The following is a 72,089-nucleotide window of genomic DNA, read 5'->3' on the forward strand; positions in this document are numbered from 1 at the left end:
TCCGGCTGCTTCATCTGACGACCAGAGTTCACTGAGACACAGAGACAGCAGGGCATTGTGGGAAACCACCTGAACCCTCCTCAGTCCCTACTCAGTTCTTATGGAAGTTTGCGCACCGGGGCGGAACTTTTGTGCGGTGAAAAAGTTTCCGCCCAGACTTTGACCCCCGCGGAATTCACCGGTGGAACTACACAGCTGGGCCAATGAAATTGTTTGTTTACAGTGACATTGTGCAGACCCGGGAGAGTCTGAAATCCAGTCAGGCAGGACAGTATGGGAGAAAGGTTGATCAACCTCGTTTCACAGCACCCCGTCCTTTTTGATAAAAGACGGGATGATTTATGATCAATGAATTAAAGCATAACGTCTGGCAGTCCATTGTCCAGCTTGGTGGCTGCGATGAGAGTGGTAAGCGCTAAAGAAAGTTGATGCTGACGCTTGTTAGACGTTAGCTTGCTAGCTCGCTGCTGCTACTACTACTCGTCCATGTTCACCCACACCTGTTCACGCAGCGCGGACTTTGAACACAACAACGCGAAATTCCGCACCGCGTCCGTACCGCGCTTGTGTGTATGGTTTGAGTGCAGAAAAGCGCTGCGCGAATATTCCGCAAGTCCGTCCCGCATTTCCGCATCGTGGCAGTGAGAACGAACCACACTCGCATGAGTGAACTGCACTGAGCAAAACAAATCTACACCTTAAAAAAAACCCAACTGTCAGCAGCATCTGTCGCGAGGGCACATCGTGTGCTGATCATGTGTATCATTTAAGCGCTATGATTGGCCATTGGCGAGGCATCCACGGCTTCAATAGAGCCGCGCGAAGACGCAGCTGAAACAATTTGATGACTGAAATGACTGATTCTGTGCGCGGAGTACGAGTGTTGAGATCATCTGAAGTAAAAACATTGGCTTTTTTCGTTGGCTGGCTCTTGTAACACAGTTAAATACATTACCATGCTGTTCAAAGTAAAAGAAAGATCCACCAATTACCAGTACATTTTATCTTTTGAAAAGTGCAACGAATGATCCTGCAACGTTTCCTGTATCATGATAAATGTCAAGGTAAGTGTCGCCCCCTTGTGGCACTTCAATTTTCCAGTTTTCCCCTGCCAATACTGGAGGCAGGCCTGTAGGCCTATTTGCTAATACTGGCCGGTATGACCTCACTAGGCAGACTGGGGATGTTTTTTTCAGTATTGAGGAAGAGGACATTGTACATTGGAGGACACAACTTAACCTCTGTCTCTTATTGAGTAGGCCCCTTAGATGTCTTAGAATAGAAGTTTCTCTTGTCAGCACTGCTTCCTTACTGTCTGTAGGTCTGATGCTGACACTGACTATAAATGCACCCTTTAAAGCTGATATTTCAAAAAATGTCTTCACGGGGGAGCATGCCCCCGGACCCCTCTAGGGGGTTCGTATCCTTCTCTCTTTTTTCATCATTTTATGTTTGCATCCCTGCTACAGGAAATATCTAAAAGGCTGGGCTGTTGTTGTCCGACAGTTTCCATGGCAACAGATCGCTCTGTGTTCCTGTTGGTCAAAGTGACAGCTGTGACGGGAGAAGTCGTGGAAGACGAAAAAGAAAATCAAACATGCTAGACTTTCTGTTGGGACGAGTTTTGTGGATTAAAAATTACACTGGACTTCTTGTCAGCACAAGGGTCAGTAAGTGCTGTCTGTATTTTCATTCTAAAGTGGTCATTTCCAAACGCTGAGGACGGCTATGAGCTGAAACACGTCCGTTCGACTGCTGCTGTTCAGTCCACTATATTAAAAAGTATTATACTTATTAGTGAGTGCTGTCGGGTTTTTCTGCTTTGCTGTAATATTTTGGACCGGCAAAAAGGTTTTGCAGCTTTTCAATATTTTTTTGTAATTTTACAACTTTTTAAGAAATCGTCTGCATTTATCTTCAAACATTTTAATTCTCACTTTGACCTCTGTGACATCACAACTGTCTGGATTCTTTGAACACAATGACTCATTAAACTTCTCGTTTGTTCACAACATTTTTCTTCCTGGAGATTTGCAGCTTTTTTCTGGTAATATTTCAACTCTTTTCATTAATTAGAGCTTATTCTAAAAACTTTTCTGAAAACATAAAACACTGTATAAAAGAGATGATGATGATGATGATGATGATGGTAACGTAGTCTCTATGTGTTGAGCTGACTGTAATGTGCAGCGCTGCAGATGTGTCTGATGTGTCGATGTGCTTCTGTCCTGCATCAGTGAACTTGAGTCTGAACTCAGATCTGTGTCTTTATGAAACTTTGCAGCGCCGTGTTTGTCCCGCAGCGTGCCGCCGTACTGTAACTGTTACTGTAGCTTCATGTGAGTCTGTGCAGCACAAAGAGATGCTTGAGGCGCTCCGTACCACGGTCTATCTATAGCAGCATCTTCTGTTCATCAGGCCTGCGGTCTTTCTTCTCTGATGTAAATAATAATGCTCTCTGAACCGTTAGTACACACATTCATCTGAGCTGCAGATCTGATGCCTCTTATCTTTTATTCTCGGCAGCGAGGGGACGGCACGAGGCGCTCTCACACGGCCGTGATTCAGAAATCCTCTTATGTAACGTGTGTGCTCTGATGGAGAGTTTGATGTGTGTCATCAGGAACAAATCAGCCACAAAGCAGCAGAGTCACATTTTAAACAGCTGCTAAACGAGGCCTCTGAGCCGGAGCTGAGGATTCTGCAGTGTGTTCACCTCAACCGCACAATCACACAGTTCCTGGTCAGCAGAAGCAGCACGGTGATTTATAAGGTGTCACAAACACCCTGACAGACACTTTTCATCCTTTAGTTTCTCACGCTGACTCTCTGCGAGGCGTTCAGGTGCCAAAAACACTTTTAAGAAGTGGAGACAAAACGCCCCCCCCCCCCAGGGTCCATTAGTAACTCTACTGGAGCTTTCTGTCACATCGCAGGAGCTTCATCAAAGTCAGTCTCAATTATAAGACAACAGCCATCCACATACTGTGGTCTGTGTCATGTTTGTGTCTTTAGTCTGAGCTGGAACTTTTCCAGCAGCTCCTCCTCCTCCTGCTCCTCCTCCTCCTGCTGCTGCTGCTGCTGCTGCTGCAGGTGATGATGGACGATGCAGCAGCGGCTCAGTAAAGTGTGATCAGGTATTCTGAGCGTCTGACAGCAGAGAGATGTCGGATCAATGGAGGAGTGAAACAGTAAGTCTCTGTGAGCGTCACAGAAACATTCAGGTCATGAGTGCAGACTCTGCGGCTGGTTCCCACCTACAGTTTAACCAAACTCTGAGCGTTGAACACAAATCACAGAGTTCCACATGTTGTTTATTCATTTCACACTTCACTTCTGTTTCCTGTCGCACTGTAATTCTGTTGGACAAAACTAAATCCCTTTTATTTTAATTCCTATAGGCTCTCTGTTTGTCAGGACTGAGACTTTGGACTTGTGTTTACTGAGGCAGCATCCAGACGTTAGGAGACAAAACAGGAAATGGAACAAAATGTGCAGCTTTTATTTGAACAAAATAAATACCATGAAAAAAGAGAAACTGCAGAACCTAATATATCCATCAGTTCCAGCCAGACGACATTATAACCTTCAAATGTGACATCATTTACTGCATCTGAAGTCTTTGTAAAGGGTTACATCCAAACATTTAAAAACACAATTACCTGAACTTTTATTCCATAAATTCATCATCATCCTCACTGTGACCTCGTCACATGGCCACGTTTGGTCATGGACTTTCCACGTCCACATATGACGTCCAAGGTACCCTGGGTGTGTTGGTTGTTGACGTTCTGGGACACCGTGTCAACTTCAGCCTGTTACATGCATTGTCTGTTTTCAAAATACACTTCTGTTTTCACAGGAAATGTACAGTTTGATACAGTCTCTTTCAAAATAAAAGCACTATGTGGGTACAACACCACCAACTGATGTTTGTTTCCTTCAACAACACACACACACGTGGTTACGTTTAGCCAACACACACACACGTGGTTACGTTTAGCCAACACACACACACGTGGTTACGTTTAGCCGACACACACACACACATGGTTACGTTTAGCCAACACACACACGTGGTTACGTTTAGCCAACACACACACGTGGTTACGTTTAGCCAACACACACACGTGGTTACGTTTAGCCGACACACACACGGTTACGTTTAGCCAACACACACACACGTGGTTACGTTTAGCCGACACACACACGTGGTTACGTTTAGCCAACACACACACGGTTACTTTTAGCCGACACACACACACGTGGTTACGTTTAGCCGACACACACACGTGGTTACGTTTAGTTAACACACACGTGGTTACTTTTAGCCGACACACACACGTGGTTACGTTTAGCCGACACACACACACGCGTGGTTACGTTTAGCTGACACACACACACGTGGTTACATTTAGCCAACACACGCACGCGTGGTTACGTTTAGCCAACACACACACACATGGTTACGTTTAGCCGATACACACACATGTGTGGTTACGTTTAGCCAACACACACACGTGTGGTTACGTTTAGCCAACACACACACATGGTTACGTTTAGCCGACACACACACATGGTTACGTTTAGCCGACACACACACATGGTTACGTTTAGCCAACACACACACGCGTGGTTACGTTTAGCCGACACACACACGTGGTTACGTTTAGCCAACACACACACGGTTACGTTTAGCCAACACACACACTTGGTTACGTTTAGCCAACACACACACTTGGTTACGTTTAGCCAACACACACACACGTGGTTACGTTTAGCCAACACACACACACGTGGTTACGTTTAGCCAACACACACACGGTTACGTTTAGCCAACACACACACTTGGTTACGTTTAGCCAACACACACACACGTGGTTACGTTTAGCCAACACACACACACGTGGTTACGTTTAGCCAACACACACACACGTGGTTGGGTTTAGGAAAAAAGAACAGCGTTTGGCTTTACAATCTTACAGGAAGTGAACGCTGCGCTCTCGGGTGAAAGTCAGTGTTTGTTGGATCCATCCATCACCCCTCCCTCCCGCCATTCAGACTTTTGCCGCCTTAACTTTTGTACTCGTCCCGCTGCGTCTCCCCGTGACGCCACGGAGCATCGTTAACCTATAAAGGCAACTGGCAGTGTATCAAGACGCCTTTTAAATCCATATATTAGAATTTTATTCCATATATTCAAACTTTAAGTCTGTGCGTTAGTTCAAGTTTCCTTTAAGCTTTAATATTTAAACTTTCATATATTCAAATATATTCAAGTTACACTCCATATATTAAAAGTTCAAAGCATAGTTTCCTTCCATAAATTCAAACTTTGAATACATAGATTATATGAATGTACAGGCTCCTTTATATTCAAGTTATATTCCATATATTCAAGGTTCAATCCATTAATTCAAACTTTTATTTGATATATTTAGATTTCTTCCCATATATTCAAAGTTTAAACCATAGTTTCCTCCCATAAATTCTTTATATTCAAAATTTCACTTTATATATTGAGGTTTTATTCCATATATTCCAGCTGTCAGTCCATACAGTGCACTGACACGTCACAGTGTATGTAAATATGTACTAATAATGGAGCCATGATGTGTGTGTGTGTGTGTGTGTGTGTGTGTGTGTGGTGAATATATTTCTCCAGGTGTGTGACTGATGTTTGTGTGATCCGGCTGAACTGCAGCACTGAGCTCTAACATGCATCGACCCCCCTGCAGCCTCCTCCTCCCCTCACCTCCTCCTCCTCCTCCTCTGAGTGAATCCTGGAGCAGGACCAGACTCATTTATTACTGCAGGGCTGGCAGGGCAACGACACCCAGAGAGGAATGGTGATTTTGTGAGTCTGTGGTGAGAAAAATGAATAAATCCTGAGAGCTGAGGAGACGTTCAGCTACACACTCTGACTACACACACATTCAGCTACACACTCTGACTACACACAAGTTCAGCTACGCACTCTGACTACACACAAGTTCAGCCGCGCACTCTGACTACACACACGTTCAGCCGCGCACTCTGACTACACACACATTCAGCTACACACTCTGACTACACACAAGTTCAGCCGCGCACTCTGACTACACACACGTTCAGCTACACACTCTGACTACACACAAGTTCAGCCGCGCACTCTGACTACACACACGTTCAGCTACGCACTCTGACTACACACACGTTCAGCTACACACACGTTCAGCTACACGCTCTGACTACACACACGTTCAGCTACACACACGTTCAGCTACACGCTCTGACTACACACACGTTCAGCTACACACACGTTCAGCTACACGCTCTGACTACACACACGTTCAGCCGCGCACTCTGACTACACACACGTTCAGCTACACACTCTGACTACACACACGTTCAGCTACACACACGTTCAGCCGCGCACTCTGACTACACACACGTTCAGCTACACACTCTGACTACACACACGTTCAGCTACACACTCTGACTACACACACGTTCAGCTACACACACGTTCAGCCGCGCACTCTGACTACACACACGTTCAGCTACACACTGCACACACTGCAGGGTCCATGACTTTAACTGCAAACCCTCGTTCCAAAAAACTGTCAGCGGACTTCACGTATATCACACTTCTCTGGTCGTCCAACCCCTCAAAGTGCTTTAACACTATGAGTCACACTCACACACTCACACACGTGTTGTGTTTAGTACTTCTGCCTCAGGGAGGAGCTACATATTCAAATGGTAGTGTGTTTTTGTGGGGTTTTCAAGAAGAAAACATGTCACACCTATGACTTAGGTGAGGGAAGTGTAACCATCACTAGAACCAGACTCATCACATAGGTCAACAAAGGATGACAAGCACACACTGAGGCAAGGTGCAGGGTGATTTATTTTCCCAACATCAAAAGTAGCAAAACAGGGGCCAAATCCTGGATTGCCTGCAATCAACAATAAACCAACACAAAAGGATTAAACACCAGAAAAAGAGAAAATTAACAGTGTAATAATGAATCCAAATAAACTAATAAATAAACAAAGAAAATACATTTTAACCATGGTTTTAAATACAAATAACAAACTTCACCTTCGAGGGAAGCTGTTGAGAGCTCCTCACAGCACCTCTTTAGCAGGACTCAATGAACTGGGGAGGTGGTACGCTGTTGTTATACTCCATAACCCCGCCCACCAGCACAATCCATTTTAATATAACATTATCTGTGTATTTTTTTAACTGTAGTCGAGGTCATCCTCTGTTCACACTTTTAATATTGTTTGTACACAATTCATATGTTTTTAACACAGAGATCCATTTTAACATTAACCATTAATGTCCATTATTGCCTTTTAAAGTTGCTTTGTCACTTGGTTTGGTCCATCTACACACCTCCATAGTGCAGGTGTAACCAGTCAGTGCAATCAGTTCACAATCAGTTCACTATTTAAGCAGTGCAAATCCGGCCCACGGCCCTTTAGAAATCCAGGAAGTAATCCAGGTAATGATGTGGCTGTTGTGTGGAGTAATGACTGTTAAACAAAGGTGATATTTCAAGCTAGGTGTTAAATACTGTTGAGTTTGGTAACCCTGAGTGTGCACCCTCAGGGACACCACACAAACACAAGTTGTTTGAATATCCTTTGTTTGATGTTTAATGTGTCAGAGCTGCAGGGGCCATGTTGGAGCACATGGTCACAAAACATGCCTTTCAAATTTTGCCAATTGTCCAAATTTTGTCATTTTTTTGGTGATAAATTTTAAGCAATTATTTGCATGTCAAATGTCGCTTTTTTTCCCTAAATTTTGCCAGTTTTTCAAATATTGGTGATAAATATAGGTAGAAATCTTGCAGGTTCGGAAAGTATGTATTCTTTAAAAATGGACAAAATTGCGTCATTTATCGTCGTTAGAAACTGTAAAAACAGAAACTGTCCTTAGAATTTCAAATTCCCTTCATCTTCTGATACATCATGTGGGGCTACCACTTTGGTCAGATAAAAAAACCATAATCAAATCTGACCTTAAAAAATGATATTTCATTAATCAGTCAAACCCCTTAATTTTGTGTGTGTCCAAAAATAAACTGTTTGCACAACAAGAGTGAAAAAAACTGAGTCACGATTTTATTTTCAACTTTTAACTTTCAAGATCAGAGTTTTAAAAATCTAATGACTCATCTATGGCAGAGGGAGGGTCGTGGATTTGCCTGCAGTCACTCAGAGAGGATAAAGAACAGTCCCTAACCTTCACCATCACAACTAAAGGCCACCATGACCCCTGACCTCTGACCCCTGACCTCTGACCCACCCTGGACCTGACTGTGACCTGACTGTGACCTGACTGTGAATGAGTCTTCACAGAGACAGGCCTGTGAAGAAGTGAGGACCGGCCAAAACGTCCTCACTCTGTGCCAAAATATTTATTTGCTTTGTCCTCACTATGTATCATATACAAGTACACACACACACACACACTCCGACATCAATCGTGTGGAGAACGAGTGCTGCTGTTTACGATCTCCTTCTGCCGGCGGCCATGATGGATTTAGTGCTGATGGGAGAGGAAAGGCTCCAAAATTCATCAGTCAGACTCTCTCACACGCACACACACGCACACACACACACACACACACACACACACTGACCCAGTTAACCTGATCCAAACTGTAAACTGTAGAAATAAATCTCTTTCTCTTTCCTGCAGTTTCTCCTCCAACAAACCAGCTGTACTGGAAATGGATCCAAAACTGGACCCAAACTGGTTCCAGGCTGACAAACCAGTCTGAGCCAGCAGCACCATGACATCACACCGTCATGACATCACACATCACCTGTGGTGTCATAACGTTTCAGCTTTTAGGCTTCACGTTAATGAATGTGAAGCAGCTGAGTCGTTGCTGAAGACAGAGACAGACTGGCGAGGTTTTTACTGTGACTGACGTCTGAGTTCACCTGGTTTACCTTTAGACAGAGAGGAAGAAGAACGTGTGTGTGTGTGTGTGTGTGTGTGTGTGTGTGTGTGTGTGTGTGAGAGAGAGAGACTGTGATCTGCAGCAGGTGATTTATCAGAGGACGATTGTGACGGTCGGTCAACCAGCTGCTTCATTTCTACATCAACACATCAGCTGATTTATACAGAGACACATCATCTCGGTCAACACCTGTTACCTCTGATAATAAACCTCCATTAATCCGCAGAACTGCAGTGACATCACTCAGCACACTTTGGAAAGACAGACTACTGTACGAACATCTGTTTTTATCTTAAAAACCGAGACATTCTTCGTCTTTCTCTGGTTCAGCCCGGTTCTCGTTTTGAACTCATGACATGTCACTGCTCTGTCAGAGATCTGGACGTCACACACACACACACACACACACACACACACACACACACACACACGTGAGCGCGGTGCCCAGAGAGGCAGTCAGAGCTACAGGCTACAATGAGGCTAAAAACAGAGTTCAAATGAGGTTTTTCCAAACAACTTTTTATGTCGGGGCTTCAGGACACTTGGATCACTACGGACGAGCAGTATGGAGATATTTTGTGGTTTCAATGATGTGTTTTTGGACGTTTGAATCTGGGGCGCCGTCAGCCTCCATTAGGTGGAGTTGTGTTGCTACCTCCTCTCCCCTTGGATCTCTGCAAGTGATGTGAGGACTCTAAAACTTCACCTGAGCCTCCCTCGGCATATGGGTGAGTAGATAATGGCTGAATTTACATTTTTGGCTGCACTATCCCTTTAATTTTGAAAAAGACTGCATGTAATGAGCTGAGATGGTTCACTTCCTGTCAAAGCTGACGATCATTTCAGTTTAGTTAACAGAGAGGAGGAGGAGTCACTGATGAGGAGGATGTTTCACGTCCCTCCTTTTTAAAAATCAGAGCTTCATTCTGTGAATGTTTTCATGTCACATTCATCAGGAACAGCTCCTTAGATTTACATTGAGATCTGATCTGCAGGGCGTACTGATGACTGAGGGATGACTCGTTAATTCATTTTCATATCCTGTTTGAATTAAATCCCTCCTGTGCTGCTGTACAGCTGCTGCAGGACACAAGAAGAAGAAGTGTGTTGCTCTCACCTGAACACTGTCACTCATCTCACCATCACCTGAGGCCACAGAACAAACAGATGGTGAAATCTGTCAGGAGTAAAAACATGTCAAGTCAGATACACGAGGAGGAGGAGGAGGAGGAGAAGGAGGAGGAGGAGCAGCCTGAGGGTTTTCTGACTCTATTAAAATGGCAGGAGAAAGTTTCTCCTCTAAAGTGAAAGACAGGAAGTTGGTGACAATGACCTCGCTCAGACTGAAGCTCCGCCTCCTCCTCTCTTCAGCAGCTGGAAATATTCTCATGACTTTGATTCTGTCGGAATTACACCAGGAAATACACCCCACCAAGGTGAGCCCTCCTCGGCCGCAGAGGTCAGCTGTAGCTCTGCACTGGCTGAACAAGCCACACTGGATCTTACTGGTGGACAGCTGCAGACACAGAGCGGTGATGAAGCTGGTGGTTGGATATGTGCTGGATGAAATGTTGCTCCATGAGCGACTCGCCGTCTGTCAGACAGATCTCTGGAGAAACACTGCTCACAGGTAACTGCAGACCAACAGGTAAACAGAAGCTGTCTGTCCTCAGCTGCACTCAGAGACACGTCTGAAGTTTAGAGAGATACAGTGCTGTAGGCAGGGAGCAATGAGTCAAGTACTTTGATTACATTTTGATGCTTGACTTCTTTTCTGAATTTTTTTTTTCATGATGATGATGATGATGATGATGAAGCTGTTGACAGTAAGCATGTTGATAGATTATTAACGTCTGCAGGAATCAGTGGAGCTAACGTCAGAATCACATCGTTAACTTCACAGTGAAAACAGCAGACTGAATAATAATCAGTCACATCTGGAAATATGTTTTTATTTTAATATCAATAAACCACAGAGAGAACACAATTGATTAAATCAATAATCACACCAAACATCATCTGGATCAATCCACTGATTCTTCCTGTGTCTGTTAAATAAACAACTTAAAAACATCTTAATGAACAAATGAAGCAGATTTTAACCTCTCTAACCCCTCCTCCTCTGTTAAATGGTATCTCCCAGGCGCACTACGTCATCAAACCATGTGATGTTTGGTATTGCCGGATTCAGGAAGCTCTCGACTTTTCAAAAATAACATCGTTTTTCTTTTATTTATTATGTATTTCACACCAGAGCAGCCTAAACACACACAGTCCAACATCACGATGAGTGGTGACAAGTCATGTCATGCCGTTTTTCAACGGGAAAAGTTAAAGGATTACTCGTGATCTTATGTGGAGCTGTTAGCGGGCACGTAGCTGTTTTATAAAAGGTAAGAGTCTCACTCCTACCACTATTTTTGGCTGAGATATACCGTCTAGAAAGTGGGATCATAACTTTGACGTTTCATATGGCTTTATTTGGTGATATTTTATGGTGTTTCTGTGTCATAAACAACATCAGCTATCATAATCACACCTGATTTCAATAAGGTACAATGTCTGAAGCTGGCTGAGTGTTGTTTGATCACTGATAGTACTGTTTTGAAGCAGAGTGACCCACTTGTCATTTGGAGCTCCGCCTGGATCTTTTCATGGTAAAAACACTGTAGAATGGTCATACTTTGAGCAGTCTTCTTCACATTTGAAACAAGTGTTCATTGATAGTGTGCCTACAGCCCCACAGTGTCATTTACCTGCTCAGATGAAGCCACAGACAGTTATTCATCCTGAAACACATTTTTTATTTTATTTTAGGCAAAATCTTCAACTTGTTACTGACTTCAGAGGCCCATTACTCTGTCTCTGTATCACCTAGAGTGTTTCTGACACTTTCACAAGAAACTTCAGGGAGTTTTCTTTCTGGCAAGACCTCATGCATGCATGTAGTCAGAGCGGTTCAGAAGCTACAGGCATTTTAATTTGGGTATGTCATTTTAGGCGTTTTTGCTGCAAAATGGGGGTGGAGTGCAAGAGGTTTTAAAAGACTCACAGACCTCCTCTGATTCACTAATGTGTCGTTTGATAACTAATGAATCAGTGTTAATTATCACGACACCATCATGTGATGAAACTCACACACGTTGGATCAGTCTGTGATCTCAATGTTTGACTTTGATTGTCAGTGTGATTTTGAATCAGTGTGTTGATGACCTTAGTTCCCACTGACCATTGTTACGTCACTTTGTTCCCAAATAAGTAAACGGTGTGCATCTGTGAATATTTTACACCATGTCCACACGGAGACCAGATTAGGTGTATCCGCAGAGGGTTTTTTTTTGTATAAACCTTTCGACCAACCAGGTCCCAGAGTGAAAAAATCTGAAGACGCCACCTTCGCGTTTCAGTATTTACAGCACAGTACGCCTCTTTTCTGAAGCGATGACGCCATAACCCCACCTCTCCCTGAACCCGCATGCGCTAGGCAACACTCTCCTGCAGTTTTTCCTGCAGAAAACTTTTAAAAAACGAAATGGGTTCCGTCTTCGTGTGGATATGGCCTGACACTGTCATCTTTCCTCCATCAACATCTGATGTGGGATCTAAGTGTTCCCTTCTGAGCAGTGTATTATATATCTGATATTTGTCTCCTTTAAATCCCATGAACACAACTGACTCCATGTTTATCCTGCAACACGTTTCAGACTCTAACGGCTGTTATTGATAATAAACATGATGAAACATTTAGTCTGTCACTGCACAAAGAAGCTTCAGTTTTTTTTAAATGTCTCCAGACTCACTCTTTAATCTCTCTGCAGTTCACTCTCACGTCACACAATCTGCCCTTCATCAAAAACTCGCTCACACACACACAAACATTGTCATTCATCCAGAAACTTTTATTGACTCAGTGAAAGACACACGGTGAGATTAAAGCCAACGCTTCGACTCTGAGGACAGCGTTGTTACAGAGATCCAGAGGAGACGGACGTTTATAACATCACGAGACGATGCAGAGGATCTGTTTATAATCACACATACACACACACTCACACTCACACTCACACACACACACACACACACAGAGGATTACAGCTGCAGGATTTTTACTTCTTGTGTCTTTAAACTGAGGAAAAGGGCAGTTTGACAAACAGCTGGACCTAAACAGCTGTGCGCACACACACACACACACACACACACACACACACACACACACACCTGTGGTTTGTAGAAACTTAGAACGCAAACGTTCAGTGTCTGAAATAAACTTTTTGACTCACTGGCTATGAGGGTTAGCTACTAGATGAACACATGAAATAATACATTTCCTTTTTGTGTCAGGTGTTTGTTTTAGAGCACATTTTATTGAGACAGTAACACAAACTGAAGGTAGAGGTGATGAAAATGTCAAACTGGAGAGACAACAAGACTCTGTCAGTGAGGGACCAAGCTTTAATCATCAGACTAACTCAAGCAAAAGACTCCTAGACTCCTAGGCTACATGTCCGCAGTGTCATGTCCTGTCTCCTGCACACTCTGCCCAGGTGCCATCCCTCCCCTAAACCCCTCCCCTAAACCCTTCACCTAAACCAAACGGAGTATTTCCAGTAGGTGAGAACGCCTCTGACACAGACAGTCTCCTGTTGTGTGCCACATGTGTGAAAGGGAACCTCCAGACCTGTGTGAATGTTGAGCCAGACCAGAATATTGTTCCTACATTTAACCACCAGCTGTAGCTGCACGTCGCAGAACGTCATGCTAATGATCTGTTCCAGCACATAAAGGCTAAAGAGTATCTTTAACCTCCACAGGAGCTTTGAGCAGTAACATGACCACAGTGTGGAACAGTACACCAGCTAACAGCAGTCATGAGTCAGAGGTGGTGCAAATGCAGCAGTGAGGGTCTGATCTTCATCATCATCATCATCATCATCATCATCAAAGGGACGGACTGACACCTTTAATAACCTGTTGGACTTTGTGTTTATGAGACACCTGTAGAGTCTCTGCAGAGATAACGAGGCGTCTTTACAACACTCAGCGTTGATGTTGAGCAGCAGCTGATCAGGTTTCCTCTCACGTCGTCCTCTGACTCCGCCGGGACCTTTAAAACACCTCATTCATATTCATCCGTCAGCACGCCGCGCTCACACCGGCCCCTCCTCAGGGCGGAGGAAAGAGACACGGGGGGCACCGTGCACGAGTTCAAATGTGACCTGCTGGGTCATGAATGACACGAGGAGGAGGAGGAGGAGGAGGAGGAGGAGGAGGAGGAGGAGGAGGAGAGGTGGAAGTATGGAGGTGACAGATGAAGCTGGGGGCAGATGAGGCGTCGGAGGGGATCTCTGACTGCAGCTGTTTGTGATTAGACTTGATGGACCGACAGATTATCAGTTACATAAAGCTGCTGACGCTCCGTGTCTTCGTCCAGATGTGTCTCTGTTTGTGTCTCCGTCCAGATGTGGAGACGAGCCCTCTGACAGCTGAGCTCTCTCAGCTGATCTCTGAGCGTCTCCGTCACCTCGGGGAGTCCTCGCCGCCGATCTGTCACAGGCCGAACACACACTCCTCAAACAGACTTCAGACCACATGACCTGAGTCTGCTGATCAAAGTAACTGAGTACATTTACTCAAGTACAGGTTTTACATCTTCATCTTATACTCCGTTATACTTCTTTTAACTGCTCTACATTTATCTGACATTCACGTGACAGATAAAACGTGATCAGTTTATAAAGTGTGTGTGAACGACCCAAAAATACACAAAGCACTTAAACTGAGCTTCACCTCAACACGCTACAACATCCAAATAACGTTTAATCAATAATATTGATCCAATAACACGATGATGAAAAACATTCATGTTCACTGATGAGACAAAATTGCTCCTGTTGGGCTGTCAGACATTCAAAATGAGACCAGAGGAGAACTGAGTGATTATTAAATAAGACGGAGTAGAAACATGTTTTAGCAGCGGTGGCTGTTAGCAGTTAGCAGCTAGCTCCGCTCGTTAACAGCAGCAGAGCGAGAAGCCACCAGATAAAGTTTTGATCAGGCAACATCCTCACTGTGACCTCATCACATGTCCATGAACTTTCCACGTCCACATATGACGTCCAAGGTACCCTGGGTGTGTTGGTTGTTGACGTTCTGGGACGTCATCTAATAGTCTTGTTGCACGAGGAACTAAACACAAAACAAGGCAGACGTAGACGTGAAGGTCCACCAACAAAACGAGGCATGTGACGAGTCAGGACAAGAATGTGTGCGACTTCCTGGATTCATTAAACTCAATCTTTTTGTTTCTCCTGCCTCCTCACACGTCTCGTCTCTTCCTGATCACGACCGACTGACTTGTGTTGATGTAAAAATAATTTTATCTGCAGACACTTTATAAACTTTGGGGAGAAACTCAACTTCTGTTGTAAACGCTCTAATAAGTCTAAAGATCAGACCAACAGACGTCAGCGCATGGATCAGCTGAGTTTAACTCTCCTGTCGGCCATGTTGTGCTGAATGTTAATGATGTCACAGTGACTCTGATGTCATCGGCAGCAGAGTAAAACTTTGTCTCCTCTGTGTCTGCGAGCCTTTGAGCAGAGTCCCTGAACTCTCGACCCTCTGCGCTGGGCTTCAGGGTGACTGAACACAGCCGCTCCCCGCTGGGACACAGACAGGAAGTCAGCTGGAACCTGGAAAATAAAAGCCTGAAGTGAAACATAATGTGATTGAATATAATTTGATTTGGAGTCCTGGCTGCTGCAGCCTGTTGATCTCCACATGGAGCTCCTCTGATGGAAACTCTTTGTTCTTCGGGTTATTAAATTAAATTAACTTTAACTGTACTCAGAGAAAATCATTAGGAATGTTATTACATCATCGGGACTCACATATGACGATCACTTCCTGTTCCTGCGATCAAACATTGACTTCTGGTAAATACTTAAAACAAAATGTCATCCATGACGTACAGCTGATTTCCACGGTTCATCAGACCTTCTGTATCATTTATGAATAATGTACCTCATAATTCAAAACTCTGATGTCTCAATTAATAGAAATCATTTTGCATCACGTACTTTTGTGTTGAGTGTCTCTATATCACAGGTTTTCAATCTCAAAATTGATGTCTGTTAAAGTTAATTTAATTCATCTATCTATTTTCATCCACTTATCTGGGGTCGGGTCTCGGTGGCAGCAGGCCGAGCAAAGCACCCCAGACGTCCCTCTGTTCAGCAACACTCTCCAGCTCCTCCTGGAGGACCCCGAGGTGTTCCCAGACCAGATGAGATCTATAATCCCTCCAGTGTGTTCTGGGTCTGCCCCGGGGCCTCCTACCAGCTGGACCAGGAGGATCCTGATCAGATGTTGAACCACCTCAACATGAAGGAGCAGCGGCTCTACTCCGAGCTCCCTCCAGATGTCTGACTCCTCCCCCTATCTCTAAGGCTGAGCCCAGACACCCTACAGAGGAAACTCATTTCAGACGCTTGTATCTGTGACCTCATTCTTTCAGTCACTACCCAGAGCTCATGACCATAGGTGAGGGCTGGGACGCAGATGGACCAGGAAATCAAAAGCTTTGCCTTCTTGCTCAGCTCCCTCTGAACCACGACAGACGCAGCACCCACATCACTGCAGAAGCCGCACCGACCCACCGATCCATCTCACGCTCCATTCTGCCCTCACTGTGAACAAGACTCTGAGACACTTGAACTCCCTCACTTGAGGCAGTAACTCTCTCCCAACCCAGAGAGGGCAAACCACGGTTTCTGACAGAGGACCATGACCTCAGACTTGGAGCTGACTCTCATCCCGACTGCTTCACACTTGGCTGCGAAATGCTCCAGGTCATGCTGGTGGTCACGGTGAGATGATTTAATTTAATAACTAAAATAATTACGACTTCTGTTTCTTTCTTGTAATTCTGACTCTTGTCTTGTATTTATAAATTCTGTATCTTAAACATTTCACCTGTGCATCTCAGTAATATCACACTTTTAGCTGTGGCTGAAAACCAAGACTTCCATGTCTCTGAATTACAACTTCAATTGAAATCATGACTTCCAGGTCTCAGCTCTGTGTTTCCTGAGGAGCAACCGGCTTTTTCAGCTGGAAAAAAAAAGCTTTGGTGGAAATTATGATGTTCATGTTTTGAAATGTTTTTTTATGACATCTTTTCTCATAATACTGAAATATGGATCTCATTCATAAGATATTCATTCCAAGATAAACTGATTTTTTTTGGTGACTAATGTTCTTCTGTAAACATTTGGCTGTATTTTAAACACCAGATTTAATTTCTACATTTTTTATTTTTTCTTCTGCTTCACTCAGACCTGTCGTCCTCCATCATGGACACGTTTGGTGCCATCTAGTGGCAGTGAGACCTCATTACACTAATCCATGTAAAAACAAGATGGCTGCCATCTCTGCCGAGTCAGTCTGCAGCTGATCCGACACTAAAGTGGACAAAACCATAATGTTTGATGTGACGACAGATTTCACCATTTTCAGCATCAGTAACAAGACGCTGTCACGTAGGAAATATTCCTGTGAGGACTTTGGGACTTAATTAGGAGGCAGACAGGTGAGCAGGTGATGTCACCACAGTCACTGACCCAGACTTTAAGTTGGGTTAAAAGGGAAATGACAGGAAGAACCAAGCTACAATCTGACTCCTAAAAAACAACCTTTGGTTTTCTCCTGAGTTTATGTTTACGTCACCTGCAGGGAACAAAGTGATAAAGTTTTATATGAGAGAGAAACATTAACAGGCTGCTGAGCAGGTGGAGCAGATACATCTCCAGTCTTCAGTCAGAGGGAGCAAAGTTCTGCTGTTAGAAATAAAGTTATCTGCACACCATCCATAACATCAGGTGATGACATGGCGCCTATTAAAGCTGCTCATATCAATAATTATTTACTATTATCAGCAACTGACAAACACGTAGTGAGAACATGTCACGTGTTTGGATCATCTTTTGTTCACTTAACACTCAGCAGCGTTATTCAGCCTTCATCAGGTACCTGCTCTGGTTTGAGGTCTTCTTCATCAACCTGGATCTGACTCATCCTGATGCCACAGACATCATCAGTGTAACAACAGTGTAGACTGTTTCTGTCCTGTTTCTCCTGTAACACAGAGAGGCTGCAGCCTGTCAGCGAGCTTCATTTGTCTTTGTGTGTCGTCTGGTTCAGTTATTAAAATCTGCCTTTTTCTGACACTAACACAGACATCGATTCAAGATGGCCGCCAAACGAACCCCATGGTCCATGAGTCGACCTCAGCAACAAGAAAAACTCTTAACTGGACACCGTCAGAGTCGTTAAAAATGCAGGTGCATGGAAGTGTTGGTTCAAACTGCCACTGATCACACAGCTGATCGACTGATCGGTAACACAGTGACAGAGGCTGATAAACAGGGCGGAGCTTCTCCTCATGGCGCCACAGTGTCTGAATGAACAGTCAGATGTTCAGCGGTGACTTCTTTAGATGTCTACAGAGGGCTTTGTTCTAGTTTCAGTTCTGGTCTGGAGTCGCTGAGTAATAAGACACTGTTCTGTGTCTCTGACGTCGTCCTGAGTCTTTATTAGAGGCTGACAGTTTTTGGGAATCCCACGGGTCACGTGATTCCCATGGGATTCCCACGGGATTCCCACGGGATGGGAATCAGTTTCACTATTCGTCACGTGATTGGGATGGGATGGGTAAAAAAGTCAACAGGAGTGGGCGGGACTGGGAATCATGATAACAATAGTCAGGTTCTTATATACAAATGTGCAGTTCCACAATTAATAAATGCTATTTCCTTATTTTTGATATAAAGCTGGTCGATCTGTTGACTTGTTTGATTCATTTTTATTCTCTCCTGTCAGCAACCAGCCACCTGACCAGCGCATGACGTATATGGACGTTGACGCACGGTGCAGCCAGCCGCCAAAATGGAGTCGGAGGAGTTAGGGAAGGCAGCGTTACAAGTGACAGTGAAGGAAAACGATCGGCGCATCACTCTGACAGCTTTCAGGCAAGTCTGGAGTACTAAAGAATTCTTTAAGACTCGAGAGTGGTTGTCGCCGTTAAATCTTTGTACGCTGTCTGTAAGACGTGTAAAATTCACACGGGAGCGGGATGGGACAGGAGTCATTCTTGTGGGACTGGGAGCACCTAATTATCTTTATTATCACCAGGGGAGGTCAAAATAGATGCATTATCCAAGTGTCCTGAAGCCCCGACATAAAAAGTTGTTTGGAAAAACCTCATCTGAACTCTGTTTTTAGCCTCATTGTAGCCTGTAGCTCTGACTGCCTCTCTGGGCACCACGCTCACGTGTACGCCTGTGCGAGACCGTGAGACATGGGCACCGCCTTCATGTGTGTTCATGTGCTTTCACTGGTCTCGCGCACAAGCACGAGAGCGGCAGTTACAGCTACAGGCTACAATGAGGCTAAAAACAGAGTTCAAATGAGGTTTTTCCAAACAACTTTTTATGTCGGGGCTTCAGGACACTGAAAACACTCAGCCATCTATCGCCTCCGAAAAACAAGCGGTGGCAAAAAGAGCAGCAACAAACATAAATTTTCAAAATACGCGTTTTGTTCAAACCTTAATGATATTGTGATCAAGACATTGACGCTGGCAGCTCTGGTTGTCTGGCTATTTTATTTATATAAATTGTTTGCCATGGTTTAACCATTTCAGGCTACACAATCTGTTTACAAATACAATGACCCGATCGTTCTACTGTTGAGTTTAACTGATCCAGGCTGCTGCAGGTTGGTGTTGAAATAAAAGCAGGAAGTTTGTTTTCAATTCAACAAAATCGTTAAACAACTTCGCTCCCCAGTTTAAAACCTCATCAGGTGCTCGTGGAAATATTCAGTTTAAAAATCAAATTGAAAATATGGCTGCCGGCTGACAGAGTCACCTCCACGTTCATACATCATGTGATAACAGCACATATTCAGTATTATGGAGCCGTTTTCTCTCTGTGAACATAATGAAGTTCTCTCCTCAGTTTTTGTGCTGACGCTCGGAGCAGCCACTGGGGGACACTAACACCAGCCAACCACCACTTTAGGGCCAATTAAGACGAGTGCTGTCGGTGTGTGAGAGTGCCGGGGTCCACAGGGGACTGATAGACGCCTCGTCCACACTCCCACCAGCTGCTTTATTTAGTGAAGGGAGATGATAACAGTGAGGAGACTCGCCACAACACACAGTCTCAGCGGACATGACTCCGCCATGATCGAGTGCTTTTAGAAGTGATGATAAAGGAGCTGAGAGCGTCGTCCTCCGGAGGCTGCAGAGCTCCTCACAATGAATTTAAATGTTGCACACGACAAACAACAAACACACAGGCTGTTCTCGTGTTCTGGACATAAAGTGACACACCACTGTGCCTGCGATCACATGACGATCACATGTCCGTGTGCTTCATATTAAAGTGCACCAGGCTCTGAAGCCAATTCAAACTTCTGGATCATCATGTGATGTCCTGCGGCCCAAGACTTGTCCCCAGAGACCCACACTGAGAGAGGATCATTTCTTTGAGCGTCACAACCGTCCAACAACTTCTCATTCCAACTCATCACATGTCACGGCTTTGTCAGTGTCGTTCACGTCTATATGTGACCAGAGTTGGGTAGCTGGTTAGAGTACTTTGATTACTTTTTGAGTAACAAGTAACCTAACGCAAAATGTTAAAAACGCTGGGGTGTTGTTGTCATACAGGTGTCTACGGCAGCAGATCTTTGTGTGTTTCTACTGGTCAAAGTGACGGCTGTGATGGGAGAACTGGATCTCAGTGAAGGGCAAGTGGTCCATAACTTTAATTTGGAGACAAAAAATGTAGGCTTAGCGCCCTGTGGTCCATTGGCCAATAGGAAATGTAGAATACTCAAAAGTACTTTAAAAGTACTTGAGTTACTTTTCTCAGGGAGTAATGTTGGAAGTACTTTAAAAGTACTTGAGTTACTTTTCTCAGGGAGTAACGCAGTAAAGTAACTGGTTACTTTTCAAAAAAGTAACCCAGTAATTTGATTATTTACTAAAGTAATCCTTACCCAACTCTACATGTGACGCACTAGGTCTCCTCCTGAACTTTGTCTCAGTTTACACCTGATACATGCATTGTGTCTTTTCAAAATAAACTTCTGTTTTCACAGGAAGTGTCCAGTTTCTGCTCGTTAGATGCTCACAGTCTTTTCTCATCTTATATTTTTTCTTTGCATGTGGTTAGGTTTATTAAAAAAACACAAGGTTTGGCTCAACATTCAAACAGGAAGTGAACATCAGGCTCCTGGGTGAAAGTCCAGGGTTTGTTGGAACCGTCCACGTCCCCTCACGTCCCACAGGGACTTTCCAGCTCCTTATATATTACATTGGTTCAACCTGACGCCGTCCAGCAGTGTATGATCCTGCAGCTACAGGTGCTGTCGGGCTGTGTTATTAGCTGACACCACTCGTCTGTGTGTCACACTGCCACCATAGGAGCCGTCTGGCCAACGGACAGCGTGTCATAACACCACCAAAGGTTCCCTCGGGTCTCGTTACAAGCTGACGCTGCCTGGCGGTGTCGTATACCACTGGGATAGGTGCCTTTTGGCCAACTGACAGCGTATCGTACCAAAATGTAAAGTTCTTCTTGGCCACATCAAAAGGACACTGTGAGTTATTTTAAGGTTTGTCATCACCACGTTTGTTTTCCTAAACCCGACCTACGTCACTGTACATCAGTACATAACATGATGACACCATTCGTGTTGCGTAAGTCTGTTAGAAATCATCAGAACCGTTGCATGACGGTACGTTAATGTGTTAACGTGAACATTTTATCTCAGTTTCAGACACACAGCTCTAACCTCAACACGTGTGTCAGATTTTACTCAACAGGAAGCCAAAGATACGACGGCAACAAATCTCACTGTGAAGAACAACAGAGGTTAAAGAATTTACGACAGACGATGGAGATACTTTCTGACGTTGTCTGTAGCAAAGCAAATTTTTGTGTCCAATTATTTGCTTGAGTTCAAACGGTAGAATATTTTGTGCTGATTTGCATCATACATGTGTGTGAAAGCCAATTGATCCAAATCTCTCAAATAAATATATGACGCAAAATCACGCTTCTTGCTTCATTTGCACGGCTAAGTCCACATGTTCCACGTCATTCGCATTGCGTCCATTGTGCTACCCAGCAGGATTCTTCTACTTGTTTCCTTACATTGACGTTTGACACACTGCAGATGATGTGTGACATTAAAACCAGAAGCAGAGCAAAGAAGGAGGTTCCCCACAGACATCATTAAAAAGCCCGTTAGCATCCAGCAGCTAGCAACAGCAGGTCGACTCTCAGGTCGTGTTCACAGTCGACATCCTGTCCTGACTCTGGTTGTTCATATATTAATAATCAGGTGATTATTTATCCAGTAAAGACGCCTTAAAGGAAGATGAGTTTCACACAACAGACATCACATCACCTGTGATGTCGACGCACATCGACAGGTGAGTATATCTGCAGTAGTTTCAGCAGTTCAGTGAAGGTACGCTCCTTTAAACTTGAAGACTTGAGTCAGTTTCTCTCTCTGTCAGCACTGTAGATTTATTCCACTTCCACTGTGACATCACAGATATATTTATACACATCATCATCTATCACAGCGACGGCGTCTGGCCTCAGCGGTTTGATGGCGGTGGCAACAGAGTCGGCGTCACGTTGAAGCCCAGAGGTCGAGCTCGTCTCTGAAGACAGAGCAGGGAGAGCTGATGTCCTCGTCACGATGGACGCTCCTCGTTATAACTCTGACCCCCCCCCCCCTCGTCTGTCGGAGGTTATCGGACAGTGAGGGCCGAGTGTGTCTGGCGGGGGGAATTGAGGGCACGCCCCCTCCTGCACGGCCTGATGGGAAGGATAGAACAGTGTGGTCTAATGGAAGCCAATTACCTGGCCGTCAGAGTGGTCAGAGCTAAAGCTGGAGTCCTGAGGTGACACCAAGGTGAGCGTGTGTGTGTGTGTGTGTGTGTGTGTGTGTGTGTGTGTGTGTGTGTGTGTACCTGCAGCGAGGACGTCTGTACGGTGGCTGAGAGGTCCCAAAGCAAACAGAGGAAACACACTCACCTTAATGAGTCACCAGCTCAATTTAGACACCAACACAGAAACACCCTGAAGACTTGACGACAGCAAAGTTATTCTGCATCGTCAAAAAGAAAAGTGAAGTCACTGAGCTTCACAAACCTTCGTCCACTCACACCGGCACAGCTCACGACCGCCGCCGTCCTGTGACCCGCAACAGCCTCTTTGCATATGACGCCATACATCAGGACACTGACCCCCTCAGGGCGTGTCCACAAAGCAGAAAAGCAGTGGCAGGACGCTGGGGAGCGTTTCATCCCAGAGCTTTATTTAAAAAACAGCTGCTGGCGTTTTTTTTTTCCATCTTCGTCAATGACGTCCTCTCCGTCTACGTCAGTCTTCCTCAGTGACGTCCAATCTGTGCATTGTTGTGCGTTCACAGGTCTGAGGGTGCTCTCAGACCTGGAGGCGTCTCCAGTATAATCAGCCATGTTCGGCATGATGGCGTTCTGTGGTCTCATTTAGACACTTGTGAGCAATATTACTGAAAAGAGAAAAAAAAAAAAGACAACTTGAATGACTTGAGCTCTAATCTGGACGTCAAATGTTCAGTGACTTGGTCCTTAAAGTCTGACTTGGACTTGTGACTTGACTTCACCATGACAGCTGACACCACACAGACGTGATGATGGAGCGCCTCTCAGTCGTCTCTGTGTGGATGTAAATCTCTGATAACGTGCGTCACAGCTTCTCGCTCAGGTAACTTTTAAACAACTTCCTGTGGCGGTGCATCTCAGCAGTCTGCAGAGGACACATATTTTAGCTCCGTCTCATTGGCTGCAGTAATGACCCGTCCACGCTGCCGTCCTCACATCGCTGTTCCTCATTTGTAAATGTTGTTTCTCTGCCTGCTGCCTGTCAGCAGCTCAGCTCCCACAATCCTCTGCTGCGGCCTCGTATTGATCAGCCTCTCCTGGTCGGGTTGTTTGGACCTGATCACATGTCGTCACTGATTAGAGTCGCAGAGTGTGTTTGGGACAGGCCTTTGACAGGTAACAGGAGGGAAACTGGCTACAACAGGAGGGTGGAGCAAACAAGACGTGCAACTCTTAACTTCCTGTTTCCTGCCCTCTGAAGAACAACAACTTTTTTCCTCCCGTTGTCTCTGAGCGTCAAACTCTTTGGTGTTTCTTGACTCCAGCAGAGTATCAGGGCGAGGAGCCGGCGGCTGGACGATGTGAGCGCAGTGGAGGAGTTTCCCGGGACAGCGCTCATTTTTCCTCCTCGGCTGCGGCTCGTTGGCGAGGGAATGATCCCTTCACCTCCTCCTCCATCCTTCACCCTGCAGACAGACTCAGCCGAGGAGTCCGACTTTCTCCTCCCTCCATCATCCTCTACTTCAGTCATTACTGCCACCCCTCTCTTCATCACCGTGCTCTCTGCTCTCACTGCGCAGTCTTCTTCCTCCTCTCACTGCGAGTCTTCATCACTTCATCCATCTTTTACTCAGAGACAAAAGACAGAGCGTCCCCAGGGGGCGCCGGAGAGTTGAAGGGGAGGCAAAGATACTGCAGGAGGTGAGTCAGAGTCAAAACTCTCCCTCCTTCTTCTCCTCTTCATCACTCAGTGAAATGTGAACACAGACATTGTATGATGTGCTGAGAGCAGCTGTGACAAAGTTATGGAGGTTTAGGAAAAGAGACATGGTGAGGACAAAAGACTTGTGAGATTTCTACTGTCGAATGGCTCTGTGTCGACGCAGAGTCTACACCTGACGCGCACCTCCTCAGAAATGAAACCATTTCCCTCAGTGGAAACAAAGCTTTGATTTACTTTAATTTCACAGAAACAATAAATTGTGAAGACAATAAAGCCTCCACACACTGTGTGTGATTTATCCTGGCTGAAATATGAGCAGAGGAAATCTCTGCTAGCTGCTAGGCTAATGTATACAATGTAAAATGCCATAGGCTTGTGCTAATAACGTTAGCATGTTGTATTTGTTTGGAGAACGTGTTTAGTATAAGGCAGTTGTTTTGTCAGTGAACCTTGTGAGCTGTAATGGAGCTGAATTATGTAACGTTACCTTTGTTAAATGTTGCTGTTGTCCCTGGCTTCATATGAGTAGAGGAGAAGATCGCTAGCTGTGAGGCTAATTCATACAATGTAAAATGCCATAGGCTTGTGCTAATAACGTTAGCATGTTGTATTTGTGGGGAAAATGTGTCCAGATAAAGACAAGTGTTTGTCTGTGAATGCTGCGAGTTATAGTGAAGCTGAGTTGTGTTTGAAACTGTCTCTATTAAGCCATGTTTAATGTGTGTTTAATGTGCGTTTAACGTGTGTTTGATGTGTGTTTGATGTGTGTTTTGAATCAACTAAACTTCACAGCGCTTCACAGAAACTCTCCCTTCACACGTCTCCTGGAGGAGGTCATGCACAAATCACTGGCTCGTGATTACGTGGAATATGTTCAAACTTTGGTGCATTAGTTTTCGCAGGAAAACGTACGAACAGTTTTTGAGAACATCTTGAGGAAATGACATCATGATGATTAGGAACATACTTTAACAATTGTCTAATAATCTACGGTGTTCATTAAGGGCCAAACTCACTGTGAAGTCAAAGTAATGACACTGTAGCAGAGCAGAGCTGCACAGATGTTACCTGTCAGGTGTGAAATGTGTTTTCTTTACAAACAGGAAGTTAAAGACCATAAACACAGTCTGGGGTGGAGCAGGAAGATGGAGGGATGAACAATACGGGAATAAAGGGAACAAAAAAGGACGTTGTGTAACGGAGAAGAGGAGGAGGAGGAGGAGGAAACAGAAGGAAAGTCAGCACACCTGGCCAAGGACACGCACACAGATCTAAAGCCACGGTGTTATAGCACCATCCATTACATCCAGTGGACAGGTAGTAATGACTGTGAGACACAGAGGACGGAGCTGCACCTATAAACACTCTGTAATCACACACACACACACACACACACACACACACACACACACACACACTTGGCTCATTATTTATAATGTAATGTTTCCCCTAGAGGTCTGACAGAGAAACTAGACTCTACTTTTACATCGACCTTCTCTCTCCTGTGTTCCACTTCCTCTGTGATGTCATCGTGTTGTGCTGCAATCAACGCAAGTCGGGAGATGATAATTCCCAGACAGTATTCCAAACTTCGATCCAAATGTGTCGTCCAAGTGAATCTGCTCTGGGAAACACGGACGCCAGTTTTCATGACAGCTGTTTTTACTGAATATGTATTTCTTCACATCTTTTACCTGATGTCGACACATCAACGTGAGTTATTAAGTATGTTTTATATTTCTTTGTAGTGATCTCATTTTGTGTTTCATATTTGTTACGCCCCGGCTCACAGGAGCAACATGGAGGAGTCAACAGTGTATGCTGAGTCACATAAAGTTTATCGTCAAGTGAATCCAACAAAAGAACAAAGGAGGCAAAATGGAGGCGACAGCAGTGCCAACAAACCCGGACTTTCACCCAGGAGCCTGCTGTTCACTTCCTGTCTGAATGTTAAACCAAACCATGATGTTTGTTATTAACTAACGATCAGCTTTTGTTGCACAAGGAAATAAACGTAAACACAAGGTGTCATTTTATTTTGAAAAGACATGATGCATGAAAGAGGCGGTAACTGACATGGTGTCCCAGAACGTCAGCAAATAAATCATTGTCGTCTCTGCTCATTCAAACACGAGCCCTGGGCCTCAGTGCTCCTGTTCTAACTGAACAACACAACCTTTTCCTCTGCTATAAATCATGACATAATCTCTAAGTTGTCTGTCTCAGACTCTTGATACACTGGTCAACTCACATCTCTGAAGTTACCTGGAGCTGAACGGTGTCCTTGATCCTCAGAGACCTCAGCACCGTCACTGCTGCAGCTGCTCACAGTTACAAATCCAGTCCTCAAACACAAACCAAAGGCTCAGGTCACACACACCAGCTAGCAGCTACCAGTCACCAGAAATGCCCCCCTGCAACATTTGATGTCACAGCAGCGATGTCTGTTTTCACTGCAGTCAATAAAGAACTGGCTGTTTGTGCCACACTGGGGCCTGATCCTGTGCTACATGTCCAGCTACAGCTTTAGCCACCATCTCCATGTTGACCTAGGTAACATCTGGTCCAAGGCTTTCACCTCTCTGTGGCGCCGCACCAGCCGTGTTGCCATCTCTCTGTCTCTCTGTGCAGACTCTGTGTTTGGAGCAGCTCTGACGAGTGCCTTCGAGGCGTTGATACGTGTCCTTCACCTCATCCAGAGTCTGGCTGACTGCGGCCGCTTTCTTTCACCTGCAGGAATGGAACAACATGTCAAAGCAAACACCCGCCTGCAGCCGACAGGACTCAGACCAGCCTCTGCTACAGACCCGTCTGCTCTCAGGTAACAGTACGACGGATTTTAGTTCTGCTGCTTGTTTCAGACAGTGAAGGACGATGATGCGAGCGGAGCAGAGTGACGTCACTTTTCTTCCACATGTTAACCAGTAACTTAGTTGTGTTTCCTGCCACCACACATGATGTCATCCTAGAGTTCGGACAGGTCTCCAGTGTGGGATGTTCTTTCTGAACCTAAACACATGCTTAACTTCAGGAAGTTAACCTAAGAACAAAGTGTTTCGCTTGTGTCACAAGTTTACTTTGAAAAAGCCTGTCTGCATGTAACAAGTGTGAATTAACACGCCGTCCTTGAACGTGGACGCAGGAGAGAACCCAGAGCGTCAGATTGTGACGTGTAGGTTGCAGACACAGTGACAGAGTCTGACGAGTTCGTAGGGCTGAACGATACGGATCAAAAATTCAGTGTTTTCTTTTCAGAGAGTGTGACAGAGGAGAGACGCACACTGGTGTGTGTCATGTAACGCAGCTTGATCCTAAATCAGTATAAATGTTGTCGTCCAAATTCACATCTCGCTTGAAACTATATTGACATATATTGTACAGTCGTTACATCGCGCAGCTCTGTGAGGCGAGATGAGGACGTTTCCTTCAGTTCAAAATAAAAATGACTTGATGTTGTGATGAGACACACACAGCGCCGACTGTCCGCCATGTTTCATCTGCTCCACTCGACACGTCTTCATCTTTAACCCAGAATCAAGTCTCTGTGTGTGTGTGTGTGTGTGTGTGATAATCCATGAAAGCAGAGTGAGAGGATCAACTCGCTGTATTACAGGATTACAGGTATTACCCAGCAGGCTTTGCTGTTTGATTTTAACAAAATGGTTCACTCACACACACACACACACACACACAGACCTGAAAGGAGTTGAAGTGTCAGTTCAAATGAAGGTGTGTTTATGTGATGTGTTAAAGTTTTGTGTTGTTTATCCACATTGTTGGTGTGTGAAGACCTTTAATCACACACACACACACACACACACACACACACACACACACTGTCAGACCACCTCTGGTCCACTCTCTGCCGCCTGTTGCCAATTAGCGTCTTTGTTCTTGTCGGTGGAGAGCCTCGTTCCAATTAATGTGTCAGTAATCAGACGGAGACGCAGTAATTGGTAATCACTGAGCCTGTCGAGCTTTGATTGGACGCTGTGATCAGGTAAACACTTTAATTTCCTCTGAGATCACAGACACACTCATCTGACATCAGCTCAAACACATCAAATCACAGAGAGGAGATCAGACCGTTAGAGGTCGACTTCATTCAGTCAGAACTCTGAATTAATTCATTTAATTAAACCATGATGATAAAAACCTTCAAACACAGATTCTGTTTGTTGCCACACATCTGATGACATCACCACCAGGTGAGACTGGAGGACGAGACACAGACCAATGAACACTGCATGCTGATGTTAGCATGCTAACAGGCTAACAGTGACAGTGCTAACGTGCTGATGTTAAGCAGGTATATTTAGTGTCCACCATCTTAGTTTAGCGTGTTAGCATGCTAACGTGCTAACAGTGATGATGCTAACACACTGATATACAGCAAGTATAAAGTTTTCCATATTTACTGTCTTAGTTTAGCGTGTTAGCATGCTAACATACTCACAGTAACAATGCTACCATGCTGAAGTTAAGCAGGTATAATGTTTACAGTGTCCACCATCTTAGTTTAGCGTGTTAGCATGCTAACATGTTCAAAGTCACAATATGCTGATGTTTTATGTCTGATGACCGTCCTCATACTTCCATGTGTCCTTTATGATGTCATAGTTACAGCCAATAGATGGCGCTAGGGGGTCAAAAGTTTCACACAACAACAAACGAGGTGACAGTGGAGCAGGTCGTGATATTGGACCTTTAAACAGAGGCAGTGTTGAAGGGCCATTTTCAAAATGTCTTTGTCGTCTCCTACGGTCGTGTGACACTTGAACTACGCTACACTGCCTCATTGATCTGTGGTGGTTCTGCTCCATTTCGTCTGTTTCATCAGGAAACGTGCACGAATATGGACGAAATGAACGCAGAGTACGGACAGAATGATAATGCAGCCTGGTGTGGTCTGACAGACACCTTTGACTCCTCTCCCGTCACGTCTCTCATGTCCTCCTGCTGCAGTGTGTCTCCTGCGACACTCGGCTGAATGTTGGAGCAGTAAATTCCTGGTCTGTGTTGTTCTGTGTGGCTCTGGCTGATTTCCACTCTGTGCTGCTCTCCATTGTTTCCCGTCGGCTCGCCGGGACTCACGTCTTCTTATCAGAGCTGCAGCTGATGATTCACAGCAGACAAACATTCAGTCTGAATCAAGTCTCTGAGCAGATTTATTGGCTCCAGAGTTGCTGTTAAACACTGTTTATTTACCTCTGTCACATTCTAACTCTCTTTCTTTCTCTCTGTCCTCCTGGACAAATAAAACCCAGTCGGTCCACCGTCAGGCTGCAGGTGTTTACAGGAAGTTAATCCTACGTTCATTCCCTGAACTCAAACTGAAGCGGTGCCAGCTTCCCTCCCACGCTGCACAGCTTTACATTTGTTAAACACAACTTTATCTGTCGGGTGAGACATCACAAACAGGGTCTGCTGTGTCGACACCTTCATCCTGAGCTGTCGGACAATAACCTGAGTTCACAGCACTCAAGTGTTTCTGCACAAACAGGAACTTCTCAACAACTTCACCTGCATCTCTGCTGTAAGGACCGCAAACTGAAACTGCCTCTGAAGCAGAAATAAAACCTCATGAAACACTCCGAAAACCAGTGACTGTGCAGAGACGTGATCCATTCGAACATCAGAGAATACAAACAACAACATGACAGAGTGGATAAAACCTTCCACCATAAACCATCTGCATCATCATCATCACACGTTCAGAGACTCAGACGGAGGATAAAGGCGGCAGGACAGGACGACAGGTTCAACATTGACAGGAGGTCAGAGTTTGTGTCCCGTGTCAAACTAAAAGTTAGCGTTGAGTTATTCTGTCACGTTTTTTTGTCACCATAACAGCAGTTTTGCTGGTTTCCATGTGATCCATGTCGGGGCTTCAGGACACTTGGATGACTACGGACGAGCAGTATGGAGATATTTTGTGGTTTCAATTATGTGTTTTTGGACGTTTGAATCTGGGGCGCCGTCAGCCTCCATTAGGTGGAGTTGTGTTGCTACCTCCTCTCCCCTTGGATCTCTGCAAGTGATGTGAGGACTCTAAAACTTCACCTGAGCCTCCCTCGGCATATGGGTGAGTAGATAATGGCTGAATTTACATTTTTGGCTGCACTATCCCTTTAAGCACAAAAACCAACTGGTTATGGTTTGGTAAAGGTCGTGTCTTGGTTTGAAATACCTGCTTTTGGTGGAACAATCGGAGCAGGAAACTCAGCAACATTTCAGTAAGAAACAACTGCCCTACATGGCACTGCTCCGGCAGGAAACACATCAATGTCAGCGTAAAATACAAACTGAGCACAGCATTAGATCAGACAGGACACAATGTCAAGCTCTGCTCACATCCCAGCTACATCAGCTGATCTCAAACAGCCCAATCAACTGATGGATCAGCTGATAGATCACATGATTCCTTTCTATGCAACCCTATTTGAACTGCTCTGGCCTGCCTGCTGTTGCTGCCTCCACCCCAGCTCCTCCTTTTCATACTGTGTCTGACTGATCAATGATTTCTGTTCGTCACTGATGCTGTTCTGTCCAGCCTTGGTGTTCTGCATGGGCCCGAGGAGAGGCAGGCAGAGGGGCCCCAGACCAGATCACAAAATGCAGTCACAGCAATGACCAAATGTTCCGCATGTTAACTCAGCTTCATCCAACAGCGCAGCACGTTAACATCATAGGACAGAGACATAAACGTTCTTGACGATGCATCCAGACTTACCTCACCACAACAGCAGAGAAACAAACAAACAAACATGAGTCAGTACAAACACTGTCTGACTCAGTTCACAGACTAAACAAGAGTCAGAGGATCCATCATGTCACTGTTCACTTCCTGTCACCTGTACGCCCTAAAAACATCCTCACAGGAACCAGCAAGTTTAAAATGACACGTCATGAAGGTCCAGACCTGATTCAGGAGGAACCCAGAGCACCATGTGAAGACGTGTAGGTCAGCTGACGGAGCGGCGGCGTCTGATGAGAACGTGATGGTCACTTGTGTTTCAATCAACTGTGGTTCAGATGTTCCTGGAAAGTTTTGGTCAGTGATGTCACAGCACTGTGTGTGTGTGTGTGTGTGTGTGTGTGTGTGTGTGTGTGTGTTTGTGTGTGTGTGTGTGCGTGTGTGTGTGTGTGTGTGTGTCACTGTGAGAAAACAATCATTTTTCATAAGAAGCAAAACAAACCTCCTCCTTCTCCTCTTCCTTCCAGCAGCAGCAGTGAGAGTGAAATCAGGTTGAACTGAGCGCGTGCAGATGAATAACAGAACGCTGAGGTCACGACCTGCCGCCGGACACACTGATTGGTTCAGAAAAACCCTGCTGCTCACACACACACACACACACACACACACACACACACACAGAAACACTCCTGCTCCTTCTTCACCCCAATTTTCCAGCTCTCAGTCAGGAGCCGTGTGATTGGACGAGGGGGGGAGGGGGCGGGGCCTGGGGGACTGAACATGGCTGACTGGTTTCCTCTTGGTTTCAGCTCCCAGAATCCACTGGGAGCAGCGTTAATGGATCATAAAATAACCTTTAAAGCGATAGTTTGGATTTTTTGAAGCGTCAGGTTCTTTGTCAGAGTTCACAGCCACAGCAGCACAAACAGATAGTACACAGGGTCACGTCTGGGGCCGCCAACACGACTAAGACTGTTCCTAGTGGACCATCAGTCCTCATCAGGGTCCATCAGTGGACCATCAGTCCTCATCAGGGTCCATCAGTGGACTAGTCTCCTGCATGTTTCTGATATTGCTGTAATGACTAAATGATATATTTTGGTGGTTTGAGTTGAAGGTGTGAGAAAGAATAGTATCAGTAACATTGTTAACACTGTGCTACATTACAGAGAAATACAAACCGTACTAATGAACCTTCATTAATATAGGCCTATATTTTATCTCCAAGTGCACGTCACACACTGAGCGAGCCGCCTGTTAATGACGCTGTGGGCTAATGGGCATGTAGCTACTTCCATGTTTCACATGATACGTCATGTTTGTAGTCGACCAATGAAGATGAGTTTACATATCACCTTGGGTTCGTCCTTCACCTTCTCAAAATGATCCCACACTTTGGATTTCCTGCCCGACATGTTATTAACTAGCCTGTGGAATAACCGCAGGTACCAGCCCTGGAGATTAACCTGACTCCTGTCTGACTGCTGAGCGTGGACACTTCCTGTGTCTGTCCTTTCAAAGTAAAGTCACACATGCTCCAGTCATATAGGTTTGGATTTATTTTTGACAAAGTGCAGCTCCTGATAGAGTTTCATGTTTGTTTGTTTGTTCGTTTGTTTGTTTTTCTGTGACTAAGCGACCAATGAAATCTTGCCGACTAATGACCTTTATGGTCGACTAACGTTTGGTCGACTGTTAGGGAGGCAGCCCTTGCAAAACAAAAGAACCGAAAAGAGAAACTAACATGGTGATGGACGGGCAAAACTTCCACCAGACGCACAGTTATGGGGTGAGAAGCACAGGTGAGGAGCTCTGTCACCAAAACCCTTCACAGCAGAGTGGCCACCTGACGGTAAACCATATTTCACCTGTTAGTAATGTTGTTGAGCTCATTAATAAGGCTGTGTCATCTTTATCATGAGGATCAAATATATGTTGCACCTCAGTACGTGTTTCTGGACCAAACATGGCTCCTCAGGTAGCAGAGGCAGCCGAGCCCTGGACTCAGGCCCACAGAGAGATGCTAACCACACATTCATCGTGTCTTTTCAAAATAAACTTTCCCCAGAAAGCGTACAGTTTGTGCTTGTTATAGAGTCTCTTTCAAAATAAAGTTACGTCAGTGAAACATTTTGTTTTCAGCACCTGGTTGGGGTTAGAAAAGATATCTAAATAAGTACGTCTGGTACTGATGTAACGTCACATGTCATGTACATGACATGACTAGCATAGCGTAGCATGCTAATACTGAAGGATGTTCCTGATAATCATCAAACACAGTTCAGAGTTTATTCTGTTTGTTTTCTTCTGTGTGACACTCACAAAGCTGCAGAAGAAGAAGAAGAAGAGCAGGAGGACCATCAGCTGACCCAGCGATGATGAGCAGAATAAAAGAGCAGGAGGAGGAGGAGGAGGAGGAGGAGGAGGGAGGCGTCTCCGGGATTAGAAATCCGGACGGTTAAATTAGGAGGAAGTATTTTTAGCTTCAGCCGCCCCGTCTCACCCCCTCCTCTTCCTCATCCTCACAGGCATTAATTACAGCCGTCCGCTCAGACTAATAATACCCTCACTAATACTGCTGCTGCTGCTGGAGCAGGAGGAAGAGCAGGAGGAAGAGGAGGAGGAGGGACAACACATCCTCCTCCTCCTCGCTGTGAAGCAACAGGCTGCTCTCTGTCTTCATATGTTAAACTGCGGCAGCAGGAGATCCTGGTCTCTGATTGGCTGGAGTTATGGACTTTAAGGTTTTATGTCTGATGTGAACGTTTGATCAGCTGATTGATCAATGAGCTGCGTTCACCTCCTGTGACCAGCTGAACTCCTCACTGACCTGCTGACGAACTCTTTGATCAGATGGAGGGATAACCACATCAGTCCTGATTCAGTCTGACGAGGAGAGGAGACGGAGAGAGGAGAGGACCAAACACAGACAGGATGAGACCAGAAGAAGTCATCAGTCAGATGTTCAGTTTTCTTCTTCAGATGTTTCATGTTACTGTCCTGCTGATTAAACCTCCACTCTTCTTCTTCTTCTTCTTCTTCTTCTTCTTCTTCTTCTTCTTCTCAGTTTCTCCGGTTTCACCCTCATATCTTGATGTTTCTGTGTTAGATGTCAGCTGTTTTTCAGGGGTCATTTTCTCTCTCAGTGGTAATGTGTTGATATGTGCTGAGCTTCAGTCTGATGAACCTCTGCTGCCCCCTGCTGGTCTCCTGCAGCACTGCACCGTCCTCTTCTTCATTCATCTATTTATTCATTTGGTCATTTATTTAGTTATGTTTATGAATTAATTTGCATTTTTTATTCATGTGTTTATTTTATTATTTAGTGATCTGTTTATTTAGTTTGAAAGTTATAAATAATTTATTTTTTTTATTAATTTAGTTATCTGTTAATTAATTAATTTAGTTAGCTATTTATTTATTTCCAATTTTTTATTTATATGTTTATTAATGTATTTAGTTAGTTAGTTACTTGAATTTTTTTATTTATGTGTTTATTTTCTTATTTAGTTGTCTGTTTATTTAGTTTGCTAGTTTTTTTTTTTTTTAATTTATTTGTTGATTCATTTAATTATCTATCAGCTAATTATTTATTTTATCAGACTTGTGTGAGCAGTAAATACACCTCTCACCTCCTGTTATCTGGAGGATATATAAATAGAGCAGGAACACAACAGCTAATTCCAACGACTGCTCCGGTGGACTAGAGACTGAGGGGGTGAAATTAAAATCCAAACTCTAGTATCAGAACAAACTCTGACCAATCTGTTGGGAAGAGACACACTGTGTAAATTAAAGCTGACAAACACCGACCTCATGACCTCATAGCGGTAAATGACATCATGAGACTGGCCAGCAGATGTGCCAGATCCCACGATCACATGACTGGACTCATGGTTCTGGGGAAAAACAGTTAGAAAGCTTTCAACTCCATAAAAAGAGCTGCCTGCTGTGAGCCACTCTCTCAGAGGGCCACGTTATTTACCATAGCAGCGACCGATCGTAACGACCGCTGACACACGTTCGTGTGTGTGTGTGTGTGTGTGTGTGTGTGTGTGTGTGTGTGTGTGTGTCTTCCAGAGAGGAGCAGCTATTCACTGAAATGACCCCCAGGTCTCAACCAACAGGTCCGTCTAAGAGATTAGCCACTTAGCAGCTCCAACATTAAACTTTAGTTCCCATCTCACCTAATGGTTGACATAGCGTTAGCCAAACCAAAAGCTTGCAACGTTAGCAAACCAAACTAAGTGGCATTTGTGTGGTCCTGCTGACTGTCTGTTCAAAGATGTTGCCTTTCTCCAGTTCCTGCTTCTCCAGGTGCTGCTGGGCCTCCAGACTCTTCATCATCTTCATCACATGCTCTCTCTGAAATATGTGTGTTGGGATGCTTGAGTACACGGCGGTCCAGGACTAAGGGATAACAGTTGAGACCGTTAGCTAAACAATGCTTGAAAAAGTATTAGTTGGCTAAAAGTCATGGGTAACAGTTGAAACTGTTAGCTAACCAATGCTTGAAATAAATTTAGCAAGCTAACGGTAATGGGAAACTGTTAAAACACTGGGCTAAATGTAACAAACAGTAGAAATAGCATTAGTTAGCTCAAAAGTAACAACCAATGGTTGAAATAACATTATTTCAACCATTGGTTTGCAAACTGTTTCAACTGTTGTCCATTACTTTTAGCTAACTATGTTAACAGTTTGTTACTTGGAGCTAACTAATGCTATTTCAACTGTTTGTTACATTTAGCCCAGTGTAACAGTTTCACATTACTGTTAACGGTAATGAGAAACTGTTGAAACAGTAAACTTCAAGTAGCACATAGTTATCAGGTCTGTGAATGAAATCTAGCTGAATCACAAAAACTCTTCTGGCTATCTGTGAATATGATTTCTTACCACTCATCAACAGACGCAAACACATTCAGTGAACATTTTACATAATTCTGTATTAATTTTAGCTGCATGTAAAGTGAAGTGTAAAGTGATGGGTTGTGTCAAAGGCTTTTCCTAAATCAATAAATACACCCACAGTGTGCCATCTCTTACATCTACTGCTGTTACTATATTTCCTACAAACCCCATCACTGCTAAAGATGTTGATGGGTTGCTCCTGAACCCAAACTGACGGTCCCTCAGTAACTCTCCCTATTCTCAACCACACTGTCAAGTCTGTTCACAGATAGTTTTTCAGTCTTCTAGAAAGTTGAGGTGGGGATGACACAGGTCTGTGATTTCATACAACATGCAGCTTGATACTCTTTTTACAGACTGGAACCACTTCAGCCATTTGATCAGGAAAAGAACCAGTAAGAAAGGATTTATTACATATAAGTAAATGCTTTGAAGACACAGTCAGTGACTTCTTCTATAAGTGATATATCAGTAGAGTTACCATCCGTTTATTCTTAAACTTTCTGACCACTTCATCTCAAGAAAGATGGATTTATTTTGCCAAATTTAGTGAGCTTTTTATTGGTGTACAATATGTGGAGGAAACCCACACGGCACGTGGCACATGGTAGACTGAGAGCTGTGAGGTCACACCTTCCAACCAATGAGCACGGTGCTGTCTTTTATTAACATTAAAAGTTTTTTTTTTTTTTTTTTTTGGTTTAATTCCCAAAATATCAAACTTTTACTTAAGTGTACAGGTTTTGTCTTCTATTTTTCACCCCAATGTCAGGGTCTGATGTTACACTCTAAAATATGTTGGGTTGAATTTTATCCAACTTTCAGCCTGATGTGTTCCTGTGCTGCAGCCTGCTGTTGAAATGGTTTTATCACCGCTTCACATGATGAAGTTCAGCTGTCTGACTTCCTGCCTGTGTCACAGGTGAAGTGAGTGTCTGATAAATGCCAGGTCTCTGTTCCCTTCCTCCACCAGATATATCCAAACTATTCTTTTATTACAGGAATGAAAACTCTCAAGTACCTAAAGTCCAACAGTGAGCGTCCACAGGATCCAGTGTGAGAGTCGTCTCATGTGCTCAGTGAACTTTAATGTTATGTATTACTACTACTAGTACTTATATAGCGCCTTTCAAGAGACCCAAGGACACTTTACAACAACAAAAATAACAATCTAGCAACCAAAAGCCAGGGTGAGCAGGTGTCTTTTCAGTGCAGATTTAAAAATGTCCACTGTTGGTGCCTGGCGAATCTCCATGGGGAGAGAGTTCCAGAGGGTTGATGCTGCCACACTGACAGGTACTGTGGGGCAAGGTCACGGCGAGCTTCATAGGCGAGGAGGAGGAGTTTGTATGTGACGCGGAACTTGACTGGAAGCCAGCGTAGGTGTTTGAGGGTGGGGGTGATGTGCTGCCAAGGCTTGGTCCGGGTGAGAGTTCTGCACATACTGAAGTTTGTCCAAGGCTTTGCTGGGGAGCCCGAACAGGACTCCATTAGTCCAGGCGAGAGGTGATAAATGCATGGACGAGGGTCTCAGCAACAGAGTCTGAGAGTGAAGGCCGGAGTCTGGAGATGTCTTTGAGGTGGAAGAAGTGGAAGAAGCCAGACTTAACAACAGATTTTATGTTGGATTTGTAGGAGAGGGTGGAGTCCAGGACGACACTCAAGTTGCGAACCTCAGGGGATGGGAGATGGAGCAGCCATCCACCTTTTGAAGTAGCACCTTGGGAGCGACAACCAAGAGCTCAGTTTTCTTGCTGTTAAGTTTGAGTAAGGTGGTGGACATCCAGGTTTTTATTGCAAGTAGGCAGTTGACTATGGACTGAGGAGGGAGCGGGGTGGATGATGTAGAGCTGAGATATAGTTTGGTATCATCAGCGTAACAGTGAACATTCAGAACTCAAAGGTTCACTTAGTCAGAATCACCTGATGACATCATGTGTGAAAGTTTAACAGCCACAGTTTGATATTTTAATACTTTAAGTAGATTTTACTAAATAAACTTAGAGATTTTACTGAAGGAACATTTTCAGAGGAGGACTCTTCGGTAACAGAGTACTGTTACTGTGAACTATGAGTACTCCTACTGCAGCAGGTCATTGAAGTACCTGTTTAAACAGGGTGCCACAGCTGGTCTGGATGGCGCCCTCTGGAGGCTGACATGTTAACAACAGACTCACAGAGCAGCAGAACTGATGGATGTTCGTGCTCTGAACGACGGAGAGAGATGGATGAAAATGTTCCATCACACGTGAGCGCGGTGAGCAGCTGCAGTGTCCCTCACTGTTTATCTTCATTATCACTATGTAAGGATAGGACGTGGAAACACACACACACACACACACACACACACACACACACACACACACACACACAGACAGTCAGTCTGTCCCCCTTCAGTTATTTTTAGTCTTAAGTCAACACAGCTCTGAGCTTAATGACTCCACTGAATTCCTTTCTCTTCTATTTTATTCTATTATATCTGCTCAACAGGCCCCTCTCACACCACCTCTCACATGCTGCTATCAAGTATTAATATATGGAATGACAATAAAACAAATAAGTCAATATTTTATATATTAATTAACAGAATGATAAAAGATGAAATATTATAAATGATAAAATAGAGAACAGTCTGATGTCTTATTGGTACACAGCAGTAAAACAAACTTTCCTCTTACTGGCTTCATCTGGTGCTTTCAACTGCATTACCTGTCATTCCTCAGCAGATGGAGTCATCTCAGTTGTCACCTGACGACATCACAGTTCATTTTGAAACTGAGCAGAGGACCTGACGCTGATGTGTGTTTGAAAGCTGCGGGAAGAAAGCTAACACATGGACCTTTTTAATGAAACCACAAGCCTTTTTGTGGCGGGTATCACGATATGGAAATTTCATACTGTGATACCCGCAACAACTCGAATGGTTGGCATGTTGATGTTGTACTGTTACCCACGGCAACAACAAAAATGGCTGAGAGAGAAATTATTATCGACTCCACAGTGATTCAAATAAGAGAAGGGGCTTCAGTAGTGTGGAATAACCTGTGGTGTCCGCTCAGAGGAAACTCATTCAGCGGCTCCTCTGGCGGCAGCACAGTGATTCTGTCAGAAACGTTTGGTGATGTAAACCTGCGTGAAAGAACAATCTGTATGTGAATATGCAATACAGTAGTTCTGGTAGCATAACAACCTGTCCATCACATTCTCACTGTGACCTCGTCACATGTCCACGTTTGGTCATGGACTTTCCACGTCCACATATGATGTCCAAAGTACCCTGGGCGTGACTTCTGGGTGAAAGTAGGTGGTTGTTGGATGCATCCCTCTGGTGCATTTTGTTTTTCATTTCTTGCATCTGTGTCTCTCTTTCATCTGATGACCTCCTTGGTAAAATCAAGAAGCGTTTCCTCTTCTTGTTGATGTATAAACAGACGTCCTCCAGTTCAACCTTGTCGGCTATCAGCTGTGCAGCTTCTGTTTACCAGCTCTTCTGTTTCTCAGCCAGGTCCTTTGGAACGTCTCCAGAGCGATGTATTTCTCGTGCCAGGATGTCTGGCTCTGGAGTTCAGCCTCTTTGCTGATCAGCTCCTCTCCTGTCTCTGAGGGCTCCTGGGTCAGACTTTCTTTAACAGTGCAGTGGATGTCTGCCTCCATGAGATTCACCTTGACCCTAAATTGAGTCTTCTGTGTCTCCCAGCTCTGTTCTCTTTCCTTTACGTCTTTGATGAAGTTGTCCTTCCGAGGCTCTGGAGGAGTTCAGCATCTTTGTGGGTCAGGTTTTGTCCTGTCTGTGTGAGTTTTTGAACGAGACAGTTGTCCTCAGTGAGACTGAGGGTCTCAACGTCCCTCTGGTGGATTTGTTCCTCCATCAGATTGACCTTGATGTTGAACTGTGTCTCCTGTGTCTCCCATCTCTAGGTATTTTCTTCCAGGTCTGTTGCGATCTTCTCATTCAGAGCATCATATTTGGCCTGTCAGGCTTCCTCGCTCTGGAGAGCAGCATCTTTGCTGCTCAGCTCTTGGTGTGCCTCCGCCAGCGTCAGAAGGAGACTGTGTTGCTCCTGGCAGAGTTTCAGGAGGTCAGTGCCCATCTGGTTGATCTGTTTTTCCATCTGGGCGACCTTCTCCTGGTACTCACTCTACACCTGGCTCTCAACCTCCTGCCTCAATACCTGGTTGGTCTGGTTTGAGGCAGTTTTTTTTTCCAGCCTCATACCGTGCAACCATCTCCTCAAACTGCTGCTTGCTGAGGTGCTGGGCAGCCTCCATCTCCTTCTCCTGGCGTTGGAGAGCTAATGTGATCTGGTAGTTTTCTGTTTGCAGCTCACAGACTTTCTCAGCATAGTTCTGAACCCCTTGTCTCTGACCTCGAGCAGCTCCTCCAGATGTTTGATTTGGTCCTTCTTCTTGATGATGTGGCACAACTTTTGGTGTTTCTCCTCCTCCTGGTTTCCCCAAGAGGCATTGTTGCGCTGGTGGTAGTAGTTTTGGGGAGGTGCCCAACGTCCTGCAGCTTCACCAGCTGCTCTGTGTCTGTAGTTTGTTCTTCTGTCCATTGTTTTCTGTAGTGATGGCTAACAGACTTTGCTTGTCTTAGAAAGACTTGCCTTGTGTGTAACAGATCGTCTCTGTCGTAGACTCAACACAACAGTTTGTGTGACTGAAATTATATGAAAAACAAAAATTCCAGAAGCTTTGATGCTTTTACACATCACAAAGCACAAAACACCAACATTCTGATGTGGCTGTAAAAAAGGCCCAGGAATAATAAGCTTCTGCCTCATTAATCTGTGGACTTGATTTGTGTTCATGTGCGTCCATGATAAAGTAAATGCAGAATGAATAACCCCCCGTCATAGTTTTGTGGGTGAAGTTTAACTGTATTTCGTATTTAGGACCAATGTATGTTTCAGTTTTAGCTCTTGCTAACTCATGCGGTCTTGGAGCAATCAATAATGCTAATTACGTAACCAGTCTCTCCCGTAATCTTGATTTAAGTGTCTGCACAGTTTTAGTTTCCCTGTTGTTAGTTTAGTTACAGAGATTTTTTGTTTAATTGATTATGGGGCAATTTAGAGTCATTTTGTGAAGTGGATATATGTAAAGTTATGGCAGATTTCGCCATTAGAGGGCACGCGTTACCAATATAACAGGGCAGCAAAGGGAATTTGATTTACCTCCCTGTATAATATTCACTGGTGCTGTCTCACAGCCTGAACTAATGCCTGTTGCATCCTGCATACCTATTTGTTGTTAAGGTTGAATTGAATAATATAGTTTGTTCGGTTATAAATATGTATATATGTGTTTGTTCTTACTTTGTGGTGTCGTTAGGTTTGTCTTAATTGTGGGTTTTTGTTTTGTGTCACCTTGTTATTGTTTAAGATAATAAAAAATATTTAGAGTGAAAACCTTAGACACTGAAAAAACACCTTCTATATTACCTTGTCGACTAAAAATATCTTTATTAATTTAACCTTAATATCTTGTAATTTAATCATTAATTAACTAAACATTTTGGTTGTTTTGCTGCTTTATTTGCAGATGATGTCGTTCTGTCGCCTCATGTTTGAGTTACTTAAAAAACATGTAGGAACACATCAACACGTCCATGTCCATTCGCACATTGGACTTTTCTGAGTAGTTCATTTTTTTTAATTTCATTATAAATAAAAGTCGGTCGTCTTTAACCATTCAGCACCGTTGTCACTGGACAGGAAGCTGTCAGACAAAGTGTAGTCTGAAGGTTGACCTGTGAGACGGAGGAGGAAGTGAGAAGGTGCAGAGAGTTGACACACTCAGTAACTTGGCTGATAAACACGTGTGTTCTGTGTGGACAGTGTGGACGGGATCTGACGGAGCAGGTGAGGAGATTTAAACAGGACCAGTCTGAGCTGGTGTGTGATCAGCAGCACTGGGAGAAGACCAGAAAACACTGAGTTAATGAGGAGGCGTCTGTGTTGAGTCTGCAGCTCCATGACATCAGACTGTTTCAACCTGCTCCTGCTCTGTTTATTTATACAGCACACTTATTACATTACACAACGTCTCCCTCATCTTCATCACTTCCACTGAAACACTTTATCTTTACAACACTGTCATTAGATTACACGTCCTCCTCTTCATCCTTTGCACTCCTTCCATCTTTTATCTTCATCACTTTGTTTTTCATCCATCTTTCTGTCTTCCCTCTGGGTTTTTCTTCCTTCCCTTCATATCTACTTCTCAGTCTCTCCTTCTCATCATCATCATCAGGTACAACTGTTACCTCCTCTCTTCTCCTCTCCTCTGCTCTCCTTTCCTCTTGTTTCTTCTCCTTGCTTCCTTGCCTTCTCTTCCCTTTCTCCTTGTTTCCCCTACTCATTTCCTCTCCTCTCCTCTCCTCCCGTCTCCTCTCCTCTCCTCTCCTCTCCTCTCCTCTCCTCTCCAGCTGATCTTCCAAACTTGGTCATGTTCTTCGTCCTGCAGCCAAACACTCCTGAGCTTTAAACAACATCCATCACACACACATGCACACACACACACGCACACACACACACACACACACACACACACACACACACACACACACAGAGTCGGCTGTGGTTTTTGCTCTGTTTCTATTTTAGCTCGGCTCTCACAGACGGCGGTCATGGCTCGCTGCAGGAGTTACTTACGAGGACTCGCCATCTGTGTCACTGTGCTGCTACTGGTAAGCTAACCGCTAACTGCTAACAGCTAAGTGCTAGCTGCTAACAGCATGTCTGTGTTTGGTTATGATGGATGTGATGATGATGAGTGGCAATGGACAGAGATTTATTCAAAGAGAAAATTAAGAATGTTCTTAAAACGTATTTTGTTCAGTTGAACTCAGTCCTGCTTTTTGTTCTGAGATGGATTTAAAAAAAATTATCAACAAAACTTTTCTGCAGAATCCAAAATGTGAGGATTTAAATGCTGGAGCTAAAAATGTAACTAAATATTAATTCAATCTGACTAAGAAGAGCATCTGTTAAATATATTTTAACTAACTCTTTATGAATCAATTACAATTATTATAAAATATGTTAATGCTGAGCGGACTGGAGGATTCATATTCAACCTGTCTGATGAAATATATTTATGTTCTGCACTGTTGTTGTTGCCGTCATGTGTGCTTACTTATATGTTTATTAATCTGTGACATGGTTTTGACAACTTTAGCTGCTTGTTGCCAAATAATATTAAAATACAAAACATTTTTGATGATCATGATTAGGTTATAAAATATGACGCAGTGTTACAGATTCATCTACATCAGAGCATTTAATTAACATTAAAATTCTGCTTAAATAAATATATTTTTAATTATTACTCAGCGTATCAAAGAAGTACCAAGTAACCAGCACCCTCTCAGTACTAAAAAAATGTCCTCTTAATTAAAATTTCTTTAACATAAACAATAATCTGGCTTTCAACATTGTAGTAGAAGCAGAAGTAGTTGATGTTTTAAGGATAAATCGAGATACTTGATCTGAGCCAATGATGATGTTGAATTATCTTAAAGTGTTTTTAATTGATTAATTGCTTTTCCGAAAAAGCTCTTTATCTCAATCATTTCTAAAAACAAATCTAAAATAAGTTGTGGTGTTCCTCAGGGATCAGCTGTATATCTGCTGACGACACACTGCTTTACGTCTGCTGACGACACGCTGCTGTATATCTGCTGACGACACACTGCTTTACGTCTGCTGATGACACGTTGCTTAATGTCCGCTGCTTTATATCAGCTGACAACACGCTGCTTTATATCTGCTGACGACACACTGCTTCACATCTGCTGACGACACGCTGCTTTACATCTGCTGACGACGCGTTGCTTTATATCCGCTGCTTTATATCTGCTGACGATGCGTTGCTTAATATCCGCTGCTTTATATCAGCTGACGACATGCTGCTTTACATCTGCTGACGACACACTGCTGTATATCTGCTGACGACACGCTGCTTTACATCTGCTGACGACACACTGCTTTACGTCTGCTGACAACACGCTGCTGTATATCTGCTGACGACACACTGCTTTACGTCTGCTGATGACACGTTGCTTAATGTCCGCTGCTTTATATCAGCTGACAACACACTGCTTTATATCTGCTGACGACACGCTGCTTTACATCTGCTGACGACACACTGCTGTATATCTGCTGACGACACGCTGCTTTACATCTGCTGACGACACACTGCTGTATATCTGCTGACGACATGCTGCTTTACATCTGCTGACGACACACTGCTGTATATCTGCTGACGACACGCTGCTTTACATCTGCTGACGACACACTGCTGTATATCTGCTGACGACATGCTGCTTTACATCTGCTAACGACACACTGCTTTACGTCTGCTGACAACACGTTGCTGTATATCTGCTGACAACACGCTGCTTTATATCTGCTGACGACATGCTGCTTTACATCTGCTGACGACACGCTGCTTTACATCTGCTGACGACACACTGTTGTATATCTGCTGACGACGCACTGCTTTACATCTGCTGACGACACGCTGCTTTACATCTGCTGACGACACACTGCTTTATATCTTTACACACAGGACCAAACTGATGCTGTTTTTATTTGGATTTTGGATTTTATTGCAGAAAGTGTTGCAACCTTTAAAGTTTCAAAATCTTTAGCTCAGCTCTTCATTAAAATGTCTTGTGACTACTGTTATATTTTCACATTTAATATTCTTCTGTCATTTAAACATTCTTATTGCCTTAATCTATCTTATTTATTGTATTTATTTTCTATGTTATATATTATTATTGTTGTACAGTTTATATCATTATATTATTTGTCTTTATCGTTTCAATTTTGGGTGTAAATTAGTCTCCAGTTGTTTCACAGTTTATATTTGTTCACTCTCATTTCACCTGTAAAGCACATAATAACCAATATGCTTTGCAAACAAAGTTAGATTTTTGTTATCAGTATTGACACAAGTCAGCAATGAGCACAGAGACATTAAAGATGCGTACATGTAGAAAGCGTTTCCATGACTCAGAAGGAAAATGTTTCTGTCATGTGTTTGTGTAAAAATATAACGTTACATAATAATACGTGCTCAGTTGTGTAATTAGTGGTTAATCTTTGTTTAGGCTTGGTGTTCCTTCCTCTTTCTCTTCCTCCCCTTCCCTCCACTCCTCCTCCTCCTCCGTCCACTAATTCACTTTTACGTTATGAAATTTTAAAAATCAATGAGGATGAAATGACAAACAATCTCAATATGTCACTTTATCTTATTAAATGTTCAGAATGTGTCTTTAATATTATTACAACTAGCTGCAAAACAGATTCTTAATTCCGATGATTTCAGCCTCAGTTAAAGACTGAAAACATCCTGTTGTGGTGATTTCTATTTTTCTGCTTCCTGTTTTGACTCTTGTGTTGTTGTTGTTTACTTTATATGAGTTGATTACAGTCGTTAGTGACCACGTGTTGGTTTGAATAACAGTCTGTTTGTGTTATACGATGAGCCTGTTATGGTTTGTTGGCCATATCTTTGTATTTTACTGGGTTTATATCTTTTCTCGTCACATTTTCAGGAAGGTTGGATCTTTTCTGTTTTTTGTATTTTTTGTTTTGCAAATATTTATACTGTGTTTGATGTTTATGACAGTGTACAACAGATTCAAATCTAACCACATCAGTGTTTTTATAAGCTGTATCACTCACACGTTTACATGTTTATGTTCCAGTTTATATCTATTATTTTAAGAGTAACATTTTTTAAAATATTTGAAGTCTCATATTCACCTTCTTGTTTGGGTCTTTAATACATATCTAATGGTGGCTGTTGGAGGGAGCCTGAGATCTGATCCTTGTTGTGCACATGATGATAAATAAGTGAAAGCTACAGTAGCTGCAACAACTGATGACGTGCAGATAAAATCTTGTTCCCACAAAGTGATTCAGAGCGAGACTATTTCCCAAAGCTGCTGCTGTGAGCTGTGGAAACTTTAAGCGGAGGGAAATGCTGTTTTAGTGACTGTGGGACGGAGTGATGTCAGAGCAGAGCTGGCAGCCGATGGAGTCTGATGAGCGTCTCTCGGGGGAAACAGTTTGTCAGGAATGTTGCTACAGTTAAAGACTTCCTCCGTCAGTGAAACCCAACAAACACTCTGTCACTTTAATCCCACTTCATTATGTCTCTGCAGGTGTCTGGGGTGGTGATGATTGGCGTTGGATTCTCCTCCATTGACGGCAACACGCCGGTTGCCGAGGTAACTGTGTGTGTGTGTGTGTGTGTGTGTGTGTGTGTGTGTGTGTTTAACCCCAACAAATAAAGTGAAAGTTTTACTGGCATGTGCCGCCTGTTGGTCTGTTGTTGGAGCAACTTTCTCCATAAACCAGAAGGAACATAATTATCTTAATAGACGAGGGATTCAACTAATGACTGATAAACTGAGTGAACATACATTAATGAGCATTTAATATCTCTACCTACAAATTAGGGAGAAAAACACAATGAAATAACTGAATAAACTAAAAAATATAATCACTACAGGTCCATTTTTAACTTTATTAAATCATTGCAGTATTTTTGATAAATTATATACATATACAGTATGATATTTATTTTATGTATTTTTTTGGGATGCAGTGTGAACATTTAATGATTAAATAAATAAATAATACTAAATATAATCTAACTATACTATAAGATAAAATTAGATAAATCATAATTTGTATGATAAAAATAGAGATAATTTCAAGAAATGTAATATTTGAATATTAATACATATTTTATAGTTAAAACATTATCTACATAATCATGATTAAGATTTAATTGAGATAAATAAATATTATGTACATTTTAACAATTAAAACTAACATAATTATGATGTGAATAAATATTTTATAAATATTAGATAAATCACAATCTCTGTATTTATAATAAAGATTAAACACATAGCTAAATTAAAATGCTTATTATTTGCATATTTTCTAAACTTAAAAAATAATCAATGTTGATTAGAAGAAACATAATTAAAATAAATATTAGATATATTATAATTATTGTTATCTATACAATTAAAATAAAGATGTAGGCCTAATTAAAATGTTTTTATTTTTTATAAATATTGGAAAATTTAATTCAATTTTTATTTCTTTTAATTTTATATACTTTATAAATTCCCAAGGGGAAATTCATTTTTTTAATTCATAATCTATATGATTAAAGTATGAAAAAGTAAAGTAAAATTTAAGTAAGATATATTATTGGAATTATTTTCTATGGAATTAAAACAAAGCTAGAATTACACATTATTTGATTATTCATAGATAGAATTTTATTTAAATACATAAATATCTTGTAAATAATAGGTTATTGTAATCAATTATTATAAAGATATCATTAAAAATAAATATTGAACATTATTTTAAAATGTATATATAATTTAAAAATCCTAATCATTGTAATAGTGGTTAATTAAGTTTAATTAACATTATACTAGATATGTTATAATAATAATTATCTTTAAAGTTAAAAGAAAGATATAATTAAAATAAATAAATGAAGTAAATCAGAAAATTCCCTGTATTATTAAAATAAAGATATGGTTGATTTTTCAAGATAACCTATGAAATTGTAATAGAAGTACAGTTAACATAAAGATATAATTAAAGTAAATACATACATATTAGATATATTCCAATAATTAGACATCATCTATATAATCAAAATAAAGATAGAAATAAAAATATTTTAAATAACAGTTTTTTGTCCCATTTTAATATAATGATTATTTTTATATGTTTATGTTGAAGAATCACTGATGTTTAATTTTCATGCATTCATTTGATCACAAGTTTTGTTTTTATTATCAAAGAGTAAATTAACTTTTAATTAACTTTTTATTTATTTTAATTAACTTTTTATTAAACACTTTTTATTTTATTGATTAAAGGAAGAGTCTCGTTACACCATCAGTTGATTCTGTTTATCGCAGGTATATCTGCAGTTATTAGATAATAACAGACCTCATCTCTGCTGCAGGCTAACACTCCAGGCTACATTAGCTGCTAGCATAACACACTGTTGATGGTTGAGTTGCATCATGGGTAATGTAGGTGACAGGTTTTAACCAGGAAGAAGAATGTCTGGAATAAAAAAAGATTAATTCTGCTTCTGCTGCATCAAAGTTTATACTTTAAAAAATCCTGTTCATCATGAATTTATGAAACTTTACAGGTTGAATCATCAGTTTGGAATTTTTACTGCATGTTTGAAAACACGTGTTTTTTTTTTTTTTCATAAAATGTTGAAGCTTGTGAAAAGATGAGAAGTTAACTCCGACTCCCAGAGTGCATTTCACAAGGAAACATCCAGTCTCAGAGCTCTGAACTATTTTCTGTTCTCTGTTAAATACTTTGGGGAGAGACAGAAACAAAAATCTGCGTCTCAAATCAAATTTGTTTTTGTTTTTGTTTGTTTGTTTGCTCTCTGTGTCTCCCAGCTGTTCGACCAGTTGTCCAGTAGCGACGGCTTACTGGTGCTGCAGGTGTTCGGCCCCATCACAGTGATTCTGTCCATCATTGGCATCTGTGCTGCATCTTTAGACCTCAAACCTCTGCTGCTGGTGGTGAGACACACACACACACACACACACACACACACACAGAGGGGGCGGAGCTAATGTGTCATTATCTCTGCAGTTCTCTGCTCTGATATTCGTGGAGTTCGTGGCCATGATGGTTGTCGCCTCACCGCTGGTTCAGGTTCAAGCTCAGGTGACTCTACCTGTCTGTGTCTCTGTCCTCTTTGATTACAGTGTCACCCGTTCTGAGACATCCCTGCTGCCCCCTGCAGGCTGCAGTGTTCATCACAGCTGCCTGTGACCATATTTTAGCTCTTAACCACATTTAAACATCAGTCAACGACCGTAAATAATTCAGTTGCAGAAATGTTTTATATCTGGGTGCTGGACACAGACTGTAGGTTGATTTGAATAATTAGAAATTGTGTTGTTGCAAAATGTAATATATAGAAAGCTTAAAACTATAAAACTCTCCGTGCATCAAATCAATCTTTCCTGTTTCTCCATCACTGTTTTGTGTCTGCGTCCTGCAGATGGACGGTGCGGTGGACGAGGTGTTCCTGAACGTAACTCCCCTCCACAGAGCCGAGCGTTACATCCAGACTGAACTCAGCAAACTCCAGGCCTCCGTAAGACACACACAGAAACACGGGACATAAAGCAGTGCTAGGTATTTCACTACCTGAGGCCTCATGAAGCCAGCTCACCTCACCCAGGATATCTGGTCTGCCTAACCCGTCACATTGGCTGTCACACCGCACACAAACAACCAGCCCAGAGTTTTGTCTCTGCTAATAAAATAAATGCTTTGAGGCTTCTAGTTTTTAACAAGACAGTTTTAAACGTTCCAAAATGATGACTGATCTTTCTTTGATTTGACTCTATCTGGTCAGAATCACACTGAAGACTTGTCTGTTTCTCAGGACTCGTGTTGTGGTTTGAGGAGTTTTGAGGACTGGGAGAATCAACTTCCTGACACCTGTCTGTGCACGCCTAGCGTCTCCGACCTGCAGCACAGGTGAGACAGCAACACACGCAAAACTCAAAGTTCTCTGGCTGAAGAGTTCTGGATAAAAACAACAACTGATCATTCAAGATTTTTCCAAGAGTTTCTGGAAGAATTTACAAATCTTAATGATTTTATGATTTTCTAGAAACTATTTCTTGTTACGTTTTTGAGTTTTTTGAAGACTGAACATTTTTGAAGTTCTAGAAATTTCTTGTAAAGTGATGAAAGCCTGAGTTCTTTTAAGTTTCTGAAAGACTTTCTGGATTTCTGTAAAAGTTTTTGAGCTTCTAGATGAATTTCTGAATTTCAAAAAGTTTTTTGAATTTCTGAAAGTTACATAAGATTTGAAAGTTTGTTGAAGAGTTTTTTTGTTTTCTTAAACATTTTTAAAGTTTTTTTTAGGTTTCTAGAATTTATAAATCTTGATTTTACAAATTCTAGACATTTTTTGAGTTTCTTGTAGATTTCTTGAAAAGTTTTTGAGATTTTTTTCTAAAGTTGATGCTTTTCTGAATTTCTAGAAGTTTATTTTTTTCAGAAAGTCATCTGGATTTCAGGGTGAGTTTTTGAGTTTCTTGACAAATTTCTGGAATTCAAAAAGAGTTTTTGAGATTTCTCAAAATAGTTATAGATTCCTCGTGGAGTTTGAGTTTCTCTAAAATCTTACTGGAGGAATTACTGAGTTTATCAATTTTCTAGAAAAATGTTTACATCTTAATGATTTTCCAGATGTCTTTGCAAGCTTCTTATAGAGTTTGTAATTTATTTAAAAAGTTTTAAGAATATGATGAAAGTTAGAAGAATTTCTCGGGTTTTATAAGACTTAATACATCTTGATGATTTTCCTGACACTGTAAAAAAGCTTTTTGTAGAGTTTGTAAGTTTCTTGAAAAGTTTGTATAAGAAATAGAAATAGTTGGTTTTGAGCTACTAGAAGGATTTCCCAATGTGTAGTGAAGTTACTCAAAGAGCTTTTCAGCTTTTCGTAGATTTTACAAGTTATTTTCTAGAAATATTTAGAAGAACTCAAGTTTTAGAAAACATTATACATCTTGATGATTTGATGATTTCTAGACACTTTAACAAGCTTTTTGTAGAGTTTGTTTGTCAAAGACTTTGAAAGTTAGACACATTTTTTCATAGTTGTTTTTGAGCTTCTAGAAGGATTTCTGGATTCTGACCATTCAAGATATTTTAAGGTTTCGGTTATTCTCAGATGAGATGTTGCTCAGGTTTTGTTCCTATTCTTCGTCTCTCAGCTCTCAGCCTGGTAACTGGAGCTCAGAGGGGCCCTGTGTGATGGTGGGTGGTGACCTTTCCCCTCCGACCCAAAAAGTCAGAGATAAACTGTGGGTTCACTCTGAGGTAACTCAGCTACAGGAGTTCATTCTCTTTTTCACGGTCGTTAACTGCTTCTGCTTCAAATTAGATTTTCCCTCTTCCATCTACCTTCCCTCTGACACTTCTTCCTGACTTTCCTTTCCTTCTTCACTTCCTTCCTTCTTTTCCTCTTCCTGTGCTTCAGGTTTTATTTCCAATGTTTAATCAGTTTATGGTTCTTCTCTCTGCGACTGCAGCACTTCACGTTTACGTTTTCACACATGTGACACATTATGTTCGGCTCCTGTCTGCAAACACTGATGTTGATTTGAGCTTTGACCAGACTGCACCTTTCAACAAGTCCTCATTCTTGTCCTTACCCGACAGTGACCTCTGACCTCACTGTGGAGGATTAACAGAGAGTTTTCCTGATGTACTTCAACATGTGTTTTTATTAATGCAGCCCTGTGGTCCAATCCTGAAGAGCTACCTGAGCTTCCCCATCAAACTGCGGATAGGAATCATTTCAGCCTTCGCCACCATCACGGTACAGTTAACACACCGTCTTCCTGTTCGATCGAACAGTTCTGTCTCCTTGTTGTTGCTTTAAAGCGTCAGTATGATGCTGTATATTATATATTCACTGCAGACTGCGGCTGTTCCTGACGTTAACACAAAGTTTAAACTTAAATTAGCTGACTGTCAGAAAACACTCAGACACAGTCTTTATTTTTATGTTTGATCATCGTCTGTAGAAACACTGTGTCTATTATAAGAGCCATTTGAAATCATTTATCACGTGTTTCAAAACCAAATCATATTTTAAATGCTGATTAAATTAATTTTCCTACAAAACATGACAACAACTCAAGAAATGAAAGTCAAATATCATTTATAGAAAACAAGAAAGTGTCTGATAATTACAACAGCATTTGTGTTGGCTGAATACAGTCTCATAAAATACCGACCACTGAGGAGAGCGATGTCTGTGCCGATGTTTATATGATATTCTGGAAAAAGTTTAAGTTTGAAAAACTGATTAAGAGTTTCTAGAATTGTTTATGAGTTGGTGAAGAGTTTACAAGATGCTAGAAAAGTTCAGATATAAATTATTTTTAAGTACAGCTCAAGAGTTTTTGGAAACATTACAAGCTTTTGAAAAAAAAAAATCAACAATAAAAATGAATCTAAAAGTTTCCTGAAGTGTTGCTAGTTTCAACAAAGGTTTATATAAGAGAAGTGTCATGAGTCCCTGGAAGAGTTTCAAATGTTCTAGATCAGGGTTTGTAGCAGAGGCCATGCATGTCTGGAAGCATTGTATGTTTGTGGGAAAGTTCATTATACCCTTTCAGAAGCGCTTATGAAAATGTGGATCAGTTCACATGTTTCTGGATTCATTTGTAGCACAGTCTAACACAGAGTTTGAGTTTCTAGAAAGCGATTAAAGTATTCTAGATGGTTCCTACTTTGGGCCGGAGTTTCTACATATTCTTTACTTTTCTGGAAACATTACAAGCTTCAGAAAATTTCCAGGAAAAAGTATCTAAAAGTTTCCTTAAGTGTTGCTAGTTTTCAGTAACCTAAGTGTTATGAGATTCTGAGAGAGTTCAAAATGTTCTAGATTAGGTTTCCACTGTGTACCAGAGGTCATGCATTTCTCGAAGCATTTTATATTTGTGGGAAAGTTCATTATACCCTTTTAGAAGTGCTTATGAAAATGTGGATCAGTTCACGTGTTTCTAGATTCATTAGCACATTCATTCAGCATTACATGTTTGTGGGAAACTTCATTGTACCCTCTCAGAAGTATTTAAGGGTATGTTTGCAAGATTCTGCATAAGCTTATGTGTTTCTAGATTAATTTCCAGCACATTCTAACACAGAATTTGAGTTTACAGAATGTGTTTAAAGTATTCTAGATGGAGTTTCTACATATTCTGTACTTTTCTGGAAACATTACAAGCTTCTAGAAATGTTCCAGGGAAAAAAAGTATCCAAAAGTTTCCTGAAGAGTTTTCAGTAACCTAAGTGTTATGAGATTCTGAGAGAGTTCAAAATGTTCTAGATTAGGTTTCTTCTTTGTACCAGAGGTCATGCATTTCTCGAAGCATTTTATATTTGTGGGAAAGTTCATTATACCCTTTTAGAAGCGCTTATGAAAATGTGGATCAGTTCACGTGTTTCTAGATTCATTAGCACATTCATTCAGCATTACATGTTTGTGGGAAACTTCATTGTACCCTCTCAGAAGTATTTAAGGGTATGTTTGCAAGATTCTGCATAAGCTTATGTGTTTCTAGATTAATTTCCAGCACATTCTAACACAGAATTTGAGTTTACAGAATGTGTTTAAAGTATTCTAGATGGAGTTTCTACATATTCTGTACTTTTCTGGAAACATTACAAGCTTCTAGAAATGTTCCAGGGAAAAAAAGTGTCCAAAAGTTTCCTGAAGAGTTTTCAGTAACCTAAGTGTTATGAGATTCTGAGAGAGTTCAAAATGTTCTAGATTAGGTTTCTTCTTTGTACCAGAGGTCATGCATTTCCGTAGGCATTAGCCTATATGTTTGTGGGAAAGTTAATTATACCCTTTCAGAAGCGCTTATGAAAATGTGGATCAGTTCACGTGTTTCTGGATTAATTTCTAGCACATTCTAACACAGAGTTTGAGCTTCTAGAAAGCGTTTACAGTATTCTAGATGGTTCCTACTTTGGGCCGGAGTTTCTACATATTCTTTACTTTTATGAAAACTAATAGGTTTGTAGGAAGTGTTTATGGAAAAGTTTACCAGATTTTAGATCAAGGAAAAACGAGCTCTGACTTTAAATATTCCCACTACACTAAATAAAAGTCTAGATAGGTCACACAGTTTTTTTTTCCAGTTTTTCCAGATGGAGGACGAAGGGAAGATGGTGTTTGTCTACAGAAAACATATTTCAAGATATTTAAGATGGAGTCACTCTGTCCAGTTGTTGTGAAGTCTTTTCTTTGTATCGTCTGTATGTTGTATTGAGACATTATAAAGAGTGAGAGATGACGTGTGTCTCAGAATGTGTTGGATATAAAACGTGTCACGGCTCGTGTTGCAGATGGCGGCCATCGCTCTGTGTCTGACGTTGGGTCTGGAGGAATACTGGAAGACACCTCCGGTAGAAACGACAGTCGATGACTTCAACAGAGTGAAGTATCAACCCAAACCCTCCCTCACCTGACCTCTGACCTCTGACCTGCAACCATTCAAACTGCTGGTGATGATTGTGAGAGTTCATTAAACTATCCTCCTCCTCCAGGATCTGAAATCTTTTCTAACACAGCATATTTATATTTGACAGAAGGTCAGTTTGAGAAAACTGAAGAAAGACCATTTGTAAATCAATAATAATCGCGTGTTGAACTTGTGTAGAAAATGTTTGCTGGCACGCCTCCACGGTGAACGAAGAATCCAAAAAGGGAGAACATTATGATTTAAAATGTGTCAGTACAGTCGGGCCGTGTAACGTGCCTCAGCGTGCACATGACCGTCCCAAATGTTTGAAGGATTCTACAGTCGGTTGATGATCGACGTGCAAATCAGTTTTCAGATGCTTCGTTTTTTGTGTATTTTTGCATCACCTCAAAAATCCCAAATAGCCCATGAAATAAGAAAAAGTAATCCAATAATCTTCATCATAGGCTACAGTCATTTTATGTATTCATTTGCTTACAGGTCTATTTTTGAACAAATAATTGAAGTGATTATGCAGCAGCCATTTTTACTTCAGTAAAGAAGGAAAATTCTTGAAGTCATATTTTTGTCTTCATCTCTCATGAGACTCAAAACTACAATAACAGCAAAGTTTATGAAAAATGACGACAAGTTTTGAAGCTTTAAAGCCCCGAACGTTAAGGATGCACGATGTATATGAGGCTGATAAATTATTGGCTGATAACGGGACATTTTTATAATTATGCATTATTCCCATAATTACAATTATAGCTGATAATATGAAGCCAGACTGCTCTCCCTGACTCAATAAGGGCAGCGTCTACACACCAATACAGTGGGTGACGGAAGCACCGTTCTTTGTGTTTGTTGTGATAACAGTAGTGATGTCAGGTTGATCTGGTTCGGTCAGAGATGTGGAATATTAAATCAGACATATTTCCTCACATCATCTCAGCCTGTCTGACCCACAGGTGAACATAAACTTTTCTGTTTAAAATACAAATGTGAAATTATCAGTTATCGGCCATGAGAAGCAGCTAGTTATTGGTTAACTGTATCGGTTGGAAAAAAATCCATACTGATTCATCCCTACCAGAGAGAGTATTTGGGGCAGCCCTGCTCTGAACGTTAGTGTTATAAATTGTAATGTTTCAATGAAAATACATGCGGTACTGATCACATGATGGATAAATGAGACTTGGGTTTTACTGTATGAGTACTTTACTGTATGAGCCCCGACATAAAAAGTTGTTTGGAAAAACCTCATCTGAACTCTGTTTTTAGCCTCACTGTAGCCTGTAGCTCTGACTGCCTCTCTGGGCACCACGCTCACGTGTGTCGGGGCTTCAGGACACTTGGATCACTACGGACGAGCAGTATGGAGATATTTTGTGGTTTCAATGATGTGTTTTTGGACGTTTGAATCTGGGGCGCCGTCAGCCTCCATTAGGTGGAGTTGTGTTGCTACCTCCTCTCCCCTTGGATCTCTGCAAGTGATGTGAGGACTCTAAAACTTCATCTGAGCCTCCCTCGGCATATGGCTGAGTAGATAATGGCTGAATTTACATTTTTGGGTGCACTATCCCTTTAATGCCAATAAACAACACAAGGGATTTTTGGCTATATCTGATATATAACATCTCATTTGACCGATAACTGATATCTATATATCCCTTGTCCCCTCCTAATGTCAGTGATCATCATCAAGTCTCTTCTGTAGTGAATTAACATCATATTATACACACAGACTGTGATGGTGACGGCCCACCAGCAGGTGGAGACATGAAACACTGTTCAGTGTGTGTAACATTCAGTCATTGTGAGAAAGAAGAAACATCATGTTGGCTGATATTTATGACATGCCGATATTATCATGCGTCCCTAAACAACACTGTCACTGTGCACTGAACATACGGTGGCGTGTTGGGGCTGAATGGTCAGAGTTTCCAGCAGGAAACAAGCCAAATAAAACTGTGTTTAAATGTGTTGTAACTCACTGACGTTCCCCATCACACAGTGATGCATGTGTCTGTACGTCACTGTGGATCTGATGAGTTACAGTTAGTGTTAAAAGTGAGTTCAGTCGTGCACACAGTTTGTGTCTGACAGGAAGCTGTGCTGAGTTGAAAAAGGTCAGAGTTCATGTCTTTGCCTTATTCATGCAATCCAGCTCATCAAAATAATATCTTTATAGTTCAATGAAATCAAAATAAAATGCCTTTAAAATGTGTCCTTAATGTTTTTATGTTGATATGACAGAATTAAATGCTCCTGACAAAGGTCATGTGACGCATCAGTTTTGTATCCAGTGAGCTCCAAACTTTGATGTTTCTGTGTTGTATTAAACTAAAGAGTTGAGTTCAATCTGTTTCTTCAGTTACTTTAATTCATGAAGAATGCTCGCCTTTCTTTGGATTCTTCGCCCACTGAGGAGGCGTGACACAGAGACGAAGGTAACACAGAGACGAAGGTAACACAGGGCGAGGGACTGATGTACAGATGGTCATTCTGCAGGTCAAATGTCTTTCAGATCGTTCTTTATCCAGTCATGATGTTCATGTGATTAAAGTCTAAATACAGAAGGAGCAGCTGGTTGTGATGAAATGTTTGGCTGTCACCTGTAATAAATAATAATAATAATAAAGTTTATTTTATCAGTGATGTGTGTGGTCTGTAGCTGTAGTTTCCACCAGCAGCCACAAGATGGCAGTAATGATCCTAATATTAAGCTGCAGCAGCTCTGTGAGGACAAAGTGTCTCCGTCTGCGTCCCTCCCTCGGCCTCTCTGCTGATGCTCTGTGCAGAAATTAGATTGAATATTCAAATCATTTTCCAGCTCCAGATTTATTTTGAAAGGCTGACAGATGGAAAACAAGTTTTTAACTCCACACACACACACACACACACACACACACACACACACACACACACACCTGTCTGAGTGTCATCCAGTGAGTCACCGTGAGGTCCTCCACCCTCTGCTGCAGCTCCAACTCCTCTGCTCATCGTTCTTCATGCGAAATAAAACCAGTCCCCTCAGCCTGTCTCTCCCAGTAGAACCAGTCCACTCCATCCCAGTAGAACCAGTCCACTCTGTCCCAGTAGAACCAGTCCATTCAGGAAGGATCCACCTGAGCTCAGTCAGCTGTGACTGTGACACACCTGTTTGTTTGTTTGTTTGTTTGTTTTGTGCAGAGATAAATAAATAACCTCGTCTACAACATAATAATGACGTCATGCTCACTTTGATCTCCTGGAACAAAAACACAAAACACTGATTTAATGATTTTATTATTCTTAATGTGGAAACACGTCCAGCTGTCTCACAGATACACAGCAGAGCTCCATGGACCTTCACACCTGCTCCTTCTTCTTCCTGATGTCACCGTGCCGCCCGCCACGTGGACATGATAACCCTTAATACACATAACCTTATTCATCCCTACAACAGGAAATACTTTTTCCCTAACCTGATATGAAGTGTGCGCTGCACATGTGAGCATTTTTGATGATGGCCTCCGTCCAGTCCTTTGGTCTTATCACATTTAACCATAGTTGTCTTTGTTTTTGTTGACGGGCAGTGGCGGCTGGTTTTGAGCCATGACTCCTTCTATTCTGGCTCCCAATAACACAACAAGACAAACACATTTTAACACTCCTATGGAGCCTACAGCCCTGTGGGGTCTGTTCCTATGCAACAACCATAACGTCTTTCTTGTTTCTTTAAAGTTGTTAAAACAAAGCAGCTCTGCAATGCTCAGGAAAGGGAAATCCTCACAGGATGGCTTGCTGTTTATATATGTTCTTTGAGTGTTTATCCAGCAGCGACAATGCACAATACATGTATGATATAACATAGCATGAAGCACATTTCCATCTGTCGTCTCCTCGTGTTCAGACGTGCAGCAACAGCAGCAACCTGTTTATAGGTTTGCTATTCTGTATATTTTGGATTTATTAAAATGTAGATGTTATATTTTCAGTCTTTCACAGATCACAGTGTTTGTGTGTGGGACTCACACACTGTGGTTTCAGACACACTCTGCTCTTTCACAGGACGCAGGATTTCCTCTGGAGGCTGAACTGGTGACTGATAACTTTATGTCCATGCGTCCATTCTACCTGCACAAAAAACACAGGAGATAATGTGTTTGTGAAGACAGACAGTTGACTTCTGTGGGTGCTGCCTTTTTAATTATTCATACATAAATGACTATTAAAGGAGCACTGTGTCAGCTTTAGGCAGGTTAGTGCTGAGGACTGCAGATTACAACCAGCTGAAACTTCTCCTGGTCAATGCAAGATAAGTTTTGCATTTTAAAAAATCTGGAAGGGCTGACATGAAAACATGAATGTCCCCATCTATGGCCAGTGCTTAGTTTGTCCACTCTGGGCAACTGTAGAAGCATGGTGGACGTATGATGACGAGGACGCACTGGCACAAGTCATTTAATTGATTTAATGATTTCACGCATGTTTGATGTGACTGATTTGTCAACACAAAATATTCTAGCATTCAAACTAGCGCGAGTAACGCAACGAGAAAATTTGCATCACGTTTGTGTGAACGCAACACAAGGTAACAAAAACACAAGGATTCATATATTCAGCTGATTTGACTTTAAAAAATAATCCATTGGGTGTAATATGAAAAATAAGGTAACAATTTGAAGACGTCTTTTTAAAGGTGCGGACACACCAAACCAACATCAGAGAACTAGCGGCGACGAAAGCCAACTGTTGCGTCGTCTACGTCACCTCACGTCGCCCTGTGTCAGTTGCATTTGAACACACTACACGGACTACATCCGACGGCCAAGTAGCACGTACATTCTGCGCCTGCGTGAGAGAGAGCGGAGTGAGAGAGTGGTACATCCTGTCAGCCGAGGGGTTTCCTATCTGTGCAGCCGAGCACCGCAGCACCTCCACGGACTATTACATCCAGACGGTCCCGGTGTTTCCTCCGCAGGCTCCACTTCACTCAGCTGCCCGATAAACCCGCTGCTTCTTCCCACTTTAACCTGAATAACAAACCAGGGCTCGGTGCTCCGGTTGGATCCAAACGGAGAGCCGGGGCTAGCTCAGAGACTAGCGGAGGCTAACTGGCTGTGCTTCCCTCCGGTCATGCTGCGGCTAACGCTCCGCTAGCCGCTCCCAGCTAGCTCCGGTTTGTTATTCACAGTACCGGTTCACCCAATACGCACACTACGCGCGTTGCGTAGGGCCTCGCAAACCAATGGAGGCCCCGTTACCTCGGCAACGTTGACGCGGGGAGAAAAAAAAAAAAGACGAGATGACCGTCCGCAGCGCGCGTGTGTCTCTCCGCATTCCCAGCGCACAAAAGGGACAGGCCACGATGAAGCGCAGTTTCCCTTCTGGATATGAAAAGAGGAAAAAGAAACTGCATGACAATGAGCTTCGGGAGCAGCAGTCAGGTAACTTCCCTCTCTGTGTGAGAGAGTGGGAGGGACTAGTCTGCGTTTGACCTACATTACAGGGCGGTTAGCCCGTAGTGAGCCCCCAGTCTCTGTGTGACTCTTGCTGGCTTCTGTTATAAGTTGTAGCGTAGTTACAACTACAATTAAGCAAACATTATACTACATACATGGAAAGTAATGGAATATTGACTAAGAATAAATGTTATGTGCTTGGATAGACAGTACACAGGCAAATATAAATGCATAAACAGTGCTAAATGAATCATAATTATAGTCCCAGGAGCGTCTGAGTGGTCTGGCCATCATGAGTATCAACCATGAGGTGGGGAAGAAAATATCATATGACGACATCATTGATGATTTTGCATCCAAAAAGTGTAGAAAGGGACACTTTTAATGGTGAGTTAACTATGTAGGTTGTATCAATACACATCCTTTTCTATTATGACTATATGTGATGTGTAAATGTGTCCATCTATCTATTGACCTTCAGTCTTTGTGCTCTTGTGTGTGTAGATGCTGTTACTTTGATTTAGATTACTTAGATTGTTTGTTTACACATTAAATTTGATTTGATTTGTTCTAATTTGTTCTGATTTTATTCTTAGTTAGACCAACAGGTGGCGTCGTGGTGACAGTGCAATATGTTTAAAGGGGGGATGAGTGGAAGCACTGCGGTGTCAGGTGCTGTTGAATTCAGTGAGGAGGGCCCCTTTGCAGAATTTTGCCTAGGGCCCCATGGAGGTCTGAACCGGCTCTGGTTATTCAGGTTAAAGTGTGAAGAAGCAGCGGGTCTGTGGGGCAGCTGAGTGAAGTGGAGCCTGAGGAGGAAGCACCGGTTAGCCCCGGTTTCACTACAGGCAGATTCACTCGCTACAGGGGCGAGGAAATAAAACCTGAACAGCCAATCAGAGTGATCTCTCTCACCGACAAGCTCCGTCGCCGATTCAACATGCTCAATCAGCTGAAAAGACGCAGACGCCAAAGTGCCGACGGTGCGGGACACACCGCAAACACTAGGCCGACAGACGCTCACCGACGGCCCGACTTTGGTCGACGACCGACCGTCGGCTTGGTGTGTCAGGGCCTTTAGACGTTCCAACTCTGAGTCTTTTATAAATTAGTTTGATCGTGATTTGTTTTGATCTCGAAAAACTGTCACTGTAACATTTATCATTTATAAAGTTGGGATGATTTTTGATGGTCAAACTATTTTATTTTATTTTGGATGCTTTAACTTATTCATTTTACTTCCATAATACTCAAAGTGTCAAAGCTGTTTTTAATTTTGGCCAGTCTTTTAAAATAAGTTAAAATAAATAAATGCTGAAAAGCTTCTTTAAGTCAAGCGTTACCCACTGAACCCATAAACCCTGTGTCACACTCAGTGTCTGACAGCAGCTCCCTGTGAGGCGGATGTCTTAGTTACAACATGATTGAGCTAACTGGAGTAGTTTCATGTCGTATCCGACAACGGGAGGCTTTTAACAGATGACGTCCTGATGTTAGCTTTGCTGCTGCTGTTAGCTGTCCCTGTCAGCTGATGCTTTCTAGACATCGTGATTTCCCAAAACTGAATAAATACCACACATAGCAACACAAAACTGCTTTGCTAGCTCAATCATGTTGTAACTAAGATATCCGCTGGAAAAAATATTTTTTTCACGGACCGTTTACTGAGTTTTTTTTTACATGGCAGCGGAAGCTATAAGAACGAGCTAACCCTCGTCTGCTGAGTTTTAAAAATGCCAGCTATTCTGTTGCTTTCTGTTGACGTCACATCCCTCCTTGAGTATATCCAATCAGCACCAAGTAAACCCCAAGCCCCAGCCAGGAGTCTCTCAGGGCTGTTCTGAGTACCTACCCCGAGGCAGGGACTTGTTTAGCCCCTGTAAAAGTTCCTGAACTCTGTCCTTCGGGGGTGGTTCCTGCGGTGGAAACGGACCTTTATTCTCAGTCACAGATACTTCAGTTTCACAATCACAAGAAAACCTTGATTCAAACACTTGAGCAAATACATTCACTTTTCCTCTCTGGAAACAGAAGCAAAGAAGTCAACTGCAACTCCCAGGGTGCATTTCAATGCGGAACATCCAATCAGAGAGCAGAATTCTGTTCCACACTCCGTCACTGTGGAGCTGAAGATTACACTTCATAGAAATGTGATAAACATGTACAAACAAAATGCAAAGCAGCGCTGGCAAAGGCTCATGGGTACTGTAGTGTGTGGAGCCATTCCCTATAATAGACTGAGGGTGGGGAGAGAAACAGGATTTGTCAGGAACAGTCAGTAAAATAAATAAAACTGACAGCTGTAACAAAGGAAACATACCCCCCCCCCACCCAACACACACACACACACACACACACACACACAAAGTGTCAGCAGCTGACCTCTTGAACTCTGAATTTTCAGTGTTGTGAGGTCTGTGAGGTTAAACATCGTGTTTTAGGGTGGAATTTCCTGCTGGCACAGGATGTTGATTCTTATAAAGCTGCTCCTCTCCTAATCGTGTCATCAAGTGCGTTGGCGGGATGTTTCTCCTCGGGCGCCACCAGGGCTGTATCTTGTTCTTTTTACAATCTGCTCACGGGGACGGAAACAAGTCATCTGAATTCTATGATTACTTTCTGAACTTCTGTAATCTGTCTGAGCGTGCCCAGCTGCCAGAGCGCCATCTCACATGGTGTTCTGGGAGGAGTCAGCACAGTACCAGTGTGTGTGTGTGTGTGTGTGTGTGTGTGTGTGTGTGTACTTATACATGATACATACTGAGGAAAGTGTGTAAAAATACACCTGGTCGCCCAGCCTCTCAGGATACCTTGTGTCAGAGTTGCATGTACCCCATGCACACCGTTTGACCATTGTTAAACTTCAAATCTTTCTGTAATGCATTTCAATGGACGTCCAGGCAGAGGATGTCTGAGTGTATGGGAATAGCTATACGCACTGTGATTGGCTCATCGCGTTTGAGGGCGGGGCTTAGCCATAGGTCAGTTGGCACTGGGTTGCAGGTTCTCACAAAGAGTCACATGTACAAATGAAAGGCAGCAGCTACACCCAGTTTAAAGACTGGCTTTATCTACATGTGATGTGTGTGTGTTTCAGGGAACATGCACGTTACTGCATGCAAAACAAGTTTAAACAAACAACAATGTTCTTTCTTGATTTCCGATAGTTTGGGGATTTTGTGCGGCTGCGGGGGAGTTCCCACTCTGCAGACAAAACCACAAACACAGACAGTTTAAAACTCATATTTACATTTGACTGATTACAAGGCGACAAAAACAACAGTTAGACTCAGATAAAGCAGATCAGTAACATGTGATTAGTCTTTGCATGTGTACATAAAGTTTAAGGGTTTGAGAGCGGCGTGACTCTCATGTTGTATCTGTGAGTAGGAACTGTGGGAGGATTCTGCTGTTTGACCTTTAAGAGGAATTTAAATTACAGCTGCTTGTTTCCACACGATGAACACCTTATAGGTGTCATCGTGTGGAGACGAGACGTGCACAGGAGATATTCAGCACTCAGGGACTGTGTGGAAATTACTCACATAAACTCTCTGTGAGCTGAAACCATTTCAATCACTGTGAAATGTTGCTGTTGTCCCTGGCTTCATATGAGCAGAGGAAATCTCTGCTAGCTGCTAGGCTAATTTATACAATGTAACATGCCATAGACTTGTGCTAACAACGTTAGCATGTTGTATTTATGGGGGAAATGTGCCAAACTTTAAATGAGACAAAGAATAAAGTGATTTTGATAAAACATCTGTATTTTAAGTTCCGATTCGGTCATGTGTTTTTTCCATGATATGTTCATGGACCGTCAGAAAATTGGAAATCCAACAATAATTTCTGTTTCTACAGTCGTGGCTCTGATGAATGGCGTAGTTTTGGCAAAGGAAACAAACCTGTTTTTTTGATCTGTGTTAAAATAAATACAACATAGCCAAATAACCCCTGAGCCAAAATAAAAAACAAAACATATATCCTCTCCAGTGCTGAAAAATATATCTGACATGCCTCCCCTCTTTTACACCACCTCCTCCGCCCTCATAGATACCCAACAGTGTTTAAGTACAAATGAAGTGAAGTGTTAATTAATTAAATAGCGTCTGTCTCAAGTTGAACAAACAGAGATGGAAAAGCAGATACAACACTTTAGAAATGGAACAAAATAAAAATAGGAAAATAAAATACAAACTAAAGTCGATTTGGAATCATAACACCTCAACATTACATCACAGACGTTCTCGCTCAGTGCTCTCCTCTCCTGCCAGCTCTGCTGGGTGAATCTGCGGTGGATCGGTTCTGTCTGTTCTCTGGTGTTTTGTTGCTGTTAGCACCTGCTGCTGTTTCTCCATCACACTTCAGCAACGTTTTACCACCAGCTAAATGAGGGAAATAATAACCAAGCTCTCTGCTGGATAAATAACCACGGAGCCCCGCAGGAAGCTCAGCCACTGCCCCGGAGAGCTACGTATATTACTGACTAAATAAAGTTTAAATATAATGTCGTCGTCGTCGTTGTCGTCCTCCGCTTATCCGGGTCTGGGTCGCGGGGACAGCAGCCTCAGCAGAGAAGCCCAGACCGTCCTCTCCCCAGCCACTTCCGTCAGCTCCTCCGCGGGAACCCCGAGGCGTTCCCAGGCCAGCCGGGTGATGTAATCCCTCCAGCGTGTCCTGGGGCGGCCCCGAGGTCTCCTCCCGGTTGGACATGCCCGAAACACCTCCCAAGGGAGGCGTCCGGAAGGCATCCTTACCAGATGCCCGAACCACCTCAACTGGCTCCTCTCAATGTGGAGGAGCAGCGGCTCTACTCCGAGTCCCTCCCGGATGTCTGAGCTCCTCACCCTATCCCTAAGGCTGAGCCCAGCCACCCTGCGGAGGAAACTCATTTCGGCCGCTTGTATTCGCGATCTCATTCTTTCGGTCACTACCCAGAGCTCATGACCATAGGTGAGGGTTGGAACGTAGATCGACCGGTAAATCGAGAGCTTCGCTTTCTGGCCAAGCTCCCTTTTCACCACAACGGACCGGTTAAGCGCCTGCATCACTGCTGACGGCGCCCCAACCCGCCTGTCATTCTCCCGCTCCATCCTACCCTCACTCGTGAACAAGATCCCGAGATACTTAAACTCCTCCACCTGAGGAAGGACCTCCCCCCTGACCTGGAGTGGGCAATCCACCCTTTTCCGGCTGAGGACCATGGCCTCAGACTTTGAGGTGCTGATTCTCATCCCAGCCGCTTCACAGTCGGCTGCGAACCGCCCCAGCGCGCGAGAGCTGGAGGTCACTGTTCGATGGAGCTAGGAGGACCACGTCATCCGCAAAAAGCAGGGACGAGATCCTCCCGTCACCGAACCTGACACCCTCCACCACTCAGCTGCGCCTAGAAATTCTGTCCATAAAAGTTATGAACAGAACCGGTGACAAAGGGCAGCCCTGGCGGAGTCCAACCCTCACCGGGAACAGGTCCGACTTACTGCCAGCCACGCGAACCAGACTCATGCTCCTTCGGTACAGGGACTGGATGGCCCTTAGCAAGGGGCCACCAACCCCATACTCCCGGAGCACCCCCCACAGGATGCCCCTGGGGACACGGTCGTAAGCCTTCTCCAAATCCACAAAACACATGTGGACTGGTTGGGCGAACTCCCATGCCCCCTCCAGCACCCTGGCGAGGGTAAAGAGCTGGTCCATGGTTCCGCGTCCGGGACGAAAACCACATTGCTCCTCCTCAATCTGACGTTCAACTATCGACCGGACCCTCATCTCCAGCACCCTGAAGTAGACCTTACCGGGTAGGCTGAGGAGTGTGATCCCCCTGTAGTTGGAACACACCCTCTGGTCCCCTTTCTTGAAAATGGGGACCACCACCCCGGTCTGCCACTCCAGAGGCACTGCCCCCGATGTCCACGCAATGTTGCAGAGGTGTGTCAGCCAGGACTGCCCTACAACATCCAGAGCCTTGAGATATCCAGGACGAATCTCATCCACCCCCAGGGCTCCGCCGCCTCGGAGTTGTTTCACTACCTCAGCAACTTCTGCCCCAGAAATTGGACAACCCACCCCTGAGACCCCCGTCTCTCTTTCCTCACTGGAATATGTGTTGGTGGGATTGAGGAGCTCCTCAAAGTATTCCTTCCACCGCCCGACAATGTCCCCAGTTGACGTCAGCAGCTCCCCGCCCCCACTGTAAACAGTGTGAGCAAGTTGCCGCCTCCCCCCCTGAGGCGCCGGACGATTTGCCAGAACCTCTTTGGAGCCGATCGATAGTCTTCCTCCATGGCCTCACCAAACTCCTCCCACGCCCGAGTTTTTGCCTCAACGACTGCCGCCGCTGCGCTCCGCTTGGCCCGTTGGTACCCGTCAGCTGCTTCCGGAGACCCACAGACCAACCATGCCCTGTAGGCCTCCTTCTTCAGCCTGACGGCTGACGCCTGATTACCGCCACGACTGGCCCCAGCGGCCTTGCGACCACAGCTCACAACCGCCACCTCGACAATGGCAGAGCGGAACAAGGCCCATTCGGACTTAATGTCCCCCTCCGCCCTCGGGACGCGGTCGAAGCTCTCCCGGAGGTGGGAGTTGAAGATCATCTGGACAGGTTCTTCCGCCAGGCGTTCCCAGCAGACCCTCACTGTTCGTTTGGGCCTGCCAGGTCTGTGCGGCGTCTTCCCCCACCATCTGATTCAACTCACCACCAGGTGGTGATCAGTTGACAGCTCTGCTCCTCTCTTCACCCGAGTGTCCAGAACATATGGCCGCAGGTCAAATGATACGACTACAAAGTCGATCATTGACCTGCGACCTAGGCTGTCCTGGTGCCACGTGCACCGATGGACATCCTTATGTTTGAACATGGTGTTAGTTATGGCCAAACTGCGACCCGCACAGAAGTCCAATAACTGAACACCACTCGGGTTCAGATCGGGCAGGCCGTTCCTCCCAGTCACGCCCCTCCAGGTCCCGCTGTCATTGCCCACGTGAGCGTTGAAGTCCCCCAGCAGGACAATGGAGTCCCCGGTTGGGGCACTGTCCAGCACCCGTCCCAGGGACTCCAAAAAGGGTGGGTACTCTGAACTGTTGTTCGGTGCATAAGCACAGACAACAGTCAGGACCCGTTCCCCGACTCGTTCTCCTCCGAGAACCGTCACTCCTCCGAGAACTGTCACCTTATCGTGGTGGAGGAGTTTGAGTGCCCTAATGACCCTAGGAGCTATGCTGTCGGGGGCATTTTGCCCCTGGTAGGGTTTCCCATGGCAGATTGGTTCTGGGCGAAGGGTCAGACGAAGAACGGTTCAGAAGACCCTTCATGATGGAGACAATCAAGGACACGTGTACCCGGCCCGGAGGGTTACCGGGGCCCCGCCCTGGAGCCAGGCCTGGGGTTGGGGCCCGTGGGCGAGCGCCTGGTGGTCGGGCCTTCGCCCATGGCCCAGCCCAAACCGGCTACATGGGCTCGTCCCCCTGCAGGCCCACCACCCGCAGAGGGATCCAGAAGGGTTCGGTGCAGTGTGGATTGGGCAGCAGACCAAGGCGGGGGCCTTGGCGGTCCAATCCTCGGTTACAGAAGTTGGCTCTTGGGACATAAATATAATGTGTAGAAACATAAATATCTGGTCAACAGTAAGGCTGCTCAGGTTACCATTAGCACCAAACCGTTATTTTGTGTGTGTGTGTGTGGGCGGGGGGGGGAGGGGGGGGGTTCACTGTGATTTCCCAACACACGTGTTTTGACATAAAGCTTCCTCTTGATCTGCAGCACCGCAGCTTTTGGTGAAAGTGAAATTAAAAACTGCCGAATCAAAATGAAACTGAATACCCCCGAGGACCAACTGTAACATCTTCGTATCAGGGCCTGCACATGTTCATGTGTGGCTGCTTTGGCATCAGTTCACAACTGTGGTGTGATAACTGAGTGAAGCATTATGGGTTTGTTTCTTGCATGACTCGCTGCCTTCAGGATCAGTTTTCAGCTCTCAGGTGAAAGTTTTCTTGTTACAGTTCAGACGGCATCATTCACAAAACTCGTTCAATAAACATGTCGGTTCAGTGACAAAAGGAGACATGCTGCGATTTCATTTTTTAAATGATGTTACTCCTCTGATCATTTATTAATCACAATCAATGAGTCTCAGAGTTAAAGTGAAACAAAACAAAGCTTCTGTTTTTATTTTTGTGCAGCTTCGACATATTTTAGAAGAATCAGAACAACTGCATACAGAGACAAATTACAGGATTCAAGAGAGTTTACAAAAACACGCACATCCATCCATTTTCAGCTGCTTATCCAGGGTCAGGTGTCGTCGGGGTCAAAATCCCCCAGACGTCCCTCTGCTCAGCAACACTCTCCAGCTCCTCCTGGAGGACCCCAAGGTGTTCCCAGACCAGATGAGATCTATAATCCCTCCAGTGTGTTCTGGGTCTGCCCCAGGGCCTCCTACCAGCTGGACCAGGAGGATCCTGATCAGATGTTGAACCACCTCAACATGAAGGAGCAGCGGCTCTACTCCAAGCTCCCTCCAGATGTCTGACTCCTCCCCCTATCTCCAAAGCTCCGTACACACGGTGTGATTCTGGTCTGTCCCAAACTGAAGACAACCAGCGGTAACGAAACGTGGCGATATCTTTGGCGTGGCTCTAACACGGTGGTCCTACGTCACACAGTCAGAGAGCTTCAAGGATGGTCGTCGTCACGGTCTGTGATCAGAGACAGTCTGGGATCAAACTCTGACAGCGTGATGCTGTCACCACCTACGTCTACTGACCAACCAATAGAAATGCAGCATGAAATGAGCCAATCAAACAGACAGACAGCAGCTCGCTATGGAGGCAAAACTAAAGCGCTAAAAGAAACGTGAGGAAAACCTTGTGATGTGTCCTCCAGCTCTGACCAGGATCGCGTCAGAGAATTTTCTCTTTCGAGAAGAGAAACGGGGTAAGCAAACAAACGACTGACGTCATGACAGCGTGAGATCGACACAAATGTGTCATATAAGGTGAATTAAACAGATTTGCACCTTTCTCGTCTTCCAACCACTCACAGCGCTTTTACTCTACATGTCACACTCACATGTACAAGGTGCCACCTGCTGCTCATCACACACTGATGGCATCGGGAGCAATTTGGGGTTCAGTATCTTTCCCAAGGATTCCTCAACATGTGGACTGGAGCGTAAATGGTTCGTAAGTCTTTGAGTTATTGTTTGCAGCAATAACAAGGGTTTTTTGCGGGAGTTTTTCCTGATCAGCTGTGAGGGTCATAAGGACAGAGGGATGTCGTATGCTGTAAAGCCCTGTGAGGCAAACTGTGATTTGTGATATTGGGCTTTATAAATAAAATTGAATGATTGATTGATTGACTGTTTGCAGCACACAGTAAATATCATTTGTTCTTTCAGCGTCAGGCTGTGTTGTTCATGTGTTAACAAGCATCTCAAATCCGTCCTGTGTTTCTGTTTCCCTTTTTCAATGATGAATACAGGCGACCACCACCTGCTGGTGTGTAGGTGCAGAACATATGTGGCCCTTGGCTGTGGCTGTAGTCTATGTGGTGTGTTTAAGTGCAACTTTTTGGACCAAGACACAGCAACAGTGAGGTGACGCAAAGACAACCACAGGACACACAGCATTTTGTCTTCCACTGTTACTTCAGTTGTTCCGCTGTGTCCTTCACTGGGAACGGTGACTGCAGAAAACTTACAGGAATACTCTTTGGTTACTGTGGACAGCTACTCACACTGAGAAAGACAAATGTGCTCTCCTGTTGCTGGTGTAGTTGCTCAATAGTTGACCAACTTCCCTATTACCGTCAATGAGTCTTCATTTTTCTATAGAAGCTCATGCCAGGCACAAGTGTATTGTGAAAGCTTCTGGAGGCTCAGAGAGAACCAGCCTAAATGCTGATGGTATCATTTTTCTATTGCTGTTACACTGTGAAATCAACCTTTGCTTCATAAGGAGTTAAAGCAAGAAAAAAGAAAAAGACTAGAATTACCGCCCTGTGGTTGTATGCCTCCTTGCACCAGTCACATTTCTCTGACAGTTTTTCCACGACTGTGAAAACATGGATGTTTCACACACAAGATCTGTGCCAGTGGTGTCGACTGTATCGTATTAATACAAAGTCACATTTGCAGTCTGGAGTCTAAAGGCTGAACAGAAAACTTTAAACTACTAAATAAACAAACCGGGCAAACAGGTTGGCGGATGATGCAGTCAACATGGGACTGCACCACATCCTGAACCACCTCGACTCCTCGACTCCCCTCTACACCGCCATAATCCAGTCTGTTCTCTGCACATCCATCACCATGTGTGGATCTGCCACCACACTGGACAGGAACAGACTGAAACGGACAACCAGGTGTGCAGAGAGGATTACAGGGACTGATCTTCCCTCCATCAAGAACCTGTACAGGTCAAGGGTCAGGAAACATCAGTGCAGACCCCTCACACCTGGACACAATCTGTTTAACCTCCTCCCATCCGGTAGCTGCTACAGAGCACTGTTCGCCAAAATTTATTTCATTTAGTTTACTTCACTTCTACTTCCACTTTCTTTGTCTTATGTTGAGTACTTGATGTCAACACTGGTACATTGAGAGCAAAGTTTACCAAAGTCAGATTCCTTGTATGTGCACACGTACTTTGCCAATAAAGCTGATTCTGATTCTGATAAACACTCGGTCAGCACTAGACAGGCATGATGGGAAGTAAGAGTGGTCCAACTGTTACCAGACTCTGGCACTGAGGTGTGCATCACAGCTGAGACGGTGGAGCAGAGTCGAGAGGTGTGCCCACAGTCACAGCTGCAAACTATGAAATCCATTGCTGGAAAGTTAATAAACACTGATTCTGTTTCATTAAAAGCCTGATGTGATGTCACTCATGTTTATCATATCTGTTAGCAGTGTTAGCGCAGTAGCTAGCCAGCTACAGCTCGTCAGTACAGTCAGTACTGTAGCAGAATGAACTACAGTCACTGTGATCTCCACGGTCACATCAGCCACGCTACAACTGCAGTGCATCCATGCACAGACATCAATATGTGTTACACTGAATAATGACTTCAGACGGCCCAGACGGAGCTGACGGGGGGAGCTAGCGTCTGACCTCGCAAAGTTAGCGGAAGCACGTGCGAAAGTTATGGAAATACGATGAACTGGATTATATTCAAGTGTGAAATGAATTACTAGTGTCCCTTATGAATCAAAAAGTACATGCCACTAACTTGTGAGGGAAATGTCTTTATTATTTGGTTTTTTGGTTACTGGAAATGAAAATTAAAACTATACATAGGACACAAAATTCTGGTATTTTTACTGTATCTGTATCTGGAGATATTCCAAAGTAACAGTCCCACATTTAAACCTTAAAAATCTTGAAGTGTCATAATTATAATAAAAAAGAAATATCTGAGCACTTCGACCACTAAACTCTCATCAGTTTATTCTTCAGTCCAAGTGGACATTTGTGCCAAATTTAGACATTCCCTGTTCTTGAGATATTGTGTTCACAAGAATGGGACTGATGGACAACCCAAAAATTTTCAATATCCATGTGTGTACAGGAAGTGCAGCAGGGTGACTTGTTGGTTCATGTATCTGACATCCTTTATTCATAATTTTTAAAAATGTCTTTTTCATGTATTTACGTGTGTAACATTGGAGTTTGACGTCGCAGTGAAGCAGCTGCAGGTCGTCACGTGAACAGGCTGATTGAGATCTAGAGGCCAGTGGACAGAACGCTGACAGCTCTCTGAACCACCTCAATCAAACATTATATTATGGGCTGCAGCTGTGGTCGCTCTGCTTGGGGCGTGAGACAAAGTGCTTTCCATTTAGCTGACATGCCTCCTGGCTGCTCTCGCTTACATCGGACTGATTATTCACACACACACACACACACACACACACAAAGATGCAGACTCGCTCATGTTTCACACGTCTGCAGCTTCATCAGTGACACACTGCAACTGGCAGCGGTGCAGGAAGTACCCACAGTTTCACTGAAGTAAACATAGTGATATCACAGCGTAATAAGACTCTGTTTGTAAGTTAAAGTCCTGCAGTCACAATATTTAAAAGTACAAAAGTGTTTGCATCAAATATACTTAAAGTATAGTCCATACCCACTGAGTGCACAGTTGCACACGTACAGTTTCACATGGTGTGTGTTTGGGATACAGGTCATAGGAAACTGCAGATTAAATAGTCAACTGAACCCATTAAGAAGAGCAATGTATTCAGACAGAGTGTTTGAAAAACGTGGGACACACAGAAT

At 43.4% G+C, this 72,089-nt stretch overlaps 1 protein-coding gene across 1 annotated transcript; it reads left to right on the forward strand.

Moving 5' to 3' along the window:
- Positions 1 to 42,807: 42,807 nt before the first annotated feature.
- On the forward strand, positions 42,808 to 56,985 carry LOC125882775 (CD63 antigen-like). The gene is made up of 9 exons (XM_049566629.1): positions 42,808 to 42,945; positions 46,435 to 46,500; positions 48,739 to 48,864; positions 48,938 to 49,012; positions 49,353 to 49,448; positions 49,743 to 49,837; positions 51,088 to 51,193; positions 51,612 to 51,695; positions 54,239 to 56,985. Exons 1-9 carry the CDS (start codon positions 42,886 to 42,888, stop codon positions 54,359 to 54,361), a joined length of 831 nt encoding a protein of 276 aa, XP_049422586.1. The 5' UTR covers positions 42,808 to 42,885; the 3' UTR covers positions 54,362 to 56,985.
- The last annotated feature ends 15,104 nt before the right edge of the window (positions 56,986 to 72,089 follow it).

Source organism: Epinephelus fuscoguttatus, linkage group LG22 (genome assembly GCF_011397635.1).
Source record: "Epinephelus fuscoguttatus linkage group LG22, E.fuscoguttatus.final_Chr_v1".
Taxonomy (NCBI): Eukaryota; Metazoa; Chordata; class Actinopteri; order Perciformes; family Serranidae; genus Epinephelus; species Epinephelus fuscoguttatus.

Coding starts and splice junctions, on each gene's coding strand:
- LOC125882775 (XM_049566629.1), top strand. CDS start 42,886: ATGGCTCGCTGCAGGAGTTACTTACGAGGACTCGCCATCTGTGTCACT. Junction 42,946..46,434: donor GTGTCACTGTGCTGCTACTG/GTAAGCTAACCG, acceptor ATGTCTCTGCAG/GTGTCTGGGGTGGTGATGAT. Junction 49,838..51,087: donor GTCTCCGACCTGCAGCACAG/GTGAGACAGCAA, acceptor TTCGTCTCTCAG/CTCTCAGCCTGGTAACTGGA.